The sequence below is a fragment of the Cibotium barometz genome, chromosome 27 (genome assembly GCF_041138505.1).
Source record: "Cibotium barometz isolate CiBa-2024 chromosome 27, ASM4113850v1, whole genome shotgun sequence".
Taxonomy (NCBI): Eukaryota; Viridiplantae; Streptophyta; class Polypodiopsida; order Cyatheales; family Cibotiaceae; genus Cibotium; species Cibotium barometz.
Window position 1 is genome coordinate 42278478 of NC_141072.1, and position 72089 is coordinate 42350566.

The following is a 72089-nucleotide window of genomic DNA, read 5'->3' on the forward strand; positions in this document are numbered from 1 at the left end:
AAGTTCATCACCTAATCCTACTTACCATGTGTATTCAAATGTTGCAAGTAAATTGCTTAATCCATACCCAAGTGCTCCACCTATTGACAAATCTCAGGCCAATTGTATATTTTCTAGACTTCTTTCTCAACCTTTATAATTTCCCACTGACAATCTCGCCCGCAAGGAGTTGCCGGCACGTGACCCGTCTCCACCACAGCCCACTCAAGAGGTTAGTCACAATCTACCACAAGATACTCTTGAGCCATTTACTGATAATTCTATTCTTGAGCCTTTGTCTGCTATAGAGTACAAGGGTTTAATAAGAGCAGGGAATTGTTTTGGTGGCCTATGTGTTGGGAACGTCAATATGGCGGTCGAAACGTGATGCTTCTTGACTTGGATGGATGTATCGACGATGCGGGAAAATTTTGAGAGTGAAAATACTATTTTTCTCTATTTTTTGGTTAAAATAAGTATTTTATAGTTTTTTAAAACCAAAATACTGCACATGATATTGTGGGTATTTTATGGTAGAAAGGACTCCCTACATTTCTACAATTTTTTAGGAATTTTTTTTAATTATTTATAAAATTTCTAGACCATTTTTATGGTAAAATAGGCATTTTAATGCATTTATGCGGGTTTCCCGCTGCCTGTGGGCATCTTAGAAAATTTGTATCGATTTTCAACCGAAAATCAGTGGGGGACTTCATGCTTGTGCATCGGATTCTCTCCCATCGTGTGCGTGTGGCGATGTCTTCTTCGCTCTTTTTTGTATTTTCTCCCTTCTTTCTTCATCTACTACTCAAGCCAAAGTTAATGTTCAAAGTGTTAATGCAAATAACACCTTTTGAACCTACTCGATGGATTTTGCCAAAAGCCTATTTGGATGTTACTCCAACAAAAAAGCCGTATGTACCATACCCTCTCCGAGCACCAAAACCAGAATTAGAAGAGTTATTGCCTTGGCTAGAGAGGACACGTTATGGTCAAATGTGGCATGACATACAAAACTGGCAAACCCACACTTGGCAAATCTACTGGAAATCAAAATTGTTACATTTATGATCAGTTACTGCTTCTACAGGTGGAGAAAGGCTAATCCAGTCCACACACGAGGGGGTTATATAGCCATTGTCATAGATTATGCCAACCCCAAATTAGAAGATTTTGGTATACAGTTAGATTGGAGGAAAGAGTACCTTACCATTCCAGAATATAGATCATCAATATATGTGTGCACCACCAACACAGAGAGTAGACCCTTTTACATGCCACTGAAAAGAAGGTGGACACCATTGGAGTTTCAAGAGGCAAAGCAAAGAGATTCACATGTTTGCTACATCTTCCCTATATTCTTGCCAGCAACATTTACAGATATAGGAGAGAAAAGAAAGAAATTTCTAACTTGGATACATACATGGACCTGCATTCCAGACCCAACGATATGATGGATATGGTGCTAATCAACTACAATTTGACATAAAGAAAGATATGATGGATATGGTGCTGATCAACTGCAATTCGACATAAAGAAAGGACCTAGTGATAGAGGCGTGATGTTATATTATCATTGCCTAAGGTGTCTACTAGCATACATGCATGTCGCATTCGAGGATATGGTTGACACTAGATTCTGGAGATCACACGCTGCATTCAAAAGAACCTAGCAACAACTGCAGCTAGTGTTCGGTTTCTGAAAGTGATTGTCGTCCTCATAGATCAACATAAAGAAAGATATGATGGATATGGTGTTGATCAACTGCAATTCGACATAAAGAAAGGACCTAGTGATAGAGGCGTGATGCTATATTATCATTGCCTAAGGTATCTACTAGCATACATGCATGTCGCATTCGAGGATATGGTTGACACTAGATTCTGGAGATCACACGCTGCATTCAGAAGAACCCTCAAAATAGGGGGGGGATATTAATCCCATTTTGGATTAACAAATATGCTCCTCCATATGAGGACATTAATAAGTGTCATGCAAAGGCACTATAGAAGTTGTACATTATGAGATATTGGCCACCCAAGTGTGAATAAGGGACAATTGTATATAAGGCATTTTCTCATAAAATGAATGGACACAATCCCCTTTTGTGCTATGAGAGTTCTTGCTTTTTTTTTAAGAGAGAGATTGAGAGAGAGTACTCTAGCACATGTGCCTTCTCTATACTTGTATATTGTATGATTTTATGGAGGAGTGAGAGAGAGTGATTGCCTTGTGTGGTGGTGTGAGTGACTCTACGGTGACAGCATGGAGGTGCTTGGAGGATTGGATCTTCTCTCAAGTGAGCTTGGAGACCTCAAGGGATATGAGCTCGAATCATTGGTAAGTGCCCTATGGGACAGTTGTGTTCTATTGCTCTTTCCAAAGTTGAATGCATGATTGAGTTCCTTCTTGGAGGTGTGGTAGCCCATAACATCTTGATAGGAAGGGTTTTTCCCATATTACCACCCTCTTAGGTGGTGATACTTGAGCATCCTATAGAATATTATACTTTCACTTCTTACATATCTTATCTAGAAGAATTATTCCAACTTATTGCTCTCTTATGTCTCAAATTATGTGTGTGTGTGTGTGTGTGTAAGCTTGGTCCCGCTCAACCCAATAGTGGTATCAAAGTAGGTGTTGTGGCTTGTGGCTTGTTCCCTCTTCTCATGTATCTTTCCATTGGAGCTAGAAATAGGTTTGCAGGCTGGAGGGCAGGTTGAAGTTTCCAAAGCTAACACTTCAGAGTGATTTCCTTTCCATAACTGTCTAGTTTGGTTACTTTTCTTGAAGCCTTCATAGCTTTGGCAATCTTTCTCTGTTCAAGAAGCATTGAGAAAGAAAGTAGGTATCCTATGTTAAACTCACAAGCCTTCAATCGGAGTAGCATACAATCAAGTATGTGATTCACCTTAGCAGATGATTAGCTTAGCAAAATCTCACAGTCAATAATTTTTGTCCGCGTGTGAATTGACACTACACAGGTCTAATAATCATTTTTATCTGGATCCAATAGTTAATTCTAACTTAGTGCTGATGATGATTTCTCGTTTATATAATCGGTTGAATCTATGATTTCTCGTCTCTAAATTGCTCACACTTCCAATCGCCCGATTCCTATTCGGATCGATGATTCCTGGTTTTGTAATCACCACAATTCCTAGTTTTGTAATCGCCATGACTCCTAGTTTAATCAATGACTCTAGAAGTCTGATTGTGATTCCAAAATTCTAATTGTCGGTGATTCTAAAAGTCTAATTAGGTTTTTAAAAGTTTGATTCACTAGCAATTATAGAAATTTCAATCAGTGACTTTTCGATGATCAAACTTTGGCAATCCAACTTCAGTGATCCAACTTCAATGCGATCCAACTCTCTGATTCAACTGAAATGATTAGGGGAGGAGAGAGAGGTTAAGCTTTTGTAAGAACAAACACACACACAACAATGGATAGGACATACACAGATGGAAGGTTGAAATCTTCTTCTTCTTGTCACTATCAAAAGATATCTACAAAAGATAAGTGAAATAACGATCACTTGGGCACATCATAAGTGTCAGCTCGTGTTAAGCTTGACATCTCAACACTCCCCCTTAAGCTCAACTACATCTCCAAGGCTCCAAGCATAGTGTGGAATCTGTGACGCTTCTCAGCTCCCTCTCAGCTCCCAAGGCCTTGGTGAAAATGTTAGCTATCTATTGCTCCTATGTAGTGGCATACACGAGATCAACATCTCTTGCGAAGACCTTCTCTTTGATGAAGTCATATTGTACCTCTATGTGTTTTATCTGCAAATGAAACTTGGGTTCTTGGCCAACTGTATGCTACTAAGGTTGTCATAATAGATGATAACCTATCTGTCCACATGGAGCCCCAAATCTCCAAGTAGCGTATATAACCAAGCTACCTCACATGCTACCATCGTAAAAACAACCCTATACTCTACCTCTAAACTCGACAAGGCAACTATGGCTGCTTCTTGTTACTCCATGTAATAGCACCACTCCTAAAGGAAAACATAAACTCGTTATAGTAGATCTTTTGCCCAAGATGCTATCAACCCAATCTACATCAATATATTCATACACCTGTAACTATATACCAACCTCATATAAATAGGCCATAATCTAGTGTGGACCTCATGTAGCATAGTGTGCGCCTCACACTATCCAAATGCAGCTTCCGAGGAACCTACATATACTAGCTCTCCAACCCAACTATGTAGTTCATGTCTAGCCTAGTGATCATCATGTAAATCAAGCTATCCACTATCTTCGTGTACATAGTGGAATTCTCCAAAATCTCACCTACATTTTCACTTAACTTGTCATTTTGATCCAATGTTATAGAAATGGGCTTACAATCAGCCATACCATATTTGGACAATATGTCCACCAATGCATATTATCTATGTGATGGCAATATGCCTTCACGCATCTTGATGACTCAATGCCAAGAAAGTATCTCAGCTCACCCAAATCCTTCATGTCAAACTTCTTCTTGAGGAGACCCTTTGCATTCTCAACTTCCTCTTCATTGTCACCCCCAATAATCTAAAAATCAAGTCATCTACATAGATGGTGATGACTGCAATCCCGTTATCACTCTTTTACATAATCATCATTTGCCATATAAAAGACGAGATACTATGTAATCCTATTATGCCATGCTCTCGGTGCCTGCTTCAATCCATACAAGACTTTATGTTACCTGCACACATAATCTGGGTGATTCAGGCCATACAAACCTTTATGCAGCTTACATACATAATATGGGCAACTCAAATTCTCATAACCAGGTGATTGTTCCAAATATACTTCTTCTTGTAGCTCACCATCATGTAAGAACACATTCTTTACATTTATCTGATCATACAAAACCCAACCTTTTGATCCGGCCACCACTACAATAATAGCTATCAAGATTGCCATCTTGGTTATGGGGCTAAATGTCTCATCACAATCAATGCCGTAGCACTTATTGCTGAGCCTGCAAGACTCATTTTATGATGTAGCCTACCAATCCATGGTCTATCAATAGACCCACTGTGCTAGAGGACTCTCTCGATCCACTCAAATGACTATGATTGATTCTCTAAAACCACCTATTCCTGTGTATCAATCCCAATTGAGTCTTTTATAATAACATAACAACTACTCATCTCATCAAAGACAACATCCCAACTCACCCTCATCTCACCTGTGATAGGGTTATAACATCTGTACCCCTTTTGTCAAAATAATGGGGAGTATGCACAACGGAAGCAATAGTTGATGGAAAGATAGAGCAATAGTTGATGGAAAGATAGAGCAACATATATGAGAGAGAGAGAGAGAGAGAGAGAGAGAGAGAGAGAGAGAGAGCACAAGATGCATAGAAGGCTTCTATATTACCTTCTATTTCAGCCACTCCAAAGTTGGCTTAACCTTCACCCTCAAGTGTTGTACTTGTGTTACAAAAAAAAGTAAGGCTTCTTGCCCTTTATATAGGGTTCACCAAGGGCTAGGGTTGGACCAACCCGAGATCCCTTTTCCACCCACATGTCCACTTTATTTGGTGCGTATTCACACCTACATGACCTCTTTCTCTCACCCTTTATCACTTGCACATCATATATTTCAACACCCCCTCTCAATGCCACCATGGGACAATGCCAAACATGGAGCAAGGCGAGCATTGGACATACAAGAACAAAATGACCCCCTCTCAACCATAGGATAGATGACAAGGTAGGTAGCCTTTATAAATTAGGCTTTTACGAAAGTGATGAGTTGTAGAGAACTGTAGCTCACTCCTAATTCTAGTAAGCATGCTTCACTCCTCAACTAGAAGAGTTTCTTATCATGTGAGGAACTTCCAAAATTCCCCTCAACCTTAGTAACATCTTTGGTACCATCTCTTCCGTAGTGGGTTCATGTACCACCCTTGTTGATCCTTCGCTTTGATGAAACCATCTTCTTGCAAAAGACAATCTTCAAGTGGGATTTTAGATGTACCATTCTTCATTACATTGGCTTCATTGGTTACATCTTCATGCTTCTCTAATCCTTTCTCATAGTAGACACGCTTCATACGTACATGTCTCCTTCCAATCATGCTAGCTTCCTTAGTCTAGCTACCACATAGACTAACACAAGGCTAACACCCATGTTTCAATAGCTTATGCATGTGCTTCTCAATATGCTTCTTACTTCCACCTTCCACTTCATCATGATGCATAAATACATACACCAATGTGGACATTGATTTAGGAGAGGTCTTACCACTTGTTTATCAACACAGGGGCAGTGTCTAATTGCATTACAATATGATAGATGACTTCCCTGCATATGAGTTCATTAAAAAAAAAAGGATCGAATTTCATGCTTGATGCGCCGATTTTGCTTGGTTTCAGAAATTGTGAATGCCTTGCACTTCCCAAGAAAGAACGGCAAAAATAAGTTCTTCCTCCGCTTGCCTCGAGCTTGAAAGAAATGTGGGAAAACCTTTGTACAGCCTTTGAAAAAAAAGTTGATAGAAACCTTAGAGTAAAAGGTTTAGGGAAAACCTTGTAGAAAGGTTAAACCTTAGATAAGGTTTTAAAAAGAAACCTTTAAAAAAAAACTTTAAGAAAAACGCAAGTTTTTGAAAACGATAGATAGTGGGGTTTTTTTTTTTTTTGTTTGTTCTTTCCCTGTGAAAAATGCGGCACGTTTTGCTGCTTGATGGTGCGCTATGATGCTACACAGTGTGTTGAAGCACGCCCGCTGAGTTAAGGCTTGACAAGTTGCTCTACTGAAGCAACAGTAACTACCAAACGCTGCAATTGTAGTCCCATCTCACCGTCGCAATCCGTTGACGGGACTGGGTTCTGAGCTGCGTTTTTCTTCGTTGTTCGTCGATGATGCGCCGGCTCCATTAAAGGCATCTTTGCTTGTTGTTGTACCAGCCTAAGGTCTTGCTTACCACAGCAACACGGCTATTGTATAAGCAATAGCCACTGCTCAAGCAGATCCGATGGATGGCGGGCAACACCGTCGGACGAAAAACGCAAAATGGACGGAAATGGCGCTGCCGGACGAAATGACGGACGGAAAAACGTAAAAAACTTTCTTCTTCCTCCCTTTGTCTTCCACCTTGTTGTTGATGTGGATCTTAGAAGACCCACCTAGCCGCAGCAGGGCCTTTACTCTTCCAAAGCCATGCAAAGAAGCTCCAATGCTTCTTCTTCAGATCTCCAAGGCTCCATCGACGAAAAAAAGGATGAATTTTTTTTTAATGGAAAAATTCAAAGATTTACCAATTTGCTTGCAATTTCTTCTTCTTTTTCCTCTTCTTCGATTTGTTGGCTTCCTTCACTTTGCTGAAGATCTTGAATTTGATGTGATGAGAATCTCCTCTTGATGAAGCTCTTTTGTTGCCTTCCTTCTCTTGACGCCTTTTTGCTTCTCACCTTCTTCTACCACCGTCCTTCTTGATGAGGATGTGAATCGCTTATGATAGTGAGAGAGAAAGAAAAGGGGATTGAAGGGGAACTTGGCCTTTGTAAGGCTCTAATACCATGTCAAAATAATGGGGAGTATACACAACGGAAGCAATAGTTGATGGCAAGATAAAGCAACATATATAAGAGAGAGCAAGAACACAAGATGTATAGAAAGCTTTTATATTACCTTCTATTTCAGCCACTCCAAAGTTGGCTTAACCTTCACCCTCAAGTGTTGTACTTGTGTTACAAAAAGTGAGGCCTCCTGCCCTTTATATAGGGTATATAGGGTTCACCAAGGGCTAGGGTTGGTGGGCCAACCCTAGATCCCTTTTCCACCCACATGCCCACTTTATGTGGGGTGTGTTCACACCTACATGACCTCTTTCTCTCACCCTTTATCACTTGTACATCATATATTTCAACACCTTTTACTCAAGGGAGTACCCCTTTATTTATGTGATGCATTTGCTGAACCTATAGGACTCATTTTCTGATGTATCTTGCCACTCTATGGTCTATCAACACACCCACTGCTACAGGACTCTCTCAATTCACTTAATGACTATGATTGCTAACATGTATTCTATGCAACCACCTGCTCCTATGCATCAGTCCCCAAACAATCGAGTCTTCTACAACAACATACTAATTGCTTATCTCATCAAAGACAACATCCCTACTCACCCTCATCTCACATGTGAAAGGGTTTTTTAACATCTATACCCCTTTTTCTCAAGAGAGTAACCAATGAACACACACTTTTTAGCCTTTGAATCCAACTTACTATGTAGCTCATTAGGAATATGTACATATAAAATACATTCAAACACTTTCAAGGGTAACAAATCTAGTTTTCTGCCATTATACCTCTCCTCTCAAGTCACACTATGCACTACTGCTTTAGGGATCCTATTCATAATGTAAACTATAGACACAAAATAACTTCTTTAACCTAATACTGGTGAGGCATGCTCTTCTTAGCCAATACATAAGTAACCTCTACAATGTTCCTATTCTTCCTCGCAGCAACACCATTTTACTACGGAGTTACCTGTATTTGAATTTTCTCTGAATTCCATGCTTTCTCATGTACTCACTAAACTCATTGGAGAAGTACTCTCCCCCTCCATCTGGACTTAGTTAACGTGCAAACTTTTTTGCTTTTCAGCCAACATTCTAAAATTTTGAAGTGAGTAACACTTCAAAATAGACCCCCCGCACCTGAAATAGACCCCCCGCACCTTCCTTGTGTGGTCGGCTGTTGTGTTTCATGAAATAGACCCCCCGCACCTTCCTTGTGTGGTCATCAATGAAAGGTACATAGTAAGGACATCCTCCCATTATTGATGCCATGTTTGTCAGCCCCCATACATCTAAGTGCACCACATCAAGTGCTTTTTACTTACATTCCAATCATGTGGAAATACATTCTTTGTTTGCTTTCCAAACTGACATGCTTCACATACTTTTTGCATTCCATCTACCTTAAACTTTAGCATACCTGTAACAATTTCTAAATTCTACATAGAGTTCAATCATGCTGCTCATTTACATGACCAATACATTTGTGACAGATATCTATATCTGTTGTGGGAGGTAAACATGGAGCCTAGAATAGTGATTGAAATAAATAATATATTAAGAACAAATAAATACTTAAGACACAATATTGGGTCCAATTTGCTCCCACACAAGAGTGAGCCCATGCTTCCTCTTGGTGTATTTAAATATATTTCATGGGATAGCTTTTGGGGCTCAAAATAGTTTGCTTTACAAATATGGCAACTTCTTTAAGAATAGTGTTCTTCAAAAGTAGCTTGCAACAAAAATAGTTTTCTTGAGTGTGCAAGCTTGGCTTCTTTAAAAAAAGGTGTGAGCCTTGAACCTTATAAAAGTGTACATATCGTGAAAAATCAAACCTATACAAGGGAGCTTTCACATGTCCAAATAATATATACACATTGCTAATAAATATGAATGGCGCCCAAAATAAATTAATAGAACTTGTTGTCAGAAAATTTAATATTATTCATCAACATTCAAAATTGGTCATCTCAAAATATTCCTGTGAGACCAACGCTAGCTTGCCTCCATTATCTAGTCCAATGATTTGCACTTGCATCAAGTAAGCCAATCAATTAATAAATTAATTGATTAAAAATAAACAACCATACAAAAATTTATATCAATAAGACAATGTGACTAATACTCCCATGCATGTACAGATTCACATGTGTACACGTAAAGTAAGCTATGATCACCCGGACTTAGAAACACATCCCAATCTAAACCTGTTGAGGGGAATCCATAAATAACATAAACATCTGGGAATAAAATATTCCATGAAATCTTTTAAGAATCCATAAATAACACATCGTAATATATAAAATATTCCATGAATTCATCCTCATAACATGCCCCAGGGGTGATAAGAAATTATCCTCACTTGTCACAAAATCATCAATAATAATCATGGGCTAGTATCCTTGTAAGATGCAATCAACGATAGATAAGCGGAGAGGGCATGATCAAGTAATTATTGAGAATCTTCAATGGGGTTTCCTTTATACTTGACTAAATATCGATGATAAATATTACCTTTTCTTCTTATCTAGTTTAGTCTAATTAAGTGACAAAAAGAAAAAGCTACTAATACATGAATATATTCAATAAAGAATTAAAAATTTATTATAAACTTGGAGCAAAAAGTTCCTGGCCAACTATATACTGCTAATGTTGTCACAGAACATGACAACTTGTCTATCCACTGATAGACCCAAATCTGCAACAAGTAGCTTTCTCAACCAAGCTACCTCACATGCTGCCATAGCAGCATGTGAGGTAGCTTTCTCTACACTCGGCCTCTGTAGTACTGGATAGAGCAACCGTAGGCTGCTTCTTGCTACTCCAAGTCACAGCAGCACTCCCCAAAGAAAACATGAAGCCACTAGTACATCTCCTATTGGAGATACTACCAGCCCAATCAGCATCTGTGTACCCATGTACACATATCTCTGTCCCATTTTCATAAAATAGTCCACAATGTAAAGTAGACCTCACATACCTCAGTATGCGTCTCAATGCATCCAAATGCAGCTTCCGAGGAACCTGCATAAACTAACTCACCAACCCAACAGCATAGCTCAAATCTGGCTTGGTGATCGTAATGTAGATCAAGCTTCCTACTATGTGCCTATACATAGTAGGATCCTCCAAAATCTTTCCTGAATCTGCACTCAACTTGCAATTCTGATCTAATGGCACTGAGATAGGCTTAGAGCCTGTCATACCATACTTGGACAACATGTCCAAGCCATACTGTCTCTGCAATAATCCAATACCATGTGGTGACCTAATCACCTCAATGCCCAAGAAATATCTGAGCTCCCCCAAATCCTTCATCTCAAACTTCTGTCTAAGAAAGATCTTTACATCAAAGATCTCTACATTATGGTCTCCCTTAATGATCAGGTCGGTCATCTACATAGATGACAACAAGCACAACCCCTCTATGACTGTGTCTCATATACAACGAGAAATCTTCATTGGCTACATGAAAGCCAATAGTGACAAGATATTCAGAAATCTTATCAGACCCTGCTCTTGGTGCTTGTTTTAAGCCATACAAGGCTTTCTTCAACTTGCAAACATGCTTGGGGTGACTCACATCCTGATAACCAGGTGGTTGCAACATATACACCTCTTCCTGCAAATCCCCATGCAAGAATGCATTCTTTACATCCATTTGATGTAAAGACCATTTCTTTGACGTAACCACTGCTATCACAACTCTCACTGTTGCCATCTTGGCAACTAGGCTGAAAGTTTCCTCATAATCAATGCCATATGTCTGCGCATATTCTTTGGCTACCAATCTAGCCTTGTACCTGCTTATGCTTCCATCACTGTTATCTTTTACTTTGTACACCCACTTGCATCCAATGGCTTTCTTGCCTTCAGGCAATTGCACTAAATCCCAAGTCTCATTTCCATATAGTGCATCCATCTTCTCATCCATAGCTTTCTCCCAGCACACATTTCCAACAGCCTCATCAATTCATGTGGGCTCTACAACCTGTACAACTTTTGCCATGTATGCATAGTGATGTGCCACATAACCATCATAGGTAAACCTCTGCACAGGGTTCTTCACTCTCCTAGATCTTCGCAGCTTTACATTCATGGCTTCCATAGCCTTCTTTACACCAGGTGTTCTCATAGCTGGTATCCCAAGCTCCTCACATCAAGGCTCATCTCTGAGCAATTAGACTCTCCATCAACAAGAGAATGCTCTACAGAAATGTCAGGCATACTAAGGGGCTTTGAATTCCATTGGTGAGGATAGAGTTGAAGAGGTAGATGATTTATCGGAGTCATTCATTGATGCAAATGGTAGGTCATTTGTAGAGGGGCTTTCGTGAAAGAGGCTTGTAACTTTTTGTGTTCAACATCAAAGAATTTTTTTAGGGTTGTATCCTCTTCCATGCAGTATGATATTGTCAACTTTGTATCGTTTACCATCATGATGACCCTAGCAAAGCACAGTGGTGCTGCTTGGGCAGCAATAGTCCATTTATGCCCCACGATCAAATCTTCTTCCAACAACAAATACTCAACCACAAAAAACTTGCAAGCAAGGAGGGTTTGTTTCAATATACATTGTATGATCAAGGTACCCCAAACATGGCATATTCAAGTCTTGTGTAAATGGAATTCTTTCAGGATGAGTCGTGAGTGTTGGTTGACCTAACAAATCCCATAACTCAAGGGTCATGAGATTGTGTTCTTGTATTGGATAAAGATGTACTTGAATTGTGGTGAGTTTAGTGGAAAGTTCTAATCCAACCATAATTCTTGGGATATTCTCAGTAAGATATGTTGGAAGTTCCAGCTCCTCCAAGGTCTCTTCCTCCCATAATAGCAATTGCACAATGCCTACAGAAGTGTTCAGGGTGACTGTTTGCATGGATTCATCAATTGAATACGAGTCACTTACCCATGTTCCACCTAGGATGACATCATTTTTCGTAGGGAAATCTAACCATACCATGATAGAATCTAACCATACCATCATTGCCCGTAGGGAAATCTAACCATACCATGATAGAATCTTTAAGAGGAACCATGGATGTTTCAATTTTTGTTTCAACTTCAGATCCCATTTCAGTTTCATATTCCCATTCACTTTCATCCTCTTCTTGCCTTTTAGCTTTTTCAATAGTACCCAATGTGTACAATGGCACACTTGGTCCTCTCACAATTCAAATCGAGGTCTGTTTCGAAACTTGTGAATCCTCACAGTCCTGCTCTATGTAGCTCTTAATGTCTTGGTATAACTCATGTTTAGCCTTTAAAGGTGCAAGTGCTGACGCTATCCTGGCTTCACCACCACAAGAGAAGAGCACTCCTCCAAATGAGGATTTGAGAGATTGCTTTAATTTTATAAGGGAATTATCAAATTCCCCATATACTTTTTCAACTGCATTATTCGTGCAATCTGCCTCTAATGACTCTTCTGTAGAGAGTATGTCTTCCTCTTGAAAGGGGAAGCGATACTCCTTTGGTTTTTGTATTTTGGTTGCTTTTTTAGGATTGTCATTATGAGGTTCAATCACAACCGGTGATCTTGTTCGACACTCAACATTGCTAAGCATGCTCTCTTGAGCATGCTTTTTGCATTCCGCATATGTCATGTGATCATGATTTTCAGTTTGGGGTGGTTGGGTGCGTTCTAGTTTCTTGATTGGTCTATGAGCTGCACCTAGTGACAAATCAGAACTAGGTTCATCCACAATAAGTGATGTACTAGAACTTGTTTCATCCTCTGAATTTCCTTGGATCGTCAGGTTTTCATTATGTTTGCTCATGCAACGAGAACGAACTTTCTTTTGGGCTTTTGTATCCTATGTCACACATGGTGTGTGGTAGCCTTTAAGGTTGATGCTTCAACATTATGTGTAGCTTTTGGCTCTTTTGGGTTTATGTCCTCCGTAGGCTCTTCTTCTTTGTCCTTTATTTCAGCTTTCGTGTTGACAGTTTGTTGCCCCTTATTTTTCTTGGGTTTAGAAGTTTTTGTTTCCTTTCTTGGCTTCTGTTTTAGAACATGCTCTTCTACCCATTTCGAAGTGTTTTCTTTTGCATTCTTTTTTACTGTTTCTCGTGCCTTAGCTTATAAGCGTGTAAGCACATTCAAGGGTACCGTGGATAATTGCCTATTTTGTACTCTTAAGATGTTAAGAGTTGTATTCTGTGAGACAGGTTGCAGTGAGTGAACTCGCCTTGGAAAATCTTGGAATATGTGATCGATGCCACATCGTTCACATATGGGTTGCAAGGTGTCATCAGTGACTCTGGGCATGGAAATATTCCAAACTGTGCAGTCTACTACTTTGTGTGGTCCTCGACAATAGAAACACTGAAGTGATTGCTTAACTGCTACCTCAGCACTTTCTACCCTTTAGACTGTTTTTTCTTGGGGCACAGGAGATGGAGGTTTTGAGTTAATTATAGATGAAGTGGGACATTGCGGTGTGTCATAACCAAAAGTTTTGTAATAAATGCAGTATAGAAAAATCGACGCCTTGTACGCATAATGGGGATTGGGATGGACACAATGATTGCAATTAACACAAGGCATTTAGTCCATCACTTGGAGAGTCATTAATGATGGTTGGTTTTTAGAGGGGGCTCATCCTCTCTTGGAGATTTCGGTTCAAACCTTTCAAAGAATTTAGGGAATAACAATTCCGAGATCAATTTTTCTTTAGCCATTGGTTCACTTGGCTTAGATGAAGAACATCTTGTATCGTGATCATCCCCCATCATGTTGTCATCTAAACATATTGCTTCTTTACAACATTAATCGAATGTTTCCGGATTGGATACAATGATCAAGTTATGTAAGCTGTTATTCTTTAAGCCCTTTAAGCCCATCATGAAACATCTCTTCAATTGACATCATTTAGTTTTTTCCATGGCTCACATTGTGAGTCTAAGATTTTTATCCGAAGGATAAAATCTCTAATGGTTTCATTTTGTTTACGCTCAATCCAATAGAGTTCTTTTGTTGCACTCCATCGATCACCTTGTCTTATTGATCGTCGACATCAATGTGATTAACCATCGACTAGCCTTTCCCACTAAGCATAGGTTCAACGCATGTACCTTGTGTTGAAATGAGTGATGCTAGAGTGCCAAGTCACCTAGCCAAGTTATCCCACATGAGCTATCATAGCTTTGTTGTACTCTCCTCATATAAAAGAGGACCATTTCAAGTAATGCAAAATGTAGCAAACTCTCAAGCCTCTCTATGAGTACAAGTCTTAATCTTGTAACCTAATTGAGCTTGAGTCTTAAGCTAAATTAGTTTAGTTCATTCATTATGTTTGTTATTAGGTATCACCCACCCTAGCTTAGCTTAGCACTAATCATATATTAATTATATTAGGATTAGGATCTAATCAACTATCTAATTAGATAGTTGATTATCATTAGGGAGCTTGATCCATGAATTTTATCATGGTATTAGAGCTTGGTTTAAGCTCCCCATTAGCTTAGCTTTAACTCATATTAGTCTAATATCTTCATTACTCACCTAATTGTCTACTAACCCCAATCTTATATCCAACTCTTGTATGTGTGGCCCAAAATTCAAATGCTCACCATTAGCCAAGAAACTTTTCAAGACTCCTTCAAAACACTAGGATAAATCACATCCATCATCAATTCTGCCCTAAATCGCCCAATTTTAGTGCTAAATGCCAGACTGGTTTTTTCGTCCATTCGTCGTCTGTGCATACAATTAGGCCAAGCCCTTCTATCCCAAGCTAACACATGGAACAAGACATCTACAATCCAAATCCCACGTCAAATACTTCAGTGTACAAGCCGGGAAGTCAAAAAAATCACTCGTGAAGGACGGTGTGATTTGCGACCCAAATTGACTTGATTATTTGGTTGGGCCTTTAATTGCCATCAAGTATAGTATAGAAAATACAAAAGACCCATCAACCTTGCTTCCTATAAGCCCAATTTCATCCTAAAATTTTGTCCCTCTCTAAAGGATTAAGCATTAATTTTAATCATTAAGTGTGATTAGAAGGTGGTTAGTAAATCAGAGCTTCAAGTTTGAAAAGTTCGGAATGATTTAAGCCCTGAGGATGTCATTGCTATTTAGAAGCATTCCACTCTCTTGCATTAAATCTTAACCACTCTAATGCATTCAAGCCCTCATTTGTAAGAGAGTAAAAGACACTGCCCATGAGATTTGTCACAAACTCATGGGGTAAGACCCTCTCATCAAATCATTTTAAGAGAATCAATAGGTATTAACTACAAATTTGTACGAGATTAGACACTGCTAATAACAAAGCAAAACAAAACCTTGTTAGTAAGACCTTCTTAGTATGGAACGTGTTGAAGTTGTTTCAAGGTTTAATGGTGATGGGTTTTACACATGGCGAAGCAAGACCATGTACTTGCTTATGCATAAGGAGCTTTGGCACCTTATTGAGGATGAAGAAGTGGAGGTTGAGCCACTTCAAAACAACAAAGCATTGTGCCTCATCGCTCAAAATCTTGATGATGATGTGATTAGTCACATTGCTGGCATCAAGGATGCCAAGTTGCCATGGCAAGAACTCAACAAGATGCCAAGTTGCCATGGCAAGATTTTCAGCACCGACTCAAAGAGCTCAAAGATCAACTTTCTCATGCAGAGTATTGAAAAAATTTGAAATCTAAAAGCTCACCATTTCTTGTCAAAAGCTCGCAAAGGAAGCTCGCAAAAAAATCACACCCCAATTTCCTCTCTTTCAATGTATGGAACCAATTGGTAAAGCCTCAGTTTGGTAACTTCTCCTTCAAGAGTAAACACATCAATAACAAGAATACCAAACTACTAGGCATTCTAAAAACTATCATCTATGGTGCAAATGGGCCCTGGGTGAGCGATTTTTTAGTCATATATACAGGGAAACTGAAGAAACAAGTCATTCTTGTCCAATCATGGATGAAATCTACCCAATTCACTATAGACTCGGCCACAAGGAGTGTCTCCACTAACTCTACACCCTTACACTCCATACACATAGCAACTATGCTACAACACTTAACACTAGAATGTCATAAGGATGAAGCCAAGCTCGACAAGAAGGAGACTGAGACCATGGCACAACACATCAGTAAATTCAATGGTATCAAACAACAACTTAGTGCATTAAAGAAAGTAATTGAGGAAGATGAATCTATTGTTGTATTGCTAAAAAGTGTTGACAAAGAACCTTATGAATCAATTGTTGCTACACTTAAAAATGTGTCCAACACTAAACTTGAAGATGTAGAATCATCTCTACTTGAACAAGAATCCAAATTCAAAGATAAAGAATCATTCAAATCACATTCAAGTGAGCAATCACTGTATACAAAGGGTGGGAGATTTCAAAGGACAAATCAATCATTATCTCAACTTCCAAGATGCTATCACTGTGGAAAACTTGGTCATAGCAAGAATGAATGTCTCAATAAAGATAAACCAAAGCTTGTTTGTGACTATTGTGGAAAAATTGGTCACCCAAAAGAAGATTGCTATAAAAAAAAGAAGCAGGCAAACTACATTGAGGCCAAAGATGCCCCAGCTGAAGACGTGCTCTTCTAGAGAAAGAACCATTGTACTTTTCACCCCTCTTATCTCTACAAAAAGTGTGATGTAATCAACCTCTGAGGCCATATGATGCACTCAAGCTCAAATTCATAGCCAAAGTAGCTATAATGCCAAAGTAGCATAAAGGCCAAAGTAGGCTAGCACAAGGGGAGAGAGAGGAAGAGTGAAAGCCTAAAAATTGTACCCAATCTAGCATCAAGGGGGGTGTTGAAATGAGTGATGCTAGAGTGCCAAGTCACCTAGCCAAGTTATCCCGCATGAGCTCTGCTCTCATAGCTTTGTTGTACTCTCCTCATATAAAAGAGGACCATTTCAAGTAATGCAAAATGAAGCAAGCTCTCAAGCTTGTCTATGAGTACACGTCTCAATCTTGTTACCTAGTCTTAAGCTAAATTAGTTTAGTTCATTCATTATGTTTGTTATTAGGTATCACCCACCCTAGCTTAGCTTAACACTAATCACATGTTAATTAGATTAGGATTAGGATCTAATTAGATAGTTGATTGTAATTAGGAAGCTTGATCCATGAATTTCATCACCTTGGTGTGGCAGTGTGGATTTCCAAAGGCTTCACATCGTTGTTCAACATTTGTATAAATTGAACAGGATTAGTTGTTCCATCGTATTTGACCATGAGTTTGGAAATCTGTACAACCGTGTTTTTGTATAAGTCACTTAGACCATGTGTGGATGCTAATGTGGGTAGGGACTCACTTAGTCCTTGGGTAGCCCCCCTTCCTAGAGATTAGTCAATACATCCAAGGTGTGGGTATCTAGGGGTTGTAAAGGGTTGGTGGGTAGCATGTCTAAAGGCTTATGACTTGTGATAGTGTTAGGCAAGGGACCAAATCCTGGAGGGATTGATGTGACAAGGGATGTAAAACCCGATGACACACATGTTATTAGCATGGCAAATGGAATTGGAAGATGCATTTGAAGCATGGATCTCAATGCCTCGAAGATATCGGCCATTGGGTTTAATCTAGTGTGAGCCCACGTAATTCCTCTATTGTTGCCATATCTTGATGTTGTGAATAGCTCCTTAATGAGCAAGCACGTGTTTTTTCTTCTTCTTCTTACAAGCCATTACAGGCTCAGGAGGCCTGGTGTACCCTTTGCTGGGTCAAACGAGTGTCCATTTTTCCTAATTAGCTTCGGTGCTACACGCACATGAACGATCTCTGAGATAGTTTTTTCAGAAAAAGTGCATGCCAGTAGCATACCAAATGGAAGAGGAGGCCTCAAAACCAGTTTTCCATCACTCTCAAGATGAATTTTTTTCCATAAAGATTTTTCTTGTTTTGCGGCCCGTTTTTGAATGTGTTCCAAAAGAAATTTGAAAAAATTTCGTTAGAGAGAGTTGTAGTATTTTTGGAGTACTACAACTTTGTCTCTCTGAGTTTTTTGTGATTTCATCATTTAGACACTCAAAAAGTAGTCTGAATATGGTTTGCAATCGTTTTTGGGATGTTTTGGATGATTTTTTGTGCTGAGCCATTTTTGCCTCCATTTTCGGGTCGAATTTTGAGGCTAATGGTCGGAGACCAAAACAATGGATTTTGCCCTGGGACGCTCAAAACTAATTTCGAAGAGCTCAATGTTGACGTTGCGATGAGCACTAGAGCGCATTCATCGAATTCACAGTTTAGATGTGCGCCTCCAAATAGGGCTTCTTTTTTTGGTCAACGGACCCCCTTCCATGACGTGAACCAGTAGGGTGCAATTCACGACGTGAAGTAGACTTCACGGATTTTATTAAATTTGATTTTGATTTTTTTTTTTGCATGAGACCTTAAGACATGCGTCGCTTAAGGTGTGAAACTTCTAATTTTTTGGCATGAGACCTTGAGGCGTGAACCACTTAAGGCGTGAAACCTTAACGTGTGAAATATCTGGATTTTTTTATTTTTTATTTTTTGTGAGGGCTGTCTCACGGCGTGAAACAGCAGGTACAGTTCACGGTGTGATACACATGTCTCACGGATTATTTTTTTACTTCTTTTTTTGCGTGAGACCTTAATGCTACCTGAAATGTTCGATTTTATTTTTTTTAGATGTGAGGCCTTAAGGCGTGAACTGCATAAGGCGTAAAACCTTAATGCGTGAAATGTTTGTTTTTTTTTTGCCACGGGGGCTATTTCAGGACGTGAAACAATAAGTACAGTTCACGACGTGAACTAGGTGGTTCACGGATTTTTTATTTTTTTTGGAGTCGAGGGAAATTCAAATTTTCTTGTTTGAGGGAAATATTTTTTGAATTTTAAATTGGGGAGATATGGGCATTTTCCCAAAAAGGCAAGTGGAAATCAAAAAAGTTAACACTTTTATGACACCCCCTTACACCCCTCATAAATGATCCCCAAAATGGACAATTTGACAACTCATTAGCATCTTTTCATTCAATTCTCATTAGCCTTAAGGAGTTATGTAAAAAAATGCTTAAAATCAATCAAAGATTAATCTTTCTCTTTTTAGACTAATCAAAGGTTCTAATTAACCCCACTAATCACTAATTAATTCACACCATTGAGCACATCATTGGATAGAGCATAAAATTGCTAAGCTATATGCATCAACTAATGTGTAAATTAATTTATAATTAGAGATTAATTAAACTCTTAATTTTAGTCTCTTCTCTTTATGTAAAATTAAGCAAAAGAGAGCCAATTGATGAAGAAATTGATGCAATTAGATGTTTTGATGCACATCTAGATGCTCTTAAAACACCCAAAAATACTAATTTCGATCTCTTACATGATCAATTTCAATCCCAAAAAACATATTTTCTCATTTTTTTACCTCTTGAACTGGATTAATCGCCCTTAATGACAAAAACCAATCAATTAAGAAAGATTAGTCGATTTTAAAGGTTTTTGGATGGTTTTGAAAAAAAAATAAAAGGATTATGCTACTCCTAATGCTTACTAACACTCTAATGCATACAACTCAAATAAAAGACATACAACTAAAGTAAAAAACAATGATTCTAGCTCTATGTTTGACTCTAAAGAAAGCTGAAAATCACTAAAATTTACATTCTATTACATTTTCTGATGCAATGGAAGTTAAAAAAAGCCTAGGCCGAGCTCGTAACCCTTGAGGTCTCCAAGCTCTACAACTCCTTGAGAAGCAATTCCACCGCGTCTCCCAGCGAGCTTTGTCACACCACCGTGTTGCACTATATATGCTTGTCCCTCCTCTCACCTCACTTCACTCACTATCATGCATTAGAGAGAGAGATTAGCAAGAGGATTAGCAAGAGAAATACTCTTTACACAATGGGAGAGTCCTTTGTATTATGAGAGATATTCACTTATATACATGGCCATAAGTGTTTACACTCACTCAAATTGTGGCCGACTGGGCACTTTAGGCTCATAAGAGGCCTAATGCTATTACAATGACTACTCTCATAATATATCCATGAAGCACATCACTTAGGACTTCATCATAACTTACCACCACACACTCTTGAAGTGGAATCGCCATAAGTATTATATAGGACCATTACGGACGCCCGTCCAAGTTGTAGATTTGGACACCATTGCTTCATATCTTGAATGTATGGTGTCCACCTTGAATCTTTGATGTAAGATAATGGTAGTTGCTCTTGTTAATCCTAGGAATGGGTTAACAACTTGTTGACATCAAGAAGAAGTATAGGAAGTTGGTGGGGAGTTTGATTTTTCTCACTAACACTAGACTTGATATCAGCTTCACAATTGGTGTGTTGAGCAGGTTTTCCAAAAAGACACGAGAGAGTCATTGGAAGGAAGGGATGAGGGTACTTAAGTACATTAGAGGTACTCTTGAGTATGGCATCACTTACAGTATGGGTGACACTCTGACAGGTTATTGTGACTCAGATTAGGCAAGAGATTCTAATTCTAGGAAAGAGATTCTCATTCTAGGAAATCAATTTCTGGATATTATTTTTCACTTGATTTTGGTGCTTTCTCTTAGACCAGCAAAAAGCAACCTACAGTTGCACTTTCTTCCACACAAAGGCTGAGTATAAGGCAGCTTGCTTTGCTGCATGTGAGGTAGTATGGCTGAGGAGAATCTTGGTTGACATGGGATTTCAGATCAAGGAGGCTACAGTCTTGCAGTGCGACAATCAGAGTTGCATGGCTATCTCCAAGAACCCTCTATTTTTATGCTCGCCTGAAGCACATTGAGATTCGTATCATTATGTGTGGGAGCTGATAGAGGATGAGATAGTGGAGCTAGAGTATTGCTCTACAAAGAAAAATTATGCCGAAATCTTCACCAAGGCTCTTGGGAAGAACCAACTCACTCAGCATCGTTGGGCCAAAAACCTAGTTTATCTTTAGATGGACATTGAGAGGAGATGTTAGTATACACTCAATGCCTGCCTCTCAGCATGTATCTCACTTTGATATATAATGCACATTTTGTTAGGCCCGCATTATGAGGAGTAGCCATGGTGCATATGTCTTTAGTGGGAACCCTAGCTAAGACGTCGATGGGGTCATTATTGTGACCATTGATGATGGTTAGGAGAAGGTCAGGGGTACGAGCATTAGCTGGGGCCCAAGGCGATGACATGATGAATATTCCCTCAGATATCAAATCCATCATCAATGGTCAGTGGTCAATGAACCGCACTCTTGATACACGGACTGTGACTGTGTCTATGCATTGTAACTGCTCTCGTTGTGTACGTGTCTACCACACTGCCTACAATACTATATATGGATGAATATCAAATCCATCATCAATGGTCAGTGGTCAATGAACCGCACTCTTGATACACGGACTGTGACTGTGTCTATGCATTGTAACTTCTCTCGTTGTGTACGTGTCTACCACACTGCCTACAATACTATATATGGATATGGCTGCCAGGAGCTAAGGTATCCAATGCTTGTGAGTATCCATCCCCTTCTACACTTCGTACATCCTCCATCCAAAGTCTGTCTAGATGGCCATCTAAGCTCTACTTGAGAGCACACGGGTGGACAGCACCATCACTCTTACCTCTTTGGTATAATAAAAAATTTTGAATTCTCTCCATTATGTATTTATTGCATTGTCTATTGTGCTTTGTCTTGCTATCTCTTTCCGTTGTGCCATATTCTTATAGAAAGGAAATCTATCTTTGATCCTCTATGCTCACACAAAATCCTGTATTCTCTCACAATACAAGAGAGGAAAACCATAGCTATTAATTGAGCTATGCCCAAATAATTATACAAATTAAGTTCATTCTCTCTCATCCCTAAATTACAATTAGAAATAACCTTTCTCTATTTAAAAAATAGAAAAAATCCTAACCCCAATTCACCATACAAATCTCTAAACACAACACAATAAAACATAAATCACAATAGAAGTTTATCTACTCTTTAAAAGATTAGAGAATTTATTTTATCTATAATTCTCTTAAAAATAATAAAAGAGATACTTAAACTAATTAAAATTTAAGAAACATAAAGAAAAGGACGAATTCCTACGAGAGAAATTCTCGCAAATGGTCTAACTCAAGCACAGAATGGATTAAAGAATAGCCTAATCATACAGTTTCACTTCTTCACTTTCTCTAATCATTAATCCTAATTAATAATCATAATTAACATAATCCCTAATCATACAATTTCACTTCTCTACTTTCTCAAATCATTAATCCTAATTACTAATCATAATTAACATAATTTCTATAACTTAATTTGTAAGAAAGAGCTTTGTGATTATTGAATTGAAAGTGAGAGAGAGAGAGAGAGAGAGAGAGAGAGGAGCAAGAAACTCCAAGAAAGGGCCTCCGAGACACCATACGATACTCCATAACACATTAGCACCATCATTAAGTTCTAGGAAAAGAGAAAAAGCAAAAAATTACATACATAAACACTTGGGTTAACCTTGGGAGGATGAGAATTAGCCTTTTAGCTCCAGAAACTACTTCAATATCACGTGAGAGTGGAGGGGGTAGTGGTAGGAGGCACTATGCAACAAGAGGAAGAGAAAAATATGACAAAAATCAACTCACAAAGCCATGTGAAGTAGACACATTTTTCATCTTGGAAGTAGGAGGAAGAAGTCTCTAGTCAACTCAAATTCAACAGGAATATAGTGGGTGTGGTCACACAAGGAAAGGGAATGATGAGAGCATCCAGTCCTTTATGGAAGGAGGTATAGTGAACACATGGCTGGGGTATGAGCAAGCAAGCTCCTTGAGCAAGTTTCCTCAACAAGCCCCTTATTATTACTAAGGTTCAATTAACTAAGGTTACAATCTACACACACCTAGGTGTCTAAATGGTTACTTACAAAGGGACCAAATTTTCATCTTATATAAAAATCACTTAAAATTTTTCATTTCTAATTTTATAAAATAATTTGATATTATTCTTTGATTTCTTGCTAATGCACAACCCAGCTGATTTACAAGCGTAACTCCTGATAATGGGTAACTGAAGAATTGTGCGAGCTTTTTACCCGATAAAAATTCTCTACTCTAGCCATAGCGCTGCTTTGTAAAGTTTATATTACATCTATTGTTTTCTATCTGTAAGTCTAAGAATTAAAAAGTAAGGCAACTTAAGAATTTGTTTTATCCAACTTCTAGGTTAAAATTCATCACTTCAATTTTTACAACATTGAAGCATAGTCAAAGAAAATGACTGAGGGCATGGAATGTGGAGAGGGAGGGATAAAGATTGGTGGCTTGGATATTTACAGGGCAAGTCACTTTGTAAGCCCTTAGCAAAATAGGAGGTAGCACAACAGGATGATAATTTGTAATTCTTGAAGCCAAACACCTATTTGCTTTGAGGGGATGTTTTTAAAATTTTTCTAAGGATAAGTGCAAAGCTCAAGGAGTAAGTAGAGGCTAAAACTAGAAATAGAATAGAAGTTTGTAGATCCAGTCTAGGATAAGCTAGAAAGCCACCAAAGTTAGAAGATATGTTAATTTTATCAAGCCAATTTTAGGCTTCTTTTTCTATATATTGAACTTTATGTAATGAAAATTATTGATTTGTAAAATTGGCTTCATTTTCTATATATTGAACTTAATGTAATTCCGACATGTCGTGCACCAATTTCTGAGGTATACCTTAGTTTACACACTAGTTCTATTATCACTAACAAGCTTGAGTAAAAAGTGTGAGCCTAGGCACATTAACAGGCATAGCCTTGTTCTATAAAAACGTTTACACTATGGTTATGTACAAAATAAACTGTTGGTTTCACGAGAACAGTTGTATAAACCATGAGGGACATCCACACCGCTTGGCATTACAACATTACATACACTTTTGAGAATTTGTTCTTGTAAAGACATGTGGCCTCTGCAGTGTGCATGGCATGTGACAATTTACCACTTTAAGTACTTTTGATCTTTAGGGTTCCTCTGGAAGAACCAAAGGATGTATTGATAATTTTACTCAATATAGACCGCACACCTCAATAGTTCAGAAGTATATTACTATAACCAGCACACGCTCTTACAATAGATGGATTGCAACATGTGTTTTGTGGTTGAAGTTTAAGTGACTACAGTATCTCATAAACCTACTGCATATCTGATGAATAGTATTGTGTCGTTGTGATGTCCCAAAACTATCAGGTACAAGACAATGCTAATTAGTGGTACATTATTTCATCAAGACCAATTATTAGTGAACCATTTTGTATAGTTTTTCTAAAGGGAAATTTTGAAGGTGCACACACCAACCCATACTTCAATCATTTACATGATGCCTCTACACAATGCTGCCAGCAGAGCTTGAACCTTGAAAATTGGAGAATGGTGTTTTGTGGACCACAAGAATGGTTCTTCATTCTTCTTCTTGGCTCATCAAGGCAAAGCCTACCCAGGTGCCTATGGCAAGTGGTTGAAGCATTGCAGTCTGTAGGACCATCAGATTTTACCAACTTTGGAGAGCAGAGCCAGATACATTCCAAATTTCATACTTGCTGATCCATGCCTGCAATGATACATTTCAACCTACACAAGGCTAATGACCTTGCCTCGCGCTTTGGCATGCCTCTGCATGCAACCCCACATGCCTGCAAATACACACACAAAAAACCAGGAGCAGCGGCGGCGGCAACGACGACTCAGAGCTCAAACAGCAGGATAAGGGAATGGCTACAATGCATCACCATGGTGCATGATGCTGCGGGGTTCTAGGCACCCCATTAAGGACTCATCCTGAAGCCACACCTCTATGCAGACTATGCTGACAGCAAGGATTTGCGAGTACAACCACATACTGCTGCTGTGTGTCACCTCGAAGGTTACTGACGCAGACGGAGACAAGAGTGCTTAGGTGTTTTTCCATACAGTATCACCAATTATTTGAAAAGATCAACATAAACAAGGATTGAAGAAGAAATAAGCTGAAACACGTCATTTACTCCAGTTGTTTAAAATGACCTTGTTTGTACCCGATTCTCCCTTGAGGAGGAATGGATCATTCCTTTACAGCCGCTCTACAAATGGGACTTTTTCACAACCGATAGATACATAATCAGATTCGCCAATGAGACATACCTGCACAACCATAACCACTGCTTCCTCTGGATTCGAGAAAATATTGTACTACCCAGGCATGGCAGCAGAAGCACAAGCTGCCCTTAATAGAGAAATAGGGGACAAAAATCACTTTTCGCAAGGAGGCTCGATCAAACAGCCACGCAGCAGCCTAAGGAAGTTGCTGCATCAACAAGCATTGAAATGGACAGACCCATTGCCTGTAGATTTTGGATTTCCCGTGTAACACATTGCTCTACCGACAGCTTCCAATCAGCATAACTTGCATTGTCTTTCTGAATAATTAAACTAGCTGACTTTGAATACACATCATTTTGCAGGAGGGCCATACTTGATGCCCTGACATGTGCACTATTCTGGGACAAGCAATGAATGATTGCAGGAAGGCGCTTCTGTAAATCATGAAAGGGAAGAGAATGAATCTCTCTCTCTCTCTCTCTCTCTCTCTCTCTCTCACACACACACACACACACACACACACACACACAGGCGGAATATAGTAAAGTAAAGAGGCTTTTACTCCAGTCCATATCAGCATCACTTAATACAAGCCCACCCATCCCCACTCCCCCCAAAGATATAGCCTAGAAGATAAGAGTTTGTCGTGTCAACTGTCTGGTCATCCTAAGGAATCTGAGTAGCCTCTAGTCAATGGAAAGCTAGAAGCCTGCTTAATCAATGTGAATGTTATTCAGAATTGTATACTGATGACAAAACCTTCTTACAGAAAAATTTAATCAGGAAGTTCTATTAAGAGGTTGAGAAGTTTTGTTGAAGGACTGTTCTCTTTTGGATCTAGCTCTTACTGCTGTTTGACTTGGTGAAGATGTTTGCTCCTAGCAATGGTCAGGTCTTTATCCCCTTAAATGTCCTTTTCTCTGTTAAAATGGTGGACTTCATGAGCAGCTGGGTTATTTGCCTTTTGAATGCTTGAGATTTCAACCCAAACACAGTGTTACTGGCTGCCCAACTGAGCTCTCCTTTTCTGCCATGGCCCATGAGTGTTTTCAGGAATGCCACTTCACATGTTGCAATTGCAGCCCTTCTGTATTCAGCTTCAGTCGATGATAATGCCACAGTTGCTTGCTTCTGTGATGACAAGTGCATGGTGCTCTTTATACGAAGTTTTCCATGTCGTACTGCAGGTTTTTTATTAGGGGGAGTAGTACGTTGGGTTTAAATGCAGCGGACGTCCCCTTGATTTGCCTTTTCCAGCCTGAAACTGAAGCTTGATGTGGACATCTGTCACAAGAGCTGCATGCTCAACCATGGCCGTGCCATCTCAGCGCAGGACCTGAAACGTACTGTAGCCCATTACTTCAAATCGTCCTTGTGGGGTTTTCAGGGTGCTCCAAGGACTAACTCACTAAACCAACTGCATAGCTAAAATCTAGCTTTGTGATGGTCAACTAGCTTAATCTGCCAACCATATGCTTGTAGATGCGCAGATATTTGAGCTCGGCCGCTTCATCTGGCATCAGCATGGCATTCATCTCTAGCATATTTTCTCATCAGGGTTTACATGCTTCCAGGCCATAGTTCAGTGTATCTCATACTGTTTCGACTATCCATGTATGTCCATCTAATCCTACCCAAACAAGTAATGGAGCTCTCTCTGAGGTCCTCTTGAGCCAACAAGTCATAAGGATACAGGCCACATAAAGATAGTAGCAACTCTAGTCCACATCCTAAATACAGCCATATGACACCTAAGCATGCATTCAGTGGTACATCTCAATCCTGACCTAACTTTTCTTAAGATGCCCTGTACATAGTTGTTGGGAAAGACCAAAAACTAAACTAAACACTGCCTTTGGATCTCATCAATGGGTTTTGAAATACTCTTTAATTTGTGTACGGAAATCATTGTGGGGGCCCTCAACAACCTTCCTCATGGTGAAGTGTGGTCTAGCAAATACTACCACCTAGTATGTGTGGTCTGCATAAATGTCCATCATTTCAACTGGATTCCCTCTGTATGTCAAGTTATGTCTGCCTGTTCATATCTTAGAGGCATAATTGATTATGTTGTTGAGGTTTATCTTGATCTGCTCAAGCCCTTCGGGTGAACTGGAAATCAGAAGAATATGCCACATATCAATCTCACATGACAGGATGATAGAGCATGACATGAGGATCGTGTCTGATATATACTATGTATATGAATGTTCATTCACATAATAATCGCATCTATTCATTATGGCCACCCTGCATGACATTAAGTACATCCATACTTGGGATGATCTCACAATGGTCATATCGTGAATCCAAGCATACAGAGATGGTATGGTGGGACCAGTAGGATGATCTCACAATGGTCATATAGTGATTCTGGAGCTCTCTCTCCAGAATCACTGGTCAAACAAAGAAGATCATAATTCAACAGAGTCTAGTATAGGCACATCCACAGATAACTTCATGCAGTTTCTAAACACCTGGTATTGCATGTCAAGCACAGAACCTAGTTTCCACATCTTCCTCAGCCCATTCCCACCACTACATCTCTGGCAGACTTCATACGAATCTTTCCACAGTTTTCACCAATATTTAGCTTTGTTAGGACCACCAGCAGCAGATTTTGGTCAAAACAATGGACAATTTTGAAGATATGTTCCTTGATTGGCAATGGCTGCCCATGTTAAGAAAACACCAATATTTTTTACTATGGAAAGGAAAGATCTGGTAGATCTTAATGAGACCTTGAAACCATTATGTGACTTCAATTATTATAGCCATACAGGCTGTTCTCAATAGCTTTAATAATGCAAGGAAGAACAATTATGATTCACAAATGTGCTACCTTTAGAAGGGTTGATAGAGATTCTACAGAAGAGCTGTTAATAGGTACCAAATATTGGGCAGCAACTGCCACAGCCTCCAACAACTGCGAAACAGCTTACTGTTAGAAACCTGTAACAATAAAGTGATACCAGAACCTGATGCCCCAGCTCTGCCTCTCCTTTTTAAGGTAAAGAAACTGTATTTATAATGACATGAAGCCAAGGCCCAAAAGATATCAACTTTAACAATATGCTAGCAACTCTTGCCATATTAAGATACATTTTCAGGCTTTAACGATACCTCTAACTGTGGCATAGTACAAGCTTCACCATCTACAGCCATCCCTTCAGTTGCTCGTTCAAGGATGGAAGAATACTTGGCCACTACTTTCAGAGCTTCAGGTGCATTGTGTAGCCGTAGAAGCTCAGTTAAAAGGCACAAAATACGCTTATTCGCTCTCTGCAGGTCCACAAAATCTGGCACGTCTTCATTACCTACCCATGGTTGTAGGTCTCTTTCAACCTGTGCACACATCCACAACGTCAGTCAAGGTGTTTCACTGTAAATAGTAGTCCTTCTATAGTACCATCACTGTTGATGTCATCAATTTGGAAGCTAAACAAATAGTTGTCTCAAAAATATAAAACCCCCCTGGTAATAAACCTACAAACTCACCTGGAACTGTCCCACATGGGTTTCCATTTGCATCCCAAGACAGAATTCAGTGAGACATATGGGTCAACCCACCAAAAAAGCAAACATGTATTCCACAGTTTATCCCCTACAGACTGTGGTCTTTTTGGCAAAGGTAACTCAATCTTCATCTAGACCTTCCCATGCAGCAACTGTCTCAGCCTGAGCAATAGATGCTAGTTTGACAGCATGACAAAACTGGCTACTACTGAAGGTACCTAAGTGAGTTCATGTTTGGCCACTTTGTATCATCCAGTCTAATTTTCCCTATAGTCTCTCCTCAGGTGTTGCTAAGGACCTACACAAAGTAACATGTCATGCACGATCAATGAGATGAATAGAAATGTTTTTAAACTCAACACATGCATCACATACATGAGTCCCAAGACTGTATGATTGGTGTCATAACCCATCATTACAAGCCTTCCCATGACAAGATAATTGGCACAGAAGGTATGAAAGGTGAGAAACTATCAAAACTGGGTAAATTGTCTCAGTAAAGAGCATGAAACTTTTGGTACTCGTAACCTTTCACCCAACAGCCAGCCTTGCCAGTGTCTAAGACAAATCATCTAACAAGAAGTTTCATTCCATATTCAGCAACAAAAAACAACACTAAAATGCACAAATCATTAGCACTGATGATGCAAAAAACAGCAAGAAAATCTTAACAATAGCCTGCTAGTACTCTTTGAAGGCCTTGAGCTGTATTCTATGATCGATTCCCAATCACGATAAGGTGTGGATAGTATATGACCAGACAACCAAAAGAAAATGAATATGAAAGGTCCCTATGCCCTCAACAGCCAGTGCAATAAACTCTTAAAACCTGCTATGCAGCCAAGCTCTTATTAATCTCCCAATCTTTGTCCACAGCTCAGATGGGTGAATTTGGAGCCAGATCTAGAGAAATAGTATAAAAAGATATTCTGGCCCTTCCCCACCACCCTTCCTGCTCCCCCCAACGGATGCAAGCCCCTCCCCCTTTTTTCCCCTCACTTTCCCACACTGCTCCAAGGTCTCACCTGTTCTCATTTAGGCACCGGTGCACTGTCCCCTCAGAGGACTCCATGGCAGCCGTTCCATCTACCCCGACTGAGACCGTTCCCCAGTGTCTTCTTTTCAAAGTGGATCTCCAGCTCCTACCCTCTTCCATTGCCTTGTTGCAGGCTACACCCTTGTCTGCAAGTTCGTCGGCAGCAGACGGGCACAAGGCCAGATCAAGGATCTCCTACAGTCAGCCCTTATGGGAGAACATGGTCAGATTACTGATGTCCAGTTCCTGGGCAAAGGTTATAGCAGGATGGAGTCCAACTCGGCAGCCCTTGCTGAGAGCATCCTGACACGGGCACATGTCCTTAATCTGTTGCCACCATGGCTTCTCTCCTGATTCAGACCCTTTGGCAAGAGCCACTCACTTCCTGGTTACCGTATGCTTTCTTGGTCTCCCCAAGGAGTACATGGTGATCTTTCCAGCGATTCATCGTGTGCTAGGACAAGCTCTAAAGTCCTCCCCCTTGGCAGCCCCTTTAGCTACCAGGGCCAGTGGGGAATATTCCTTCGCTGCTTCTAGCCTTACCAGAGAACCTTCCCCACGAGATGGTGATCCCCTGTCTCAACCAGTTCTCACAGAAACAGAAATTGAGGGTGAGGAGGAGCCCACATGCCTCGAGACTGAGGATGTATATGATGGATCATATGGAGAGACCGATGATCTCACGGATGATCATGAGTAAGCCATCTGTGCCACATGAGATTGTACAGGCTGAGATGGGAGCCCCACCGATGGTAATAGAGGCCCTGTTCCAGACAGTGACATTCTTACACAGATTATGGAACCTCCCTCTACATAGATATCCTTGCTTAGCTTTTGTGTCCTCTAGACAGCTAGCCCGGGATGGGGATACACAGTGTTGGTATGCACAAGTTGTTACATGGTTTGAACTTCATGGCATGCAGGCGGATGCTTTGCCGCCATTTCAGTATAGTATAGAGGCCCCCACCTATGACCTCATCCACACAGAGCGGAACAGAGTGATCCGGCAGGATATCATCAGGCTTGATACTCAGAGGACTTGGAGGTCACCCACACAACCACTGGGGATGAAGACAATCCAAACCAGTTCTGAAACCCAGGGACCTGTTTTGAGGCATTTACCATAACTATGATTGAGAAACTATGCATCTACAGGGGTAGGGCAATGCAAGTCTTAGAAAAAAGTCTTAGGAGAGTCAAACACCAAATTCCAATTGAAAGTATCAGCAGAAAAGAAGCCAAATGTAGGCAACACAACCATGCTCCCCTGTAGGATCAGTCTGTAGACCTTAGAGGGTTCTTACCAACAAAGGTAATGAATTCCAGTTGAACTATCTGCCATGAAAAGAGCTCAAGTGCGCCCACCTTAAGATTGCAAGATAATGGATTCCAATTTTACTACCTGATGTCTCGGGGGCTGCAGGGTTGCCCAGAGGATATAGAGCTCCATAGCTCAGCTTTTAGGCAGACTAAGGAGAGGTACTATCTACATCACTTGGGGCTCTATTTCCTGGCTCACTCAGTCTGGACCACAGGTAATCCTTAAGGGCGAGGACCATGACTTTGCCATCATGATACACAGAGGGATTGTCTAGAACTGCACACTTCAGGGTATTCCTCGGTCACATTTCCGCCATGATGATCCACAGAGGGAATGCACAGCGCTGCACACTTCAGAGTATTCCTCGGTCACATTTCACAGCCTCCTTGGGGAGACTTGATACCACCTGGGAGATTATTGCCAGCATCACCACCTGGAAAATATGGAGGGCCAGATGCACCGAGGCGAAGAGGGCACAGAGATTACGATACTCAGTGCATTTGTACCATTTGGGGAGATATTATTCATTAAAGGCCACTTGGGCCCATATACAAGGACCTTTTAGATCAGCGCAAGCAAAGCGCATTCTCTTCATGAGGGAGTGGCATCATGGGATCTTCTTCTCTTCAACTCCCACTGAACTCTCTTGGCATCACTGCGCCTGTTGACTGGCTGTGATTAACCTTACACTCTGTGATGAGGATTTCCGGCTTAGCCTGATTATGTATTAATTCTTTCATACTTGATAGAAACCTCTTTCTTGCCAAATTACTTTTGCATTTGAGAATGGTTTACATCAGAGATTTGAAGCAGCTTTTCCATGAAGTCCTTCAATAGTGGAACAGAGATGTCAAACACTGTTGAAGTAAGCCTACTGCCTGATTTTCCCAAAAGAAAATAAAGAGTGAAGAGGGACACAAGGAGATAATTGGACAACTGAGGGGAAAGGGGAGGCCCAAGAGCAGTAGGAAAAGAACGAATGGGCAATGGAAGGATGCCCAACTTCAAGGGGGAAGACATAATAATAAAGTGTTCAAAGGAATCCACAGACGAGAAGCGCAGACTGGAAAGAAGTAGCAGGGGTGAAAGACAGGAGGGCTCGCACAGCAGGTTGAAAGCAAAGGGGACGCAGAGAGACTGAGTGCCAAATTCTCATGATTGAACCCTTCTACAAATGCACACAGCACCCACGGGCTGGGCCTCAGCATGAAGCAAGATGGGACACACATACCAGTGACAATCAATGACCTTACTCAACATGTGTTACCAATGACAATCACAATGATGTTTTCCTTAGTTAGAAACAAGAAAACAACAAAAAAAGGCTCAATACAATGAAAGCTTGCCTGCAACATAATTGCTGAAGCTGCTTTCTCAGGATACACCAAGACAATATTGCAAAGAGCTTCCACAACCTGCAATCACAAGTTGGGGAGATAAATCTTTCATATAGAACTAGAGTAGGATAAAAACCTCTGATCTTACATTGAGTGTATACTACTGTCTGAGAAATCCCTTACCTGTCGCCACCCTCTTTTGGCAGATGTACCCTCACCACCAGCAGGAACTTCAGGTGCGGTTATCAATCTTTTGCAAAGCAATGGCACAGCTGCCACAGACAAGTCTTGGTTCTCTTGTAGCACAGTTTTTACAAAAGTGCCCACATTATCATTCAACCCACTATCCTTTTCCAAGCACAGAAGTGAGACTACATCTGATGCATTTATGGGTAAGTTCACCAGACTTTTTTCTGCACAGGTCTTCAAAGTGACATTGATAGAGTTCCGCTTCACGCCATTAGAACCTTTAAATCCTCTATCACAGCCATGACAGCCCTGCAGTGTTTGAATGGCATCCTGAGTCTGAGAAACAGTACAATGCACCTGGACTCTTACCCCATGGACTGATTCAATGGCATTTTTAATTGCACACTCCTGCAAATCTTCTGTATTCATATTTTCATGTGCATGAGAAGCCCCTGAAGTGTCAACTGCTGCAGCCACTACCTTTCTATTCCCTTCAACAAGTGCTAGCACAGAAACAGCCTTTGCAGACAACTTAGGCTCCCATGAACAACGCACTATGGACGTCAACGCATGCATGCAGGCCTTTGACTTGCCTAAAACCTCTGATATATGGGCAGCAACCACAGCAGCAGCAACAATCTCACCTGAACTGCTGTTACCACTACCTGGGATAACGTAAGATGACTGTGGAACCAAGGCCAATAAAGCTTCTAACAGTCTAAGGAGCCTCTTTGCATTGTCAACTGCAGAGACGACTCCACACTGTAAACTACCTAGACTCTCAATGCCATGAGTAATACCTACTCCTGGTCCTGCTGATTGGAACAAGCTTTGCTTAGATGTTCCTAATGCAGGTGCTGATATAGAAAGAAGCTGTACTTCGCATGCCAAGGCACAAACTGCAGCCACAACATAAGAGTCAAAAGTTGAGACCGCTCCCCTCTCCTTCCCAGAAATGTGTCCTGAAGACCTCAATTTCAACCTCGCAGGATGTACTCCCTCCTCATTTGATCTCTCACTGGAGAGAGATATATTTGACTTCCTGCAGCCTTGTTGTACTGCATCATGGCTGAGGCAAACTGTGAAAGCTACTGAAAGGAGTTGTCCTGCAAGATCTGCTGATGGACATGCCTCCGTGAACAAAGAATGCACCATAGCCCGCAGCTCTGTGCTGGCCATTTGCTTTAAACCAAATCTACCCAAGCCAAGTTGAGTAGGTCTTACTGAGCCACTTCTTTGCTCTTGATTCTCTTCATTAGGAACTGTTCTGTGCAAGATTACTTCAACAGTGGCCGTGAATATTCTTAGTAAGCAAGCCTCAGATGGGCTTCCATGTGGCAAATATTCAAGAACCCGAAGTAAAGGCCGGAAAAGATTCCATGACAAAGGAGGAGGCTGCAATGGTGCTGCCACAACAAGTTCTGGCAAATTGACAGCTGAGGAGTTTAGAGGAAGAAGCCCATAAGCTGCCTCCCAAAGTGTGCATATTTGCCACTCCACATCTGGTCCATGATCACACATCAAGGAAGCTATGCCTCTTGCAGTTGCCTCTTCAGTGGCTTTTGCAGCAGTACTGACCATCTTAGGAAAAAAAAAAACTCACATTAATAACAGGATAAGGACTTCATGTCTTGCAAAACAAAAATATTTGCAGATTTTCTTCAGAATTACCTGCTCCCTTGTACTTATACTTGGGTGCCTTGAGAATCCATACACTGACTGCCTTCCATGATGATCCTGAGCATGCCCAGGTAGAGGAAAGAGTAGAGCCGGTTGTGAAAACACTCGAAACAGTAAGGCTGCTGCTGCATCTGCTGCAATTCCTGACCGCATGGCCATAGCTGCTCCAACCGGACGCAGAAAATGTAAATGCAGCCAGTTTCTAGGAAGCTGCAAAACAATATGAGCATGACAAAGAAGAAAAATTAAAGCAGTTGCCCTACACACAGAATGTAAAACTCTAGATGACAAATCAAGCTACAACCCTTGACAGGACTACTCAGGTGCCTAATGATACCAACAAAAACCAAGAGGGGTAGAAGAGAGAAAAAGGCTGCTGCCCAAGTTTTCATGATAGCTCCACCTACACTAAGTCATGGTCACATTGCATTGAATTCAGGTCATTACACTGAATTCTGCTCCATGAACTAGAAATGTTTCCTGCTTTTTGATTCAATGGAATGCACTTTTTGTGTGTTTGTATACACTTTTTCTTAAAGAGACTTCTTTGCAGTATCACTCTATATGGGCCCTAAGATAAAACCCTCTTGCACATGCATGAGAGTAACACTTCCAGAAGCCAGCATCCTCTCAAATTGTTGCTTGAGTTCTGTAAGCGCAGGTCTGTTCATCCAATGTGTAGCCTTGGAAGGGGGCACCCCACATAGAATGAGCTCAATGCGATGATTGTAGGGTGCAAATCAAAAGAGAAATTCTTTCGCCAAAAGAAAAAAGTCCACGTGGATTTGGGAGGGTCGTCCTCTCACATGCCTGCAGTGGGACCCGCCGGGGGACTGGACATGGCATGATCCATATGACAGTGAGGAGACTTCTGGTATCCCCTTCTTTTCTTATACCACACGGACGGACTGTAGGGTTTAGATTAGAGGTTGAGGGCACTCAAACAGCAGCAGGACACTGGCCGTCTCAGCGCCTCTCTCCTCGGTTTCTCTCATATTTCTGGAAGAGGCTGTGGGATAGCTCTCTTTTAATTTTATTTTTTTTCAGTCCACGTGGAGACTTTTGGTATCCCCTTCTTTGCTTATACCACACAGATGGACCGTAGGGTTTAGATTAGAGGTTGAGAGCTCTCAAACAGCAGCAGGACACTGGCCGTCTCAGCGCCTCTCTCCTCGGTTTCTCACATATTTCTGGAAGAGGCTGTGGGATAGCTCTCGGCCGCGAAAGATCACCCTCTTTCTGTGGCAACTAGCACAACAGAGCATAGCTATCGGCACTTGGCTAGCCATAGGAGGTAGGCCAGCAATCTATTCGAGGTGTGGCCATCCCCAGGAGTCCCGACGTCATTGTCTTTGGGATCGCCCGAAGGCAATCCCACAGAAAGAGAGCGAACGATTGCTCTCTTTCTGTGGTAACTCGCACATCAGCGCCTAGCAATCGGCACTTGGCTGGCCATAGGAGGTAGGCCAGCAGTCTGCTCGAGGTGTGGCCATCCCCAAGAGTCCCAACGTCATTGTCTCTGGGATTGCCCGAAGGCTCAGCACGTTTGGCAGTGGATTCTCTGAATCTTCACTATGGACCAGGCCCCGCACAGTTACGTGGGGCACAGCTGCTTGGATTACTGAGACTGAGGCCGTCATGTCGAGGAGGGTGGGGGACTTGCCCTTCAGGTCTCTCACCTTCGTATTTCTGCAGTGCTAGTCCCAACTCCATCCACCGGTGGCCACTGGACTCTAGGTTCTAGCCAGAGATGAGATTTGCAGCGGTATTGGTGCATGGCATATTTGGAGAGCTCGAGGCAACGAGGCCATCGGCCCCGCCAGCGGAGTTCATCCGGAGCATCTGGGTTGATATCATTCATACCCTCTGTGGACAGTGGGGGAAGCTGCAAGGTTGCCTCTGACCACATGCAGAAGTGCCGGGAGGCCTTCCTGAGGATTTGGTGTCACGATCCCAGTGGTGAGCCCACTTGGCACTATAGACCACCTCTATGGTTGTTTCCCCCTCCTCCCATTGCATGAGATAGCCTTCTCCTCCCAGAGCAGCCAGTCAAAGGAGAGGAGCATCCTCCCCACATTTATGTTTCTTGACTCTCGCTTCTGCATGTGGAGCCGAGTTTGTACTTAGCCATTATGGCTGTTTTTCTTAGTAACTAAATGAAGGATCTCTTTCCTGGAAAAAAAAAAAAAGGGCATGCTCTGCCATGAACTTCCTCTTCCAACACTACCAAATTCCAAGACAAGACATATGTAATAAAAACCTTGATGGCAGAGCAAAGAATTTCAATGTCTTACACCAAGAGATCATCATACTACATCAGTTGGAGGTCGGTTGCATGGCTTGTTGACTCAGGAGCCTAGAAATTCTAGGACAGCACCCCCACCAATGTTGCTTTAAAGTTTACGGCAATTACAGGCATCTTCTGGAATCATTCACACAACCCTAACATGGTCCCAAATTCTCCCATCATGCCATATCATTCAGTAGTAGACATCAAGTCAGAGATTAATCTCCAGGAAGGCCAGAAGCCATGGAGGGTACATACGCAGGCCCTTTATGTTATTTGATGTGATACACTTTCCTCTAAACGGAGGGAAGGTGTTTCCAGCTCAGCAAAATCCAGACTAGGTGATTTCCTTTGGAGCATTATCTCTATGAAACTTCAGTATTCTAGCATTCGGAATAATAGCACCTCTCCCCATTTCTCGTAAGAGGCTTATGGACCATATTACAGCAGAGCACAACCACCTTCTATCTCTATGAAACTACAGTATTCTAGAATGGGCTTATCTGCTGCTTCAAGATGGAGGTCTCATTGGATTCTGAGGGGCACACCATAACTTTCCACAAATATCTAGCGAACTATAGTGTTGGAGCTTGCAAATTTTGATCTGACTTCTAGATCTATTCAGTAGCAGGTTTAGCTTGCCACAATATCTAAGGAACTATAGTATTGGAGCTCGCAAAGTTTGATCTGACTTCTATATCTATTCAGAAACAGGTTTAGCTTGCCTCAAAACTGGTACATTGCCTCTTGCTGGTGCTTTTTGGGGGAGTTATTTATTTGACCCTAAAAACAAACAAACAAAACTCAACCAATTCTTAAATGTTAAGAACAGAAAAAAATGTGACCAACCTGCATGGATGAGCTGTAATCTTCAGCCGCTCGAAGTAGCTCCACAAGTTGCACCGCAGCATCGAGAGCATCAGGAGCCCATGAAGGTGGAGCCTCAAGAAGACCTAGAAATAGTCTCTGAGTTGCACCAGGTGTGGCGATGGCATAGTATCTGAGAGTAAGGATATTAGGTCTCACTTGGAAGTTGTGACAAAAACAAGCCGGCATGCTGTTACAACTCTTGATAAAATCTAAAAATTAAGTGTTGTTACCTGTGGAATAGCCGAGCAAATGGCTCGAGTGGAGGTAACCCTGCTACCAAATGCTCATCCAAAGCTGTAGCCGGAGGAGGAAGTAATAAGGCTGGGACAGCTGCTGCTGTGAGATCAGCTGTTTCATACCGTGATACTTCATCATCGCAAACACTGAGAATCACAGCCGCACCGTTTGCGACAGCCCATCTAGGAGTTGATGGCATCAGCTGCGGATGTTTTCCAGGTCCCTTGGCACCAACTACACAGGCATTCACCATTAGTAAGCGACTCAACAAATGGCTCAAGTGACTCAAAAATAATGTATGTTCATAAGAACAAGTTGCCCACTTTCACACCTAAAAAGGGGAAATGTGCTCACCTGTTGTAGGAGGCTTCAGCTCTCCTCCAGCTGCATACTTCCCCATTACACCTCCACACCTTCATGAACCAGGAAAAGGCAAGTTATTCAAGAAGATAGCAAAGGCTAGCTACAAGAACCACTAGGACAGCCAGAGAAAAACCCACATGGCTAAGTACATGCAGCAGTACCTCGATTTCAACTATTAGGAAGGTGTTTTCTAGACATATGACATGAATTTGAAGGTGGGATCAAAGTCCACAATTTGTCTGATTACCATCGGAAATAGTCACTCTTGACACCCAATGGAGCAGCCAGTAGATTATCGGTTATCCAAGGAGTCAGCAATCTTGTAGGCGTCTTTCTCTCTTGATCTTGACAAGCTTGTACTTTCTCAACCGTGCGACCTGGGGCTGCACTGCTGGAACTTGCTTCACAGCCAGTAAGGTCAGTGGATCTCAGAATACTCTCAGCTTTGGAAATTGGGCGATTATAGAGCGTTAGGACCCTGAGAATCTCCCCACAAGCAAGAGCCCACTGCTCAGACAAGTCCTTCTGCAAATGCTTTAAACAGGGTTTCAAAAGTAAGCCAAACTGACGGATCTTAGAACCTATATACTGCCAGAAAAAACTCCATTCATAAGAGTAAAAAAAAGCAATCATGTCCTATAGCAAGATACACTGTTGCGTGTCACTTTTTGAAGGCATACCTCATTTGATGGGCTGAATAAAGAGATAAACGACCCAAAAGGTGGTGCTCTCTTGTCGTAAACAATGGTTTCATCAATTATGCAAGACAGTAACGCATGTAGAATAGCATGACCGTGTTCAGGATGGTGCAAGATGAACATTGCTGCAAAACCGTGAAGCTAACAGAACTTTACACTGGTATGCCTCTGGCTAACCTAGGCATATTTAGAGGACAGCATTGATTTAACCTTCCATACAACCAACAAATCTTACCAAGTACATCATCCAAGAGAGAGATATCCGGACAAGGATAGTGACTACGCACCAGCTGTTGATTGTGCATGCAAAACCATCCAAAAATAGAGTTATCATTAGATTAGTTCTGACTTTAAGAAAACAAGTGTATTAATGCTAACTACTACTCTGAAAAGAACCACACACATCTGTTCAAAAGATTAAACAAAGCATTAAACATTACTGTGATTACCTCACTAACGTCATGTCCAAAAGCCTCTGATGCAAACTGTGCAAACAATTCCACATATGCCAATGTCTCTGTCTGGAAATCCACCCAAACTAGTATAAGAAATATAGCTTTGCAAGTTCATAAATAGAAGTCTCAGTTCTTGCAAAAAAAAAAAGAGCCTTATAACATTAGATGGGATCTGTTGGGGCCTCAAACACTTGTACACAGCTATGAGTTATTGCACAAGGTAGTTTAGGAAGAGCGTGCATCACATGTGGAAGCCTTGAGCACAGTTAACTGAGTTAACTGTGCAATTACTATGGTGGAAACACTAACAAAGAGAGGAGAAAGAGATACATCACATACCCAATTGGATCCCAAAACCCATTGAAGGGTCCCCCATTTACTTGTATTATGGAATTGAGATATGTACACTATAGATCCTTGACCTTGACCTTATGATGTCTCCTTCCTTTCCATGATGACTCTGACCCATGGTATCCAAACTCACCAATAGCAAGTTTTGCTGCTCCAAACTGTTACTTGCTTAAACAACCTATCTACTCGAATATCTCCCATATACCCTTTGTACTGCAATTATCTGCAGAAAGAACCTTGCCAAAATGAAGTGTTGATGTTGTCTTGGTCTTTGATGCCTTGCTGCCTGTACATGCCTGCTGACCTGTTCCCACGCTGGAAAGCCGGATGGAATTCAGATGAGGAACGAGGGAGCTGTAAGGGCCTATTAAAGGGGAAAATTGCCCCCTTCTCCTTGTCGGCATGCTCAACCAGTCCACAGCCAGATCTAGGACTACTAGACCTGTCCTGCTTCTTCACCTGCCGTGGGCACTGCCCAACCTGCCTGGCCTCCATCCCGCCTGCCTAGATGGGCCCAAAACTGCCTGGAACAGTTGCACCTCACCATCTGATAAATTTAAGCTGATGCCTGGTGCTTAGCACTTGGCTTTAGAAGCTGTTAACACACCTCAACTCCAAGTGGAATACAAAACTCTACAGGGGTTCACGCACAGAGAACTACCCGGACTTACCCAAGCCTACCCTATTTGGAACTGGTTTGACATGTCCCTCGACAAGGGCTCACAATGGAACACAATGCTCATCACTAACCCAAAACTTGCACATAGTCATGCCTGTATGTCCACGTGGCCCCCAAGTGCAAGGTGCAAGTGACATCCCCTTGTCATAAGCCATAATCTCCCAAGAATTTCCCACATAAAAATTTGGAACAAAGCTATGACAAATGGGGTATTTTCTTGATAATGGTGTTTGCATGTTGTGTGAGTAATAAACATGTGTTTGTGAATTAGCATGGGCATTGCCTAGAATTTTGCATATGAACAACTGCGGGTTTCGGAGATGCCTGAAAACCTCAAGGATGCCGATGTGAATGTGAAGCAAACCTTATGGTTCAGACTACACACTCATGAATTGGTTTTATGGGTTTCGCAGCTGTAACTCCGTTTCAAAGCCATCCTTCTCATCTGTTTCCTTCAGCCTACATAATTTGACCACTGACCACGCCTTGTCACAGTAAAAACACTTTGCCTTTGATTTCTGCTTCTTCTCAAAAGATTGGGTTACCAGAGCCTTTACCCTTGCATTTCTTGCAATTGGAGATCAACACACTGCACTTCTTCAATTCGTTGTAGGAGAGCACCTCTCCCTCGCTGGCGGCATGACTGAGTGCTCGTGGCCACCATGTGGTACATCACTTCTTGCTGGGTGTTTTCCAAAGCATGTCTGGGTCAGGTACAGCGTCTGATCCAAAACTTTATGTGGGCCACGTCCAACGGTTGGCCGGGCCCCGGCTTGGGCCAAGGTGGCGTGGAGTGTGATAACGCAACCTCGGACACGTGCAGGATTGAGCATCTTTGACCCAGCTGTGCCCAGCAGAGCCCTGCTGGGCACATTGATCGTCAAAGGCCCTCTGCCTGATAGTGAGCCCTGGAAGGCCTTTCAGATTGACCAGATCTCAGCTCGGACCCCCTCACTTGGCGGCCCCTAGACTCCCAGTGTAAGATGCATCTTCACGGAAGCCCAATCCTGAGGCCTGAGCACTTTGAGGACAGATTCGCAGCCAGTTTGATGACAGCTTGGGGCCACCTCAAGCCAGCCCTTCAGCAGCTCTCTCTCTCTCTCTCTCTCTCTCTCTCTTTCTCTCTCTCTCTCTCTCCCGACCGTGAACGAGGAAAGACTCCGCGGACTGGCTGATCACTTTGGGCGCGTGTTCTCACATAGCATGGGGCCCCATCCGCTCAGGTCCAAGCCAATCTCTTGGTGAGATGACTAGTTTCAGGTGGCTTCCTCAAGAGGCTCAAGACAGACGCCTTGCTAAGATCTGAGGCAGAGAGCAAATAGTCCTCACCATCGACTCACCCATCCACCCCTGGCTGGCAGACCCCCCTACAGGACCCCTCCCCTCCCCATTGGTTGGGATCTTTTTTTACGTGCCATAACATCCCTCTGACAGTACTAGGCTCAGACGGAGGACCACTTCTCATTTTCTCAATAGGATGTCATGGACGTCTGTCCCTTTTCCCAACAGAGGACTTCAGCGGTGGCTCACTTCACAGGGTCCAAAGCATCGGCTTCCATGATCACCGCTAGCGCATCGACCCCCCCCACAGGTAGCCGGAGATAAATCTTGGAGACTCTGGCTCTAGGAAGGCCGACCTTTAGCGCTGATTCAGTGGGACCCTCGTGAGTGGGAGTGGACAGACCCCTTTAGCCCAGAGAGCCCTAACACCTCCTTTTTTCACTGCTCGGTTTGGCCGCCGGATCCAGAATCCAGATGCACGAGATCGACAATACTCCCGCTTCATAGACCACTGGTCCTCCCAGGACATCTCACTACTAGAAGTGACAGTGGGACAGCTTCCAACCTCGTTGGTCACTCTTTTCCTCTGGCAAGCAGCTCACAGGAGTTTAGCAGGCTGGCCATTGGTGATCAACCTGCACCGTGCATGAGGTGCAACCACCCGCAGGATTCGCAGCATCATTGCCTTTGGGACTGCCCCAAAGCGCAGCAGGTGTGGCTGAGGATTCTTTTGACTTTTCTCCACCTCTCGGACTTCTTCCCGCACCATCACTTGGGGGGCAGTTGCCTACATGAAAGAGTTAGGACCCGCCCTCCACTATGAGGAGACCTCTGACAGTCAAGCCCTCTGGCTCACCCATTGTAGGATAGAATCTATCCCCACCCCCCACTCTTCAAAGTTCAGATGAGGCCTGGTCCCTCAGCACTTGTCAAAGGTGGGAGATCATCAGCAACATTGCTGCATGGCACATTTGGCAAGCACGATGCAGCAAATCCCCACCCCCGGGCCCCAAGCCCATCTGTGCCATATGGACAGATATCATTCCTACCCTCCACAACCAGTGCAGGAAGCTTCAGGGAGATCGAACCACATGCAGAGATGTCGAGAGGCCTTCCTATGCATCTGGCAACAGGGCCCTTTCCTCTCGGACAATGCCAGTGACCTCACTTGGCACTACAGACCACCAATTGGCTCTTCCCCACCCACCAACCCCCCCCCCCCCCCTCCTCATATGAGATACTTCCCTCTGAGAGCGGGCAGCCATGGAGGGGACTACCCTCTCCTTTGTTTTTCCTCTTTTCGGAGGTTCTGAGCATGTACTTCAGCCTGTTGGCTGGTTTTTCTTGTAACGATCTATTTCCTGGAAAAAAAAAAAAAGTTTATAATCAGGCACAAAGAATATCCCGCCACTTCCAAGTATACACCTCTTTATCGGCATGATCATAGAGATAGGTATCCATAGATCAGCAAATCATGGCAACCGTAGAAAGAGGATCTGATAATGTTCTCCTCTATGTGAGAATGAAGAGAAAAGACCTAAAGGAGATGATTCATGACATGCGAAGCAGCCCAAGGAATCCAAGATTGGCAACAAAGACATGTACTTCTATGGTAAGATGGGTGTTAATATGGCTCTTTCTACTGCAAGACAATTGAATCACTTTTTGTGATTCATTATCAATGAGATGGATGTTATCTCCAATCCGTCGCTGCCAAAATCTCAATGATCAAAGACCACAGCATTAGCCATCCTACCAGATAATGAAAAACCTGCTGAGCCGTGCAGAATTGCACCGTACATACATGCCTTGGGAGAGGGATCTAAAACTGCAGGTTGGACAACCCCATGTTCTCAAAACATGGAACCCCCCCCCCCCCCCCAAACAAAAGAAAGGGCTAATTTTGTCGAAGACGTTGAAGAAGTCCAGAATCATACTGGAAAGAAAAATTCCATTTAAAGAACTTATCTGGGCAACGACCAGAAAATTAAGGCAAAACTATCTGATGATGGGGTAGTGACATACCTGTCGCTGATCCAAGTCATGTGGAGGAGGCCTGACAAGGGAAGATGACTGCAAGCTTCGAAACCATTTCTGGCGAGGAGGAGACATGGATGTGCGCAAGAGTACAGAAGTAATCTGTTGTAGTCGTTCTGCTTCCAAGGTCTGCTGTTTTATCCGGGCAGACCGGAAGAGCTTCCGAGCTATAAATGTTTACAGCGGGGAACTACGTGAAGACCAGAAGGGTAAAACCTGCAGAATATGATGATCGGCAGCTTCACTGATAGCTCGATACAGAGAGTTCAACAACCCGAAGAGCTATGCTAGCGTTTTCAGAAGAGAATCACAATGAGAGCACAGGCAGGGTTTCGTCTGCGCAAGCGATGGATGGGGTTAAACTGGAGAGAAAGCAAACTGTGATCACGAGAGAGAGAGAGAGAGAGAGAGAGAGAGGAGAGTACAATACTTATCCGACGTGGCAATCCCGCTATGACGTGTTCTGCGATATTTACCCAACTTCTTTGCCATGTCAGCCTCAAGTGGCTCCAATTGTTATTGAGGTGATAGTGGCCAGGTCATTAAATCATGGAGATCCTGCGAAATATCTCCGCGCATACCCAATCCGTCGTCTCCTGACACGCGTTCCCAAAAATGCGTTTGGATGCCTCCCACGTGGCTATCTGTAAGTTCAGCAAAAGATATGTCCACTTATGTGGACCCCGCAGCTGGGACACTTAACACGTGAAGTCGGTCCAAAGAGGGGGCAAGAAAAAAGAGAGGAAAAGGAAGGGAAGAGGCAAGGAAAAATAGAGAGAACAGGCAAGGAAAAAGAGAGAGAACAGATGAACAAGCATGAGAGAGAGAGATAAACAGAGAGAAGGAAACTCCATTTTTATGGTCCCTTTAAAAAAAAACCCCAAAAAAAAAGATAGCATGTACATAAGCTACGAGATTTCAATACACTATATGGACTATATAAGCTAAGAGATTCCAATACAGTATATGCACTATATGGTAACATGGTTGTACCTAAATCTAATGTTTCACTCTTCATAGATTCCAAAAACCACTAGTAGAGAACTGCAAATCATCTTTTTGGGTTTTACTATAAGTGTCAATTCATGGGTTCGCATGCAAGCACCAACAGCTCTGAACTTTCTGTGGGAGATTCTAGGTTCAAATGACACCTTACACTAAGGGTGTGTTCGCGTGCAGGTGAGCATGTAGGCTCCCATCCGCACTCCTTATCGTTCGACCATTCGAGCACTCACTTCCACCCTCTTCTTCGACGATCCAACGGCGGCAACACCAATGTGCCCTTCAAGCTCACATGGACAATGTTGCCATTGATATCAAAGATCGCGACTTGACTTACAACCCCAATTCTAACAAAGTTGTTCAGGGTGCTCACTCCAATTAGCTAAGCAACTAACTTGTGGGGTTCGTCCCCCATTGTCTTCAAAAGTGGCCAATATTTGGAAGGGTGGTACCCCCTTGCAATACTTGGGTGTGTGTGGTATGTAGTATGGTGTGTGTGTGTGTGTGTGTGTGTGTGTGTAGTCAAGTGAAATTCACGTGTGCGAAGGGGAATGGAATAAGACCCTATGAAAAGAAAAAAGAAAACTTATACTACCTATTAGTTAGTCCCCCTCTTTTCTACAAACTTTATCCTAAGTCTTGTGAGACTACTCCAATTGTTCAATTCCAAGCTCCTCCCTATTGTGCACTACATTTTGAATCATTGTGGCAGCACACTATATGTTGACTACATATACAAAGTTTAAAATTTGATTTTGTATCCTTGAGAACAACTTCCACCTTCTAAAAATCTTTAAATCTAAAAACTTTTATAAAATTTTGCAATGTGGCCTCCAATATGTCCCTTACCCTACCACCAATAAAGTTATTGGGCAATAGACACCTTACAAAATATGGTCTACCTTCTAAAAATCTTTAAATCTAAAAACTTTTATAAAATTTTGCAATGTGGCCTCCAATATGTCTCTTACCCTACTACCAATAAAGTTATTGGGCAATAGACACCTTACAAAATATGGTCTACCTTGCAAGCATGAGCCACTCATGGTGTGTGTCACACCATTTTTATTTAAGAAATCGTGTTGAAAGATACAGTCGATACTTTTTAAAGGAAGCATGCTCAACAACTCAGTCATACATTTTAGTATAAGGAATGTGCAAATCAATGATTGTTACTATTAACAAATGACCAATTTCACATATCCACCATTTTAGGACTTGTGATTTGCACAACCTAAAAGGCATGCCTTTCCAAGCAACAAGCTGAGGGCATAAACTTCTATGAAAACTACCATATCACCTACATTAAAAGGGTACATGCTTTTGCAAATGTATGTCTCATCTCTTGTTAAGAGAGAGTGAGTTTGGAGTGAGCTTTTCTTGACAACCACTCTCTCTCTATACCCATACCTCTATACTTCTTCTCACTCTTCTTTCCTCCTCCCTCCTCCTCTCGAACTAGCCTAGCTTGGCTCGCCCAAGCCCTTAATCCTCTCTCTCTACCTCCTCTCTCTCCCTCATTATGTGCTCTCTCTCTCTCTCTCTCTCTCTCTCTCTACTCTTCTTCTCTCCTCGGATAGATCATATTTGGTCTCTTGGGATTGTTCCTATGACATTAAAAGAGCTTCTTCTTCTTCTTCTTCCTCTCTCTCTCTATCACCTTCTTCTTCTTCTTCTTCTTCTTCTCTCTCTCTCTCTCTCTCTCTCTCTCTCTCTCTCTCTCTTCTTCTTCTCTTACCTCTATTATCTTCTTCTTCTTCTTCTTCTTCTTCTTCTTCTTCTTCTCTCTCTCTCTCTCTCTCTCTCTCTCTCTCTCTCTCTCTCTCTTCTTCTCTTACCTCTATTATCTTCTTCTTCTTCTCTTTCTTCTTCTTCTTCTTCTTCTTCTTCTTCTTCTTCTTCTCTCTCTCTCTCTCTCTCTCTCTCTCTCTCTCTCTCTCTCTCTCTCTCTCTCTCGTCGTCGTCGCGGTAGTCATTCGCCGCCATAGACAAGGAGGGTTCCGAGCTATAAGTGTCCACATTGCCGGCTTATATAGTGGCTTGCCTGCCCACACTAGCCCAACCACCCACGATCCTTTGACCCGGGCACCTCACTCCTGAACCCTAGACATACTCACCACATGCGCTCTGGCATGTGGACTCCATGTCCCGATGCCGCTACGGGAGTGACTTACGCATGCTGTTAATAGGCTATGTGACATTACCCCCCCTCCCCTTCTAAAGAGTTTTCGTCCACGAAAACAAACTAGGGAAAGTTGTTGGTAAACATATATAGTTGTTCTCACTTGAGACCTTTTCTAACCTATCCTTCCACTTAACAATTTCTCATCGGTACACAGTACACCTCGTTTTTTGGTCTTTGAACCTAAGAATTGTCCTTGGTTCATGTGGAAGTGCGGTAACTCCAAGGACTCAACTACAACTTTAAGACAAACTACGTTGTCTTGGTGATACATTGTTTTCATGAAAGATCCCTCCCCCTTCCGTGCAACAAATTTGGGGGTGCTAGCAGTGGAAGTAGCACTTCTTGTGCAGGGCAGAGCCTCTCACTCGGGGCCTCGCCCACGGATATTCAGACAAGAGACTAATCCCTCGGTTCTTCCAAAACTGAAATCGGAATAACTTCCCTCGCCCAGCAGACGTAGGCGATTCCTCTGGGATATTTTATTCTAACGTAGTCAAGGTCTTCTCACTAACCAAACTGATCCGACCAAACCCGTAAGTCTCATGGTCAGATCAAGGAAGAGACTTGCACTTGGATCATAGAGTCCAATGCTTTTTTCCTCGTCAAGAGGCACAGTCGTTGATTCTTTTCCATAGAACAAGGGTTATCCAGGATTTACTTCAACTATCGTAATTTTAACAGAATTGAGTCTCATTTTAGGGATCCATCAGTCCAGCCTAACCCCATCCAATCACATGGGTTAGCCAACCGCCCAACCACTGTAGCGAAAGGATCCATTTAGGAATTTGGTTATGTTTGCCCCGGGTACCAGGGAAAAGAGTTCCCAGGTCCCCTAGCCGGCGCTTCAAGCAAACTTCAAGATAGTCACACCACTTACACACCCAATATGAAATTGCCTATTTCACAGATTCAACTGTCTTTAAAACAATCCTTTAATGGAACCATAGTATCACTAATCATAATCCTCCAAAATATCTAGCTTGAGTTCCAATTTGCAATCATTCCTTCATCAGTGTACCTATGGCATCATTGGTAACTAGAACGCTCACCACCTGTCCACTCAGGGGCCTTTTCAATAGTTCCTAGCTTATAGTACCCGGAAATATATTCACTTAAGAAAATCCATATGGACTTTCCATTGAAGATCAACAAGATCAACCAATAGATCCATATAAAAGAGCCATGGACTCATCCGTTAAGGACCACCAAGGCCAATCAACCAGATCCATGCCTGAGTTCAGAAAACAATTATAACTCCTTATTCCATTTTCTTCCCCCGATGCACGCGTGGGTATCTTCGGCGACCCAGAGTCCAAGCACCATATGGTCAGCACCCTCTAGGCTCCTTCGCAAGTCACCTAGCGCTTCACTTATAGGCCGCTTCCTTGGTCCCTCATCCACCGTACTGGAAGCTCACCATTTAAATCAAACCGAGGCTGGTCAAGACCTCGGCCGACCTTGCTACACAAGACGTCCTCCATTGACTCTCCATCAACTGTTGCAACTTTATCACGTAGGTCTCCACGACCTCATTCACAAGATGGTCAAAATGCTTCCCTAGCATTCTTAACATAAAACAGTCATTTAAAAATAGGTTTCATAAAATACAGTTTCTAACGAACTCTCATCTTTCCACATTGTTCCACATCATTTCTCGTTATTCCACATTCTTCTACATCAATTCACATTACTTATTCCACAATGTCCAGTTATATGTATTCCCATCGTCCTTCATCCATTCTCATCCAATCACATCATATTACATCTCATCACATCTATCCACATCTATCCTCATCACATCACATCACATAACAACATATCCACATCACATCTCATCCATTCATATCACATCTCACCCATTCATATCACATCACATCCATCTACATTCATTCAAATCCACATCTATCTACATTCGTTCAAATCCACATCACATCCACATATCATCACATCACATTCACATCTATTTACATCACTTCACATCCATTCACATTTACCCAAGCCCACATCACATCACATCTCATCTATTCACATCATATCTCATCCATTCATATCTCATTACATCACATTCATATCTCACCACATCCATCACACTCATTACATCACATTCATATCTCACCACATCCACTCACATCTCATCACATCCATCACACTCATTCACATCCCACACTCATTTCATTCACATCTTGTCACAGCCATCCTCATCTTATCACATCTCGTTCACATCCATCCATATCACATCTCATTCATTCCATCCACATTACATTGAAAAGATGCAGGGGGGAAGAGAGCTTGAGCTCTTGCAAGCACACACACACTCACAAAACCCTAATAGAGAACACACAAGGTGTGAGGCTGAAAATCTTCTTCTTCTTCACTCAACACTCAACACACAATATACAAAGATAAGAGTACACATAATATGAAAGGTACTCAACCAATATATACGAGGGTTCTCTATAGTGTGAACCCAACTAAATGAGCTGGCGCTATAACTATGCCAGTCTCTAGAATGGCTGTCATAGAGCCTGTCATCCCACTGGCCGCATATCAGCCATGATTTCACCAACCATGCCAGTGGTGTAAGTGTGGGGCCTATCCCCCAGGCGGGTCATCAGTGTCCACCGCCTCACTAGAAGAGCTCGATATCTCAACACTCCTTCTCGAGCTCAACTCCATCTCATGTACACCAAGCAAAGCCCTGAATCTGCGGAGCTTCTCTGTACCCAATGCTTTGGTGAAGATGTTGTTGTATATGATAACTAAGCTATGAAGATTGATCAAAACATACTCAAGGTGGATCAAAGATTGTACAAGACATCATAAATATGAGGGACAAAAATCTGGTATATTCAGAAAATTGATATGAGATTATCACAAGAAGACACTAATTGTGATTAGACATGAACCAAACTTAATCACTTGATCACGACTTGTACCTTATTTAGAGACTCCTCTACCCTATTTTTAGTTGCATGAGTTGCATGAACAACATGCACCAACCATTTGTAGGCTTTACACACCAACCACCACTGACCACTAGCCTATCCACCACATATTGATTTGGACTAAGGAGTTGGGATTACATTTATCCAACAATCCCTCCTTAAGACCAACTTCTTATAAAACATGAATCAAGTCTAACAAACCTCCTTGACACAATGAGAAAGAGTCCCCCCTTAATAACAACATAGGGTAGTGTACTCTCCTCTACAACTCGTCAAGTTGGAACAACATAAGTCTTGACTCAACCACATACATGACATAATCTAAAAAGCATACTCCTCATCTACATCTTTTATACTGAGACTAGAACAAAGATTTGTTTCTTCTTGTTGGTTGACTTCTTCAACCACATGTGCCTTTCCTTGCTTTTGATCTTTTTGGTAGCACTTTGAGGGATGGATGATTCGTCTTTCCAAAATACAAGGATGTTTGGAGAAACAATCCTTAGTAAGATGATTTGTACGACCACAAATAGTACACTTCTTCTTTGCCGATGTTATAGTAACAGTATATGCATAAGGATCTATCACATCCTTTGTAATCTTCTTGTCTTCTTCCTGCAAAGAATTTATGATACTTTCCAAAGAAGGGACTGGCTCCTTCTCTTTAAGTACCGTCACAATTTGTCTAAAGCTTGAAGGTAAGCTTTTAAGCAGGATAGCAATAGCATCTTCTTCAGGAACAGGAGATTTAACATAAACCAACTGTGTCATTAAGCTCTTCAACCTGTTAATCAAAGCTGCTAAATTTTCATTACTCTCCATGGTTAGATCAAAGAGTTGCATCTTCAAACTGATTTTGGAATGCTTTGCCTTTGCACCAAAAGTACGTTCTAATAATTCCCAAGCTTCCATAGCTGACTCAACATCATCAATATAATGAATAAAATCATCTTCTAAAGCAGTAATGATAATACCAACAAGTGCTTGTTCATCTTTTGCTTGAAGTGCAGCCGTTGTAGCTCTTGTAACTGCAGCAGAAATACCAGCTTCATCTTTAGTAAGTGGCTTGACCATACTCCATAGATTTTTCTTCATGAGGTAGCCCTTCACCTTGATTTACCAGGTATGGAACCCAGTTCCGTTGAATTTGTCGGGGAATTTGGAACTCATGATGATGAAATATGATGATTAATGTTGAGAACTTGCTCACATAGATGATTTAAGCCCAAATAGTAAAAATATCATCAATATAAATCAAAATAGGTATCACCATGTAGTTGGAGCAGAAACTGTAGAAAAGGGGCGACTAGAAAAATGATGCGTGCAGCTGCTACAGTGGACCATATGCCTCCAAACTTTGTGTGCTGAATCTTCACATAATGGACTTACATCACCTCAAAGGAATTGGCGCAATTCGTACGGACGGCGGCAAATGGCTGCACTAAACAGAAATCGGCCTGCACTGGTAGCGATTATAAATTCGTCTAGCTCCGTCAAAATTAGGCCATGAGCTTGGAGTTGTAGCATGCGTGGGAGCTAAGCTAAGAGCCTATATCAAAATCTTGGGGTATGATCAACTCAGGTGCACACATGGAATCAAACTACAACATGTGGTTAAAACTGAGAAAAACTGGCTATGGTGATTAAGAAATTGATTAGGGTTTTTGCTAATAAACTAAACCTAATTGAGTCAAGCTCTGATACCAAATGTTGGATATGATAACTAAGCTATGAAGATTGATCAAAACATACTCAAGGTGGATCAAAGATTGTACAAGACATCATAAATATGAGGGACAAAAATCTGGTATATGTAGAAAATTGATATGAGATTAACACAAGAAGACACTAATTGTGATTAGACATGAACTAAACTTACATAATCACTTGATCATGACTTGTACCTTATTTAGAGACTCCTCTACCCTATTTTTAGTTGCATGAGTTGCATGAACAACATGCACCAACCATTTGTAGGCTTTACACACCAACCACCACCACTGACCACTAGCCTATCCACTTAAATCCCAAGTCTCATTTCCATATAGTGCATCCATCTCCTCATCCATAGCTTTCTCCCAACACACATTTCCAATAGCCTCATCAATGCGTGTGGGCTCTACAACCTGCACAACCTTTGCCATATATGCATAGTGATGTGCCACATAACCATCATAGGTAAACCTCTGCACAGGGTTTTTCACTCTCCCAGATCTTCGCAGCTTTTCATTCATGGCTTCCATAGCCTTCTTTACACCAGGTGTTCTCATAGCTGGGATCCCAAGCTCCTCATATCTGAGCCACTAGACTCTCCATCAACATGAGAATGCCCTGCAGAAATGTCAGGCATACCAAGGGGCTCAACCACTTTCTCTTTTCCTTTATGTGATGTACTAATCACATTTGCAGGACTGTTATTATGACGCAGCTTGCCACTCCATGGTCTGTCAATAGACCCACTAGATGAGGACTCTCCTGGTCCACTCAAAGACTGTGATTGCTGACCTGCATTCTGTGCAACCACACTTCCACTCACATCAGCCCCAACAGCTTCTTTTTCAGCAGCATACCAGCTGCTCATCTCATCAAAGACAACATCCCTGCTTACCCTCAACTCACGTGTAGCAGGGTTATAACACCTATATCCCTTTTGCTCAAGGGAATATCCAATAAACACACATTTTTCAGCTTTTGGATCCAGCTTAGTTCTCAGCTCATCTGGCACATGCATATATGCAATGCATCCAAAGACTTTCAGATGAGACAAATCAGGTTTTCTACCAGTAAATCTCTCCTCTGGAGTTACGTCATGTATGGCTGTAGTTGGAGTCCTGTTCATGATGTATACTACTGTAGAAACAGCCTCGTCCCAATAGCTATGCGGCATATTCTTCTCTTCCATCAATGCTCGCGCAATCTCAGCAATGTGCCTGTTTTTCTGCTCAGCAACTCCATTTTGCTGCGGAGTGTATCTGTATGTAAACTGTCTCCGAATACCATTCTTCTTCAAAAATTCAGAGAACTCATTGGAGAAGTACTCTCCCCCTCCATCTGACCTTAGGCACTCTACATGTTTCCATGTTTGCTTTTCAACCAAAACTCTAAAATTCTGAAAGTGAGTGAACACCTCACTCTTCTCCTTCATGAAATATACCCACACTTTCCTTGTGTGGTCATCAATGAATGTCACATAATACCTGCAGCCTCCCATAGACATGGTCTTCGTAGGACCCCATACATCTGAATGCACAACATCTAGTGCATTTCTGCTCACATATCTGTTATGTGGAAATACATTCTTTGTTTGCTTTCCAAACTGGCATGCTTCACATATTCTCTGCATACCTTCCACTTTAAACTTTGGCAGCCCTGTCACAATTCCTTTAGTCTGCCTAGACTTCATTCTCTGCGTATTCACATGTCCAATTCTTTTATGCCAAATGTCTGTGTCTGCAACAATTCCTGAACCATTTGCAAACATCGCAGCACTCATTTCAGGCATGTCTACATTCAACGTAAACATTCTGCCCACTCTGTTGCCTTTTGCAACCAACCTGCACTTGTCTTTAAAGTCTTCAACATAACAACCATTAGGGTTAAACCGAACCTGCAAACCTTGCTCAATCATCTGGCCAACTGAAACCAGATTCTTTGTTATGTTCGGAACGTGAAGTACATCTGCAAGGTACTTCACTTTGCCATCCTGCATAGACAATGGCACATCTCCAACATGGGCAATTGGATGAGTGGTGTCATCCCCTGTTTCCACAAAACCTGGTCTTTCAAGGTTTTTCATCTCCTTGAACCACTCCCCATGACTTGTCATGTGGTTCGAAGCACCTGAATCCACATACCATACATCATCTTTTTGTGCTGCTTCAACATTTTCAGACATGGCATTCACGACATGCTGCATAACAAACAACCTTTCATTATCCTCATTGTTTCTGCTTGAGGATGCATAGTTGTTCTGCTGCACTTTCCCATTTTGCATGTCAGCCTGCTTCTTATAACATTCTGCCTGCACATGTCCGGGCTTACCACGATAAAAGCATTCACGTGCATCATTATATTGCCTTTGCCAATTTCCACGTCCTCTTTGACTCCCCCTGCCTCTGAATTTGCCTCTTCCACCTGTGTGTTGTTGATGTTGTTGTTGTATATTCTGAGACTATTGTTGTTGCTGCTGCTGGCCATAATTCTGATTACTTGTTCGGCCACCTCCTTGACTGCGTCCACGGCCTCCTCTACCTCGTCCTCTTCTTGAACTTGTGTAGAAGGCCTGTTGCTTTGAACTGTTTTTGTTTTGTGAAGACTGTTGGTCTTCACCCAAGCTCTTCTCTTCTATAATCAGCATAGACACCAAATCTATAAAGTTGGGAATGTTTTCCCGAGTCTGAATAGACGTCTTGAACGCCTTGTATTGTGGCCTGAGATCACGTAGACAGACTTCCACCTTATCATCATCATCTACTGACACACCAATAGATGCAAGGGATTCCACAATACCCTTTATCTTCAATGCATAGTCATTCACAGACATGCTCTTTTTCTCCACAGTATGAAGTTCATTCTTCAACTGTATCTTACGTGCCTTGGTATTTGTTTCATAAAGTTTTACCAAGGTGTCCCACGCCTCCTTGGGGGACTTGGCATCCTGAATGTGCCCAATCATGGTGTCCTAATATGGAGAGCCAATACATAACTTTCCTAGCTCCTTGGTTCTAGTCTTTAAACTCTTTCACATCTGCAGAGCAGTCGGATTTATGTCCGGTATCTCCGGTGCCTCTTCATGCTCACCTTCTATGTAGTCCCAATAGCCCTTTCCCATCAGAAAATTCGTCAACCTGAACCTCCAAGCATGGAACTTGTTCTTATCAAGCTTCTCAGCCACAATCTGGGTTATGCCATCATTTGACATCTGGCCAGCAGACACACAATTTTACCAGAAACAGCACTCTGGTTTGTCCTGTACAAACTGCTGTATTTTCTGCAGCGGTACTGTAGTACTCTCAAATGTCATAACCAGTGACTTCAATATGCATACATACACTCAATGTCAACTGTTGACCTCTTTGCAGCACACACTGTGTCTGCACAGCCAATGTGTCTTCTTGCAGTTCTTAAAACAGAGTTCTGCAGAGAATCGATGACTTACCCGCAGTGCTCGAAATCGCCTGCTTTCTGAAAAACGGAGGTCCAGACGTGTCGGAAACGCGTTTTCGGCCTGAAAAATGTTGTCCGATAGGATGGTTAAGTTGCCCTATAGCTTTAATTCCACGAAGAAAGCTCCTCAATCAGAGATCGTTTGCCGGTGTCTCCCGTAGAGCTCCCGACAAGGGTGTAGTCACCAACACAAATAGGGAAGAGTAGTTGAAGCTCTTACCCTCGTACCGCTTCCTGTGGTTCTCTTGCTTGGAGCTCAGCCCTTAGCATGAACCAGGCTCTAATACCATGAAAAGATGCAGGGGGGAAGAGAGCTTGAGCTCTTGCAAGCACACACACACTCACAAAACCCTAATAGAGAACACACAAGGTGAGAGGCTGAAAATCTTCTTCTTCTTCACTCAACACTCAACACACAATATACAAAGATAAGAGTACACATAATATGAAAGGTACTCAACCAATACATACGAGGGTTCTCTGTTTTCTATTTTCGATATCGATGGGACTTTTCTAAGTTTCTGCTAATTGCTTGGCCTAGTTAAAGGTACTTTTTCTCAATGAATATTTTCATATTCTTTCTCAAAAATCTCAAGTGAAATATATTCAATATTCTTCTTTTTGAGTAAAAGATTTATGGGGATTTACAAAAATCAATTCTACCCATATTTTTCAATAAAATTAATAATGCTTAAAATTTCACTTTTGATAAATACTCATAATTTGAATTATGCCAAAAAATCCTCTTTTACCATTTAATTACTTGGATCTCAAATATCATGGAAATTCCTCTTTTTGCTTAAAAAAAAAGTTACCAAAAATTCTTCTTTTCTCATAATCAATTAATTATGCATAGTTATAAAATTATTTCTCATGGATATGATGAAAACCATTCTTTTTGTATAGGATGTCCAATCCTACAATATGGTAGGAAGTCCTCTTTTAGCATTATGCATGAAAATAAGATATGTATTATTTTCTGAAAATTTTACCATAGCTTCGCTGCTATTACTGATAATTCTCAATTTTTTCTTAAGAATAAAAGCTTGTAATGAAAATATGATAGTAGTTCCTCTTTTATACTTAAAATCAAACTATGAATTTAAATCATAATTTTAACCATAATCATAAACTTAATTATGATTATCCCACTAGATTAAGCTAATTCCATTATTTCTCTTTTTCCAAATTGATATGATAATCTATTTCTCATTTAGAATCAATCAAAGTAGTTTTTAACTACTTATAAATAATCTAAAAGAAATAACCATTATTTTGTTAACACAAAATCATAAAATACCATTTTCTTAATCTCTAGCTTATCAAGCCTAAGTTTAGCTTTGAATTAAGAGACTATCATTGAGAAGCGTCCTTTTTCAAGGGATTTAGCCAAAAGAATGGCTATTCTTTGAGAGAGAGAGAGATTTACTTAAAGAAAGCATTATAAATAAGCATAAAGATTAACTTTCTCTTAATTAAACATTAAGACTTTAAGGGAAAGCTTGATTTGAATTAAAACAATTATTTAGAAAGCTTCTCAAGCTTGAGAGGGGTTGAGAAGAAAAAAGTTATTGAGATAAATTGAAAAAAAAAACCAAGTTTGGCTTGATTTTCTATTAGCAGTGAAGCCCCCGACCAATCAATTGGTCCACCAACAAGAGGAGAAGAGCAACTCCAAGCTCCCAAGAGAGAGGAAAATTTAAGGGATAATAGAAAATATGATTATTTTAATATAATACTGGCATAGTATAGATCCAATATTTTTTTATAAAAGTGAGGGTCTATTTATAGGTGAGGGAGGCCACTAACCAAGACCAACTGGGTTTTAGAATTTTCTAGGTTCAGTTTGACTCAATTTGGACAAGATTTGGACCAGTTTGGCTCCCTTTTTTATTTGGTTTGGTCCAGGAGAGAGGAGAGATACAAATATCACAATTTTTTTGAATTAAAATCCCTTCCACACATGTGAAAAATGCGCCTACCTCAAGAGTCCCCCTCTCCTTACCAAGGTGTAAAAAATGCATCATTATTTTAAAATATCTCATTTTTTTTAGTAATATCTCATAATTTTTAACTAATAAACTTTGTACTCAATCAACTCTTTATCTTATGTGAGCATTTACTCATTTTTGGGTATTTTCTTTTATTCTTTGGATTTATCTCATCCCAACACTTGGATTAATCCAATCGGCCCATTGGAACCTTAATTGGGCCATAATCCAAAATTTTTTAAAAATGTAGACCCTTAGGCTAAGGTCCCTTATACACATATTCAATTAATTCCTAATGCACATTGGAAAGTTCATTTTGAACTTCTGTTTCAGGGGAATCCATTTTAGACACTAGGAGGATTTTTATATCCAAAGATATCTCAATTTTGGATTATCTCTCTCTAGGCCAAAATAGGGTAAAATAAGATTTTTCTTCTATTTCACAGAGGGGAATAATTACAAGAATAGAAGGGGAGGTTCTTACACCTTTACACCTCAAAAGTTAGATAGATGAATCTTACATTTCACATGCCACTGACATGAACAGCTTGGTGTACTCGAGAGCTCTCCGACAACTCAAGTTTGTAGACTACGTACCAACCATTTGTAGACTACGCTACTAAATATGTGTAGACTATGTTACCATGCTATGCTAGTAACGTGTTGACTCTTCTCCTTGCATAGCTCTACGGCCATGGGAGATCTATACTAGAGTCCATAAAACAATGTAAATGGAGCAAATCTAGTCATGAACAACAAAAAATAGATTCCAAAGGTGAGAGGTACTCCTCTCCTCTAAATTATTCATCTATCCACAAGTATATGCTCTAGAACCTTGTTGGGTTTTTATTAGTTTGGCCTACGGATGGTTGATTTCACTCTTACTTAGAGTGATATTTAACCTTTGAAGATTTTCCTTCAAAGATGACTATCAAACTTTCTATATCTACCCAACACTATATCTGCGAGACGAGTAGGCTCTATAGTTTATAGAGATGTTTGATAAAGAGCCTTTCAAACTCAGATGTTTTCACATCTTATTAGTTGATCAAATGTTGACCTTTTTACTTTCCCCTTCAAGAAGAGTTTTCATCTACGAAAACAGTTTAAAAAGTTGTAAACAAGTGTTTATGTGTAGACGATATGGTCATCTATGTCTGTGACTTCCCTAAGTACTACGACAAGGAAAGTAGGACACACAGCACATATTTTCCCTCTATGTCGTGAACAAGTTCTGACACTATCTCTTGGGAAATAAATTTGTTTTCCATGTGGACCATCATGCTCTCATTTATCTGGTGAACAAAGCTTTTCTGGTGGAAAAAATGTCAAGATGTATGCTCGTACTTCAAGAATTTGAATTCACCAGCCAGCACACACTCGAAAAAGAATGCAGTGGTGGACTTTTTGTCCAGACTGGATTCTAGAAAACTTGCTCTGATGGTGTGGACAAGATCAACTCCCAGATACCAACTTATTCACAATAGTAGCAACCAAAGTAGAAGAAAACTGGTATTATGATATAATGCAATTTCTAAAAGATATGACTTTTTTGGAAGGATACATTGCTGACAGGAAGAAGAGAATTTCCCTAAGAAGCAGAAATATCACCATGATTATTGTTGTAAGATTCCTCCCTTTGGCTTTTGAGGTGTGCAGATGTAAGAACCTCCCTTTCTGATCTTATAATTATTCCCCTCTCTGAAATAAAAGAAAGATCTTGTTTAACCCTGTTTTGGCCTAGAGAGAGAAAATGTCTAGAGGGAGGTAATCCAAAATTGAGATATTTTTGGATATAAAAATCCTCCTAGTGTCTAAAATGGTTTCCCCTGAAATAGAAATTCAAAAAGAACTTTTCAATATGCAATTGGAATTAATTAAAAATAGGTATAAAGGACCTTAGCCTAAGGGTCCAGATTTTAAAAAAAATTGAATTCTGCTCCAATTAAGGTTCCTATGGACCAATAAGATTAATCCAAATGTAGGGAGGAGGAGGAGATAAATTGATGAATAAAAGAACATCCCCCAAAAATGAGTAAATACTCACATAAGATGAAGAGTTGACTAAGGACAGGTTTATTAGTTAAAAAAGAAGAGATATTTAGAGGAAATGATGCATCTTTGACACCTCAGTGTGGGGATTTCCCCTCATGAAGGAGGCGCCTATTTCACATGTGTGGAGGAGTTTTAAACTCATAAATAATGAGATATTTTTATCTTTCCTCTCTCCTATTTTAACTAGATCCAAAAAGTAAGCTAAACTGACCTAAAAATGGTCAAACAGTGACCAAACTGATCTAAAAAATTCTAGAATCAGTTTGCTTGGTTAGAGGCTCACGTTTTCCTATAAATAGAAGCCTCTCTCTTTGTAAAAGGTTAATAGTGTTTATGCACTGTTACTCTACTCCTCCCGAGAGCCAAAAACATTGAATTCACTTGATGATTCAATTGTTTTTTACTAAATCCTCTACAAAGAATTGGTGGCGACTCTTGATCCAAACAAGAGTAGAACCCTCAATCCCTCAAGCCAAAGGAAAGCTCACAAAACTCCATGTAAGTTAATAATTCTACTTTTTTTAAATTCTAATCTATGGTTTTCTGATTTCTTGCTTTTTTAATGTGAATATGGATGTTATGCCTTGATGAAAAGGCCACCCCCTTCTCTTCATTAAGAATTCAGCCTTTCTTTATCCTAAAATTAATAACAAATAAATTGATTTAAACTTTTCTTATTGTTTACTCTTTAGAAAGTTAAAAATTGAGTAGATTAGAGTGCTTTACTTCAACTTGGGATTAATTTAAAGTGATATTAGAATGTAAAAATTGAGAAATGGTCAGCCATACAAAGGAGGTTATGGCAAAATTTTCTTAAATTTTGTGGAAATAAAGTTTATCTTTATGTTATTCTAAAAGAGTAATCCCCACCATTTGTGCATTCTAAAAGAAATGTTTTTTAATTATAAAAGTGTTATTTTCATTAGATTTATTTTTTATGCATAGAAAGATGCATAAAAGATTTGTTTTTATTTCAAAAGTGTTATTCTCATTAAAATTGAATTTATGCATAGAAAGATGCATAAAAGATTTGTTTTTATTTCAAAAGTGTTATTCTCATTAAAATTGAATTTATGCATAGAACGATGCATAAAAGATTTGTTTTTATTTCAAAAGTGTTATTCTCATTAAAATTGAGTTTATGTTTAGAAAGATGCATAAAGGATTTAATTTTTATTCAAAAGTGTTATTTTTCTTAAATTTGAATTATGCATAAATAGATGCATAAAAGAATTTTTATAAAAGTGTTATTCCCACTAAAGTTGATTTTTATGCATAAATAGATGCGTAAAGAATCTTTATATCAAAAATTAGAATTCTCTTAAATTCTATGTTTAAATTCTATGAATAGATGTGATGAGATAAGATGTGCATCAGATAGATGATGAATGGATTGATGGATGTTGATGTGAATAGAAGTGATGAGAATATGAGGTGAATAGATGTGATGAGATAAGATGTGAATCAGATAGATAATGAATGGATGGATGGATGTGATGTGAATAGAAGCGATGAGAATATGAGGTGAATAAATGTGATGAGATAAGATGTGAATCAGATAGATGATGAATGGATGGATGGATGTGATGTGAATAGAGGTGATGAGAATGTGAGGTGAATAGATGTGATGAGATAAGATGTGAATTAGATAGATGGGAATGAATGGATGGATGGATGTATTGTGAATAGAGGTGATGAGATGAGAATAGATGGATGGATGGATGTGATGTGAATAGAGGTGATGAGATATGAGGTGAATAGGTGTGATGAGATGAGATGTGAATCAGATAAATGTGAATGAATGGATGAGATGTGATGTCATGTGAATCAGAATGTAAATGAATGATATGGGATGTGATTAAATGTATGTGATGATAATGGATGTGAATTAGAATGTAAATGAATGATATGGGATGTGAGTGAATGTATGTGATAATAATGGATGTGAATGCATATGTGAAGAATGGATGTGAATGAGTATGTGAAGAATGGATAAGGATGTGTATGTGAAGAATGGATGTGAATGTGTATGTGAAGAATGGATGTGAATGAGTATGTGAAAGAATGGATGTGGATGTATGTGAAAGAATGGATATAGATGTGTATGTGACGTGATGTAAAGAGATGAGATGTGACATGAATATATGTGGATGTGAAGTGATAGATATGAATGTATGGATAGATGCGAGTAGTCGTACATGTGAACGATTGGATGGATGTGGATGAATGAGATGAGATGTGTATGAATGAGATATGATGTGGATAGAAGTGATGTGATATAATGGTGATGAGAATGAATGTAATGGATATGAATGAATGTGAATGTGATGTATATGAATGAATGTGAATGTGATGAATATGAATGAATGTGATGTGATGGGATGTGAATCGGGATAGATGTGAATGAATGAGATGTGAGGTAAAATGAATGGGATGTGAGGTAAAATGAATGAGATGTAATGTGAGTGATGTGAATGAATGAGATGTGAGTGAATGTGATGTGGTCTGAATGGATGAGATGTGAGTGAATGTGATGTGGTCTGAATGGATGAGATGTGAATGAATGTGATGTGGTCTGAATGGATGAGATGTGAATGAATGTGATGTGAATATGGGTAGATGTGAGTGGATGAGATCTGATGAGGATAAATTGAGGAAAGATATGATGAGATGTGAATATGGGTAGATATGAGTGGATGAGATCTGATGAGGATAAATTGAGGAAAGATGTGATGAGATGAAAATGATGTGATTGGATGAGAATAGGAATACTTATGAAATGATTGTGGAATTAAATAATGTGGTTTGATGTGGAGCAATGTGGAAAGATGAGAGTTCATTATAGAAACTGTATTTTTGAACTGTTTTTAAATGACTGTGAATGAGTTCATTATAGAAACTGTATTTTTGAACTGTTTTTAAATGACTGTTTTATGTCAAGAATGCTGGAGAAGCATTTTGAGCATCTTGTGAATGAGGTCGTGGAGACCTAATATGATAAAGTTGCAACAGCTGACGGAGAGTCAATGGAGGACGTCTCGCGTAGTAGCAAGTCGGCCGAGGTCTTGACTAGCCTTGGTTCGATCAAAATGGTGACCTTCCGGTACGGTGGATGAGGGACCAAGGAAGCGGCCTATGAGTGAAGCGCTCTTAGAAGATAGTGCCATGCCAAAGATCAACAAGACCCTAAGGCTAGATAAAAGACTTCATAAAATCCTTTGCATGCCCATGATAATCCATGACATGAGGAAGAAAGAACATCAAGAGTGTGCAAGGAAGTGTGGGTTTGAAAGACTACTGGAGCATAGGTGGGAGGAGCTATAGGACCGCGAGAATGGGGGGAAGTTGATCAATCAACTTTTGGAAACCAACACTGTGCATATAGAAGGGAAGGAGCCCATAAAGGTTTCGGAGCTTGTCATGCATCATGCACTAGGATTGTCAAATGGATGGAGCGATGGACACAAATTTGACACCTAGGGTGGAAGAAGAAATCCAAAGACTGGCAACATGCACTAGGTGAAGGACGTGGCGGATGAGACTTGGCGAGACAAGTTCAACTTTTTCTTGCAGAATGTCATGTTTATTACAGAGTAGCAGAAGTAGGAGAAAAAATAAACTGGGTCGCCATCTACAAAGAAAATCCGGCAAAAAGGGCAGCCACCTGGGCTAAGGAGAAACAACCAACAGTAGTGCATGCACACCTAAGGGCGATTGCTCAGGCTGCCAGGTCGGTGGATCTTTGAATAGGAGACACCTACGCCAAACAACAACACAGGGAAGTCAGAGGATCCTTGAAAGTTACAAAAGTGACTTTTAGTTTGTTTGAAATTGATATAGATGATGAAGAGGAATGGCATAAGATTGCCCAAAAAGCCAGCAAAAAGAGAAAAAACAAAATAGATGAAGAGATGTTGCTTGACTTGAAAGAAGACAAAAAGAAGAAGAAGCTAGAAGAAGACGAAAAGAAAAACGACGAAGAATAAAAGACAAGGGAGGAGGAAGAATGGAAAAATCGAAGAGAAGGAGAACAACAGAAAAAGAGGGAAGAAGCAGCTCAAAAGGGGAAGCTGCCTACAGGAACATAAATTTTCATACCAGCAGAACTTTGGCCTTGGGTAGCGACTTTCGCACAGAAGGTGCAGGAAGGCCCAAGCCACAACTTCAAGCTACCCGAAGAGGTGGAGGTGGAACTCCCTAGCCAACAACTACACATGAAAAGAGGGCTGATGTCTGTGGCCCAGAACATCCTCTCGCAGGCTCTTTCTTCGATGGAGGATTATGAGACGAAGGCCCGAAGCACCCATCAATCAGATGTGTGCCTTGAACCATAAACAACATGGGATGCTAATGAATGCCACTGCTAAAGCCAAAGATTTAGAGAACAAATCATAGATGATGGCACAACAAAATGAGGGGATGCAGAAAAAGATCGTACGGTGGAAAAGGCCCTAGTGCAACAAAAAGAGCTGAGTGAAGGGAAGATCAGAGCCCTTATCAGTGAAAAGCACTTGCTCCAAGTTTAGGTGGAAGGGCTCCAAGCAGAATTAGCGGAAGCGAAAAAACCAGCAAAGGTCTGGGCCGACGCCATCCAAGGATTGAAGGATGAAGTGTTGGACAACACAACAGCTTTGGCAGTCGCCCAGTCAAAAGCCCAAGCCCTGAAGAACCAGGAAGAAGAAAAGGTTCTCTGCCTTCCGCTAGATGCCAAAGCAGCAGTAATAAAAACAGCGAAGGCTAGACTCAGCAAGGTCTGGGATCAGGTGCTATAAGTCTTGATAGATATTCAAGAGCAGATGTCTTGCAAACCATAACAGGTCATTTATGACTTAGAAGAAGATGATGATGCAGACAAGGAGCCACAACAACAACAACAGTAGCCACAATAGCAATAGCAACAGCAACAGCAACAGCACAACAGCAATAGCAATAGCAACAGCTAGTAGGCCAGGAGTCCCCCAAAACAAGTGCTTCCAGAAAGGGAAAACAAGTGGAAAATGAAGACCAAAGTTTGGTACAAGCCCTGAAGGCTACCACTTGGAAAGTAGAACACCGGGAAAGGGAGGCGAAAAAGCTAACAAAAAGAAATAAGGCATTGCAGGATGCCACACCCACCAAGGAGTATGTGGAAATATAGCATAAGAATACAAACAGAAGCTTGAAAGGAGCTCAAAATTTGAAATAGACACCATTAATGAGTTGAACGCACTGGAGTTGGAGATGCAACACTGCATGGAGAATGAAAATTAGCTCAGAAAAGAAGGGCTTGGAGACTAGGAAAATTACAATATTACTGTCCAGAAACAAATAGAGGAGGCACGTCAAGTAGCAAAAACGGTACAACAGACCCAGAAGACAAGGTTACAGGAGACTAGAGCTAAGGGGAGCAAAGGAAGAAATGGCCAGACTCCAAGCAGCCAGCACAGAAGACACAAAGGTGCTGTTGCCCGGAGTACCTAGAAAGGAGCGCGAAGAGCTACTGGTTGAGGCCCGGAAGTTGCATGACACCAACCAAGCCCTCCACAAAGAAAATGAGATCTTGAAAGACCAATTGGTCAACAACTTAGCAGCTTCATGGGCCAGCCTGGACAATCCCTTCTTTGAGGCTTATCCATGCTAGGAAACCTCTTCCTTTGGAGCACCCATGCTCACAATTCTTATTCTCATAGATGCTGAAGGGAAGAATGATGCTTTTGCCTAGAATGCAACCACCTACAAGTGCTAGTGTCTGGAATTGGAGCACCGGAGACTCGGAAGTGAAAAAGGTACAAAGCCCACCTTCAGATGATCCAGTAGAATATGAAGAAGTAGTATAGGTCGAGTGGAGGCCCATACCAATGGCGCCACTCAGACCGATGGTAAAAGTTTTTGATCAAAAAACACCATAGACGACCTATAATAGGGGTCTGGGTTGCTCACAGAAGAACAAGCAATAAAATTAAAAAAGATGCAGAAGCACGCCACCAACTTCGATGATGTATACATCCTGGACCACACACTCCCCTAGAAATGTTCATAAAATTCAAAGAAAAATCTATCAGGGAAACTGGTTTTGGAGTAGAAGCTCAAGCACTAGGCATGCCAGGTGTTGTGCCTAGCAGCTCAGTGGTGGAAGAAGGCACAGTCAACCCACTCCACATGTCGTGAGCACCATCTCGGTATCACACGTGTGGAGGTGGCAGACTATAGAGAGCTGTTGCCAAGAATAAGAAGTCTTCGCTTAAAAGGCAAACTGATCACTACTGAGATAGACAGAGAAAGACACTCAGAGAGAAGGTCTGTATGAAGGATGTAGTTATTGTATGCTCTCAACAGGTAGTTGACAGTCTGTGTTATGAAACTTGGTATAGAGATAGCACTCAGGAAGTGATAGCTTGTGTCAAGAAATTGCTTTGTAATAGTTTGCAATACTTATGGAAAGTAATCAAGAGCAATGTTGCCATTCCAGCATATCTCTATGTTACTCTTTGTAATGTGTAGATTAAGTATGGCATGTCTCTGTTTTAATAAACATGCTGTGTATCTATGAGAGAGCGAGTGAGATATGCAATGGAGAGCTGCGGAGTGAGAACTGTGAGAGTGTGAGTGAAGGTTTGCACAATAGAGTGGTGTTTTGTGTGTCCCCATGACCACTTAAGAGCTGGTGTTTGTATCCAAAAACTATGGCGGTGACTACATGTCTCCCACGGCATTACCTGACTACACGTCTCCCACGGCATTACCTGACTAGTCTATTACACTAGACTATTGTCTTGCCATTCCGTTAGAAGAAAATTAGCAGGAAACAGTGACATTCTCTCTACATCGTCTTATTCTCTCTCTATCTCTCTCTTCCTTCTCCTCTCTCCTCCTCTCCCTCTTTCTCATTGTCTATGCAAACATAAAACTCTCCTTAGAGTGCTTCCATCACAAAGAGGATATTAGTAACCACTAGGAGAGAGAACAAGAGAGGCCAACACAATTTAGTGTTGATTGCATGGTTGTTACAGGGCCTTTGGTACATGGAGATTTGAATATCCCTGAATTGATTAATAAAGAAAATAAACCATAGAACCATAGCATAACTCAAGAGCATAAGAATCAAAGAACACAAGATTGGGTGCAATCCTCCCCCTTGACGTGTGTGGCTCCTCTCACACATGTGGTATTTAAATCATATTTTGTAAATTTAGTCCTTGGAGCCATAAATAGCATAGCTTTTCCAAAATTAGGCTTCTACAAAATTGAACCATAGTTCCATGCTTTTAAAGTATCTCATCAAAAATAAATCGTGCCCAAGATATGTACAATGGGCCAAACCATACAAAATTAATTATTTTGCACACATATGCATAGCTAGATAATTCCATCCAATGTCCACCTTCGTTGTCCTCAACTTATGATCTATACTCAAAGATAGTCTAGAGTGTTAGATCACAATTACTTTGGATTTGCTCACAAAAATAATAATGACAAGTGGTAAACATTATCTAGATTTACTCTTGATTATTCACTGCTATATGAAACATAATTAATTGGATTCACTCCCACATTGGATTCACTCATAATCTCTTCACACGCGTCACACGTGTCATAGAGTTGATCAGATTCACTCACAATCAAACTCACACCACACATCTCACATGTGTTACTATTGATCGGATTCACTCACAATCAACTTAGCTTGGGCAAGTCTCACACATTTTATTGTTGATCGGATTCACTCACAATCAACTTAGCTTGAATACCCAAGATATTCTTTTCACTTGTTGGGTCACCCAAAAAAAAAAAAATACTGTAACAATGTTCTACAATTTTAATATTAAGCATTGATTGGCCACCAAGAAGAAGATAGTACAAAAAAAAGAGCTTCATCTATCCATCATTATATTATGACATAAAATAATAATATCTTTCATTTTCAACTTTGTATATATTTTTGTGGCTTTGTAATGGTAATAAGGTGGAAGCTTGTCCAAGAAGACTGGGCCCATATTAAAATGACATCGTGTGGTGGTGGCTTGGCGGCTACCCTGACGGCATCTCTCATCAATATTTTGCATTTCCTAAAGTTTGTGTAATGTGTGGATGTGCCCATTGTAAATACTAAGCATGTTCTATAAATGCTTTGGTATAGTTGTATAGGTGAGTAATGTGGAAAATAAAAGTGGGTCTAAATGTATGCATGGCTCACCCTTGTAATATTTAAATGTTATTTGCCACAAGCTAGCATGTGGAAGGTATGTGGAGAAGTGTGTGTAGGTGCATAATTAGGGAAGATTCTTCTAGAAATCCTACATAGATGAGGAGCCTTTTGACATTTGTAAAGTGAAAATGCCACATAGGTGCCAACTTGGCTACAACCTTGTCTCATGCAAAAGCTCGGTTATCTGTTTTCAAAAGCTTTGATATAGGCACAAAGCTCTCTTCGAGCTCTACGCATCTATATAGTCTAATTTGAGTACAGCCTTAAGGATTGCAAATAGAAATTCTCTGTGTTTTGCTAATTTTTTTTGTATATTTGGTCATCCCTCTCCTTAATCATAATTAATTCCTTTTAATCATCTTGCCCTTGTGAAACCCCATGTGTTTAAATCATTTGTAACCTATTTCTACTACCATTTACTTCCCAATGCTGCATCCGAATCGCCCAATACGTCCAATTGAGCCATATCAATACACTCCTTTCACCTCTATTCACATAGTGCTAAGCCGAAAGATTTTCTTCTAGAGCAGAGACTTGCCCTTGCTTTTGGGGCTGATCGGTTAGCCCAAATTAATGCTTCCCCCCTGAGCCATTTCTATTTCCATCTATGGATTACAACGTCACTTTCGATGTCTATATCTTTGTTTTACTCTAAGGAGATAGGAAGTGAGATTGTCTCTTTTCCTTATTTAACACCAAAATCTCTTCTTTCTTCTTTAACACATGATCTTAAGAAGTGACCAATATAAACCCCCAATTTTGTGTCACATCTTTTGGTGGAGATGGGTAGGTTTGGCTTTGGTGTTTTTAACCCGCCTTACCTAACGGTCTTTGTGAATGGGTCAATAAAGACTTTATAATGGTGAGGACACCGTTGGAGGAGATTACCACCCGGCTTCGAGAATTGGAAGAAAGTGAAGGAGATCATCAAGCAATTCGATTAGTAATCATAATCATTGCTTTCATGTTTTCCTTTTTGAATACCCTCATGAGTCATCGATGCCGACAAGGTATACCATGATAGCATGGGGTTTGGTGACTACAATAGCTTCATGGTGTGTAGACAAGTTAAGCTGGTGGGTCAATGTTGATGATACCTTTGAGAATGTATATGTTGATGTTTTTTCCTTCTTTTGTAATGCAAATAAGGAGGAGTAACATGCTCTCAAGTTGCTATGTACATTACCTTGTAAAGAAGGATTCACTTGAATTGCAAAGGGATAAAAGTAGTACCACTTGTTATGAGTGCCAAGAGAAGGGTCATTATTGCCCTGATTGTCCAAAGTTAAAACAGGAGGACAAGAGGGTGACATTGTTGAGAGGTAGTGATTGCAGTTGTGCAATGCTACATTAATATGAGTGATGGGTGATGGGTGAGTTGTGGAACACCTCGATTAAGAGGGGGTGTTGAGAGATGTAATCGTGGTGTTGTGTGTATGTGGGAATGCACCGTAGTGGTGCAAGATATTGTGGCAAGATAAGAATGCCACATGCAATATTAAATAGTGTGTGAGTGTTGACCAAAAGGAGTGGAAAAGGAGGCACATGGATGATGACTTGTAAAGTGGGATAAGGCTAGAAAGCCTATATCATTGTATGGGTTTTATTGGCTATGAGTTCTTTGATTAAGCATTATTTTAAGTTATTATGAAAAAAAAAATTATGCACTCATATTATCATTTGGATTTGCATTTGTGAGGATTTGAGAGAGGAGTTCAAAGCTGCTTATGAAGCTAACAATCAAGATTTCAGCATTATGAAGACTATGGACTCTTCATCAAACATCAAAGAAGCTGCCCAAGAGAGTTGCAAATGGAGTTTTGCAAAACGAAGAGAAGATTCGCATCAAGGGAAGATGCAAATGGAGTTGGAGATGGAGATTTTCGTCATCAAGAAGCTTCCCAACAAAGATTTGTGGAGGTAATTTGTGGTTTTTTTTGCCTCAAGTTTTGTTTTGAGCATGGGAGAATACTCATGTGGAAGGGTTGGTGGCTGTTGGGATATGTGGATCCCATGGCTCTTGCATTTGGGCAAAGAACATGTTTTAAGGTACATGTTTTGCTTGGTTGAAACAAGCAAGGTTTGAGACTCAAGATGGAGTCCATGTGTGTGCATCAACAGTGGGATGCACTCATTTGTGGTGGAGACAATGGTGGAGTCTTCACAAAGTTTTTTTGCACCTATGGTTTCAAGAGAAACCAAGAAAGCACCCTTAATGCTTTGCATGCAAAGAAGGGGAGCACGTTGATGGCACGGAAGCGGTAAAGCTGTTTACGCCCTTATAGAATGCCACACTTCCACACACGCATGCAAACACACCAGAACACCAGACCAAAGAGCATGAACAGGACTTATATTTCAGAACAGACCTTTATCTTTACAGAGGTGGATATCCCAAACATCCTCTGAACAAGCTTTATCTAGCACCCACTCCTAATCAGCCCGCTCCAGCTCCTGGTCGCTCCCAATCCGTTCACTCTTGCTTCTCTGCAGCAACCGACCTCTTCGTTCTCTGCTCTGCACCTCAACTAAAGACCACTCTTTCCTACACCACCAGCACACTGCCAATTCTCAAAGCATAAAACCCAAGGCAACCTCTTGTCCTCACCAGCCACCAGCTGTGTCCAATACGAAGTAAGGCACTCACTGTTGCTCACAACAGCCAGCCCAAAACAATCCTTACCCAGGCTCCCACTCCTCGTATTCTCTATTTGCCACTGCCAGCCACCAGAAAACCGAGAGCCACTCCCTCTTTGTCACCAGCAGCTTTACAAACACCTGCTTGCCTGGTTCCACTATACTCTTTCACTTGCTTCAGCCACCGCTCCACAAACTCTGCTCTGTGGTGGCAGCCCGCTTCTCTACCTTTTTCCTCAACACCAGCACCTAGGCGGCCTCCACACGCCAGCCCACACGTCTTCTTGTCCAGTCACCTGCCACAGCGACCACCTGTAATGCTGCCTAGTCCACGCTAGCCCACACGACCACCTCTGTCTCTTTCCCACAGGCGTCGCTCCACCCTCTTGCAGCAGCACCTTCAGCTGCGCTCCTTGCGCTTCAGCCCGTTAACCAGCATCTCGTTCTTTGGCGCCTCATGCGCTACCTACTGCAGCTGCGGCGGCCGTCTCCTCACAGTCACCAAGGACCTTCTTCGTCTGCAGCTGCGCTCCACTCTTGCTTAGCGTCGCTCACACTAGCCCGTCGCCAAGGCTTCCACAGCTGGCCCTCCCAGCAGCCACGTCCTACGCCTTGACACCTCTCCGTTCAAGGAGACCCCCCAGCTCTCCACACGGCGAACCGCCTTCACTAGTCACAACCCTTCAGCCCACACGTCTTCTGCGCCTGTGGCTGCAGCAGCTAGCCACCCAAAAAAACACACGGGGCCTCCTTACTATCTTGCGCTTCCCCCAGCTTCAAAAGCGGCTACTCCACGCAAGGCGTCTTCGCCAGCTTCCAGAAGAACCTCGCTGGCGGCAAGGTTGGCTGCTACGTGGCCATTACTTTTGTTGGCCATGTTTGTATTATATTATATATATATATTTTTAGAGTTTCAATAATGGCCACCATATTCCCTTTCATACCAATGCCCATGGCACATGGCCCCTTTATCTTTTATTGCCCTTGCTTTCACGCATTCTCAAACACAACCTTCAGTGCCCACTCCATTTGGATGCGCACATAATTCAAGTGGCCGAGCAGCTGATATCATCCCCAGCAGACACGCTCCGGACAAGCTGTGCTTCCAGAATTTCATCATTTTTTCCTGCACATACACTTCCATCAAAGGCAAAAGCTTGACTACCGCATCCACGACGCCCACACTGAGTCAATGGGTGCTCCCATGACTTTACCACAACACGAACAACACTCATGTACACATGTACAAGTTGAGTTTGAGGTTCTCCAAAAACTTCACACATATTTGGCAACCCCCTTTTTTTGCTGAGACATTTATGTCCAGCAGCTACACAAACAGAAACCACTTATCCTCCTGGATCAAACAGAAATCTTGGTGCATCTACCTTCCAATCCTTCAAGCATTTTCCTCTATCACACAACCATTGATACACCCTGTCATGGCCTTCCACTTTCAACAACCCCCTAGGCTCTTCACATATGGCATCCTCAATATATACCCTTGTATCTCCTCCTCCATACCAGCTCACATAACCTTGTGATGGAAAAAACCACTCCTCACCTCTACTCCCCTCTGACACATCTGAGTCCCACTCATAATCATATACTGAAATAACACACATCTGATGATCAACTTCCACCTCATGATCACCCAACTTGCAACCCACATCATTGGCTTCCAACTCTCCCTCTGGACAAACTGCCAGACTAGGACTATAGCCAAACCACTCGTCCATATGCTGAGCATCAACATGTGGTGTGTCTACCATAAACCCATTTCCCTTCAGCCCATCAACATCACACACAACAACTTCATGCACTGTAGACTCATCATTGTCACTTTCCTGCAGTTTCTCCAGCTTCAAGACCTTTGGCGATCCTTCAAGATTCTCCACATCTTGCATAGGCATCTCTACCAAGTCCAAGCTCCCCAAACTACCAGGCAAAGCATCTTGGTCCCCCTGACCAACAACAATAGCCTCACATGCATTCTCACT

At 41.2% G+C, this 72089-nt stretch overlaps 1 protein-coding gene across 2 annotated transcripts; it reads right to left on the reverse strand.

Moving 5' to 3' along the window:
- Positions 1–25473: 25473 nt before the first annotated feature.
- Positions 25474–44418, reverse strand: LOC147623407 (protein GIGANTEA-like). 2 transcript variants are annotated; one of them, XM_086821550.1, is made up of 14 exons: positions 43915–44418; positions 39573–39644; positions 39359–39413; positions 39106–39248; positions 38673–38950; positions 38417–38475; positions 38056–38296; positions 37805–37955; positions 34660–34878; positions 32983–34569; positions 32809–32877; positions 28713–28934; positions 28432–28515; positions 25474–26023 (listed from the first exon to the last, which is right to left on the reverse strand). In XM_086821550.1, the coding sequence occupies exons 1-14, from the start codon at positions 43999–44001 to the stop codon at positions 25763–25765; spliced, it is 3528 nt and encodes a 1175-aa protein (XP_086677676.1). In that variant the 5' UTR covers positions 44002–44418; the 3' UTR covers positions 25474–25762. The 2 variants fall into 2 exon arrangements, with proteins under 2 accessions (XP_086677676.1, XP_086677675.1); XM_086821549.1 differs by having other exon boundaries at positions 38673–38959; positions 43915–44378.
- Positions 44419–72089: the final 27671 nt, after the last annotated feature.

Coding starts and splice junctions, on each gene's coding strand:
- LOC147623407 (XM_086821549.1), bottom strand. CDS start 44,001: ATGTCTCCTCCTCGCCAGAAATGGTTTCGAAGCTTGCAGTCATCTTCC. Junction 38,960..39,105: donor TATTCAGCCCATCAAATGAG/GTATGCCTTCAA, acceptor CCCTGTTTAAAG/CATTTGCAGAAGGACTTGTC. Junction 38,297..38,416: donor GCTGAAGCCTCCTACAACAG/GTGAGCACATTT, acceptor ATGCCTGTGTAG/TTGGTGCCAAGGGACCTGGA.